The sequence below is a fragment of the Pinus tabuliformis genome, chromosome X (assembly GCF_031772625.1).
Source record: "Pinus tabuliformis cultivar Carrire ecotype Pingquan chromosome X, CPIR1, whole genome shotgun sequence".
Classification (NCBI taxonomy): domain Eukaryota; kingdom Viridiplantae; phylum Streptophyta; class Pinopsida; order Pinales; family Pinaceae; genus Pinus; species Pinus tabuliformis.
Window position 1 is genome coordinate 425,343,074 of NC_142308.1, and position 72,089 is coordinate 425,415,162.

The following is a 72,089-nucleotide window of genomic DNA, read 5'->3' on the forward strand; positions in this document are numbered from 1 at the left end:
ATGAGTGTCCCTCCCACAAACTGCTTTGTGCAATCTTCATGTACTCAATCATTATAACATTCAAACTCTAGAAATCATTTCATCTCTTCAACTAATATTCATTGTTTCGTCTGCATCTGACTTGGTTTCTTATTTACATGTTCTCCATCCCCAGTTATGTTGTTGTCACCCAACCACAAAGGTGAAGCGTGCCAGAATTCTTCATCCCAATTCGTCAATCACAAAAGTTAACAGCGCCAAATGTTGGTGCGGGGAAAGTTCCTTATAAATTGAATAATATAGGTCCAAAGTTCAAGTAAATCATACAGTAAACTGTAACAATGGAATGTGCTGGTATGTGATTTATAGATGCAGCCATATTAGATTAAGTTAGAATATAAAAAATAAAAACATGCAGCCATATTAGATTAAGTTAAAATATAAAAAATAAAAACATGAACAGGTCAAGTTTGACTTAGGATAAACCGTCTGGTTTAAGGTTAATGGAGCCAGAGGATTGCACTCAATTTTGTATGATGTGTTACATATCTAATATTTGTCAGAACAATGACCTACAACTAGTTGTCACATATCTAGACAACCTTGTTCCCAAGCTCGATTGCACTTTGCAAGTGGAGCTAGAATCAAAAGCTATATGCCACCAAATCGAGAAGCAAAGTTCACAAGAAGGTGACTCAGAAAATGGCTGGTCAGCACATAATGTTATTAACCCTACCACATGTTAGTGCATGCATAGTTAATTGCTTACTTTTCAGTTTATTATTTTGACTGGACAAGTCCTGTAGGGATTTTTCTAACTTCAGCACAAATAGAAAATAGATAGGTGAAAGGTCCATCAGTTCAGAGACTTAAAAGAGGCATCTTATTCCTTCTAGTTTAAAAATGTTGAAACCTAACCATGTTCTATCACATGGGCATGGATGCCAACTACTAGTCACATATCTAGACAACATGGTTCCCACACTCAACTGCACTTTACAAATGGAACTAGAATCCAAAGCTGCACCACCAAATCTCACCGTGTTATATTACATGTAACAAGGATGCCAACTAACTCAAGTTGTCTTCAGCATAGGATCACGGCTTTGTGGTTGCAAAGTCTACAGATTACTAAAACGTTGAATAGATTGGCTTGTCTATAGTAAGTTTGGACACTAGTGGAGTTACTAGCCAAACTGATGGAGGACTTTCCTTCTCAAAACCTTGACCGTTGTGTTCCAATCTCCAGGGATAATAAGAAAACTAAGTCCACTACAGGAGGCCAAGTGTTCAAGCAGTCAAAGGTCATCAGTCATTTATGAGGCCTACATATTTGTTTGCCCCTATAGAAGTTTTGATTCATCCTCGTACAATCACTCTTTCGTTGCACACTGGATATGCATTTGTCGTTGATGTTATGTAAATTTTGTGTAATGATCCTCTTAATACAATCACTCTTTCATCCCACATTGATTGTGCCTGTTTTGTTAATCTTGCATAAATTCTATAGCATGACGTTGTTACTCGAACAACCACCAAAAAAAGATTTAACAGGTCTAGAGAAATATATATCTTGCTCCTCAAAATTGTAAACATGTCTATCATTTATATCCATCACTAAGGGATGCCCTTCATGTCAAAACAATGTGAAGTGTCAAAGCCTTACAATATTTGCTAAGAATAGCATCATTCGTGCCTCTCCCCGGACAAGAAAAGTTAAATTCAAAGTGACAAAGCCTTGCAATATTTGCTAATAGCATCATTAACGCCTCTCCCTTGGCAAGGAAAGTTGAAAAATTGTAACCGCTAAGATTTTATCAAATCCAAAAACATCAAAAGAATAGCATCATTAACGCCTCTCCCTTGGCAGGGAATGTCGAAAATTTGTTACCCCTAAGATCTTATCAAATCCAAAAACATCAAATCCTAAAATGTGTTTTTGGATAAAATGTTTCCTTTTAACTATCAAAATAAAATATATGTACGATGCATTCAATACAAAAAGTTGTGCACTACGCAACTACCACAAGCATACAGTCAAAAGTTCAAACAACATAAAAGCTTAGGAATCTGACATACATATTACAAAAATGACTCAAAGGCTACACTAATCCAAAATCAATGTACAATGCATTCTATACTATACAAAAAGGCATTGTGCACTACGCAACTACCACAAGCATACAATCCAAACAACATAAAAAGCTTAGGAATCTATCAATCTGACATACGTATAACAAAAATGACTCAAAGACTACACTAATCTAAAATCAAGGCCAAATGGCCAAAACGTGGCAGCAAAGAATCATGCAGCAGCAGTTGCTGAACTTGAGACAATTGGAAGGTCATCCTTAGGGAGGAGTGGCCCCAACCTTCAAAAGGCTGGCTCTGGATCAGGAAGAACCAGTTCTCATCCATCATGCCCCTACTAAGGCTTAGGCGGTTTCTCCACTCCTGAAATAGCAAGGTCCACGAACAAGCCAGTTGAGTCATCATTCTCAGTGCCCCTGAAGCAGTGAACCAACATGATTCCTCGAGAGAGGCAGGACAGAGCAGACAGAGCAGAAGTAATGAAAAGGGGCTACCAGCTTATTGTACATGACCCAAATAATCAATCAAATGGCGCAGAAGTTGGTCCATTTTGATTTGCACCTTTTAAAACTGTTTTGAAATCTGCATGTGCAAATTCAAACAGATTATTGCACCATCAAATGAGGTGAACCTTCTATCATGCTTAACACCTTTAAATAAGCATTCATTTCTTCACTTCCAAGTAGATAACAAAGGCTCAGAATTAAGACACTGACAAGGTGCTTGAGATTCAATGGCCCAAGGAAGCTTGTCCACCAAGAGCATTGCTTTCCAGGAAATATGAGGAAAGGACTTGACTATGTAGCAGGTAAACACACTGCCAAATTGACTAAGAAATGACAAAACTAAAGCACATGTGTAAGGGTCTCAATTTTTCCACAAATGGGACACTTGGGTGGAGAAATTACCAGGGATTGAAATCTATGGCCTAAAACTAGGCCTTCCATCATAAGGGATGAAACAAGTATATGCCATCTTTGGCTCCATAAAAGGTTTCCTTAATGAAGAGATTTGAAACAGCCAAGTCCTTTCCTTAGACGTAAGGTGCCATATCTTAATAAATCTGATATGAAAGCTCAATTTTTTACATTGCCGGTGAAAACCACCAACAGGCCTTGGACAAGTTCCTATACTAGTCAGCCACCAAGCCAAGGGGACTGCAGTCCAATTTTAATGAATAGGTTGCCTCAAATCAGGACTTTCATCCTTTCCAAAATCAAACTGTCAGAAGTAGTAAGCCTAAAGCTTGAGTGATGAGGTTTCTTCAAGTTTTAATAGCCAGGAGTCTCCCCTAACAATGCAATCTCTAAGAAGAATTCTCCAGGCTTTGTTGACCTCAACGGCCCAAATGAGCAATTTTGCACATAAGGCCCAAGTCTGAGTGTAGGTACCAATGATTCCAAGACCACCACAGTCCTTAGACAAGCTGCAGAAATTCAATTTACCCAATGGAAGCCCAATTTACCTTGAGCATTCATCCAAAGGAAGTTCGTGTCTCCAATCTTTGATACGCACTTTTGTATCAAACCCAGTAATAAAAAGGTGTTGCTGCCGATACTTTGGTAAAATTTGGAACTTACTGTCTAAAGACAATGGCCTTATGATCCACTTATCTAATCTTCTAGACCACCCTGCCCCAAGGAACTTTAAAACTTGGTTTTGTTTAATCTAGGACCATACTTGCTCTGTGAATCAATCAGGCATATTGCTCTCGCTCTAGAGAAAACACTGTGTTTTTCCTTCTTTGTTTTATACCCAAATGCCTCACCAAAAAAAATGAATACAATCTAAGATATTGTCAAAAGAGGTCTTGTCCTCCATCAGAGTTAGAAAGAAACCATCAACAAAGTGGCCATTGGCCAATTGCCTATCCCCAAGCCCAAGCAGAGGGATATCCTTGATCAGAACTTGAACCATTCTATGATGAATAATATAGCCAAGGACTTCAGCTACAATAGTTAATTTTCCACTGCACTATCCTATGTCAATTACTTTAGCCCAATTCAATTATTCAATTAGCAATCTTTTCAATAACAATTAATTCTTCCAATGATCAATAGTAATTGAAGATAGAACGGTAAATGCAATGACAATAAGAGACAATAAAGAGCATTAAAAAGAGACACCAATTTGGTCAAACCCCAAAAGGAGGAAAACCCTTTGAAAATTCTTCTTCTATTACATTGTCTTCAAATGTTCAGCAAAGTACAATGAGCCAAATTCAGTAATAAGAGTCAAAGTCAAAGCCTTGACTTGACCAACAAATTAACCAACCAAAAACCAATATGTCAATGATGAAATAGTCAAATCTGGCCGACTGTCAAAAATCTGCAATTCTGTCCATGTCAACAGCAGTCAAAGTGTGCCCTAACCAGTCAAAGTCAATGGTCAAATCTGTCCTCCCAGAGTTCGGTCAACAGCCACAAATTTAGCCTCCACAGCTGATCAAATTCAGCCCAAAATAGTCCAAGAAAAACCAGTCAAACTCAGTCAAATGAAAGAAATTTTGCAGTCAAACCCTGCAGTCAACCTGAAGTCAATGCCAGTCAAATAGCCCAGATCACCTCGGTTTTGGTGCCAGTCAACTCAGTCTCAATAAAGCAGAATTTTCCCTGTCAAAGCATGTCAAATCATGAAGTCAAACTCAGTCAAACTGAAGTGAAACCTTCCAGCTAAAAAGTCAATGCAGAAAATGCCTCCAAGGACCCTCGCACGTGTCAAAAGAAAGTTGCCTCAGACCTATACGAACCAATCAAACTTGAGAGAGAAGAAGAGAAGTTGTGATGTGATGTCCAAATAAACTTGAGGTCACTTGTATTTATATGCAACTTTGGAGAGGCAATTTGTCCTTAAGCCAACCTTGACAATTTGTGTACCTGTGGGCTTGACTTCAAAAATACAATTTTCCTTATCCAAATTTGGTGCTACAAAGGTCAATTTTGGTCCTCTCAGAAAGAGGAATCTAGTACAGTAATTGGAATTTGTCACTAAACTGCCAAATTAACAACAATCATATGCAAGGCAGAGACAAGGGATCAAATAAAACTCTTCTGAGCTAATTTTAATTGATGGAGACATCAGCAAAGGCCTCTAGGAACTAAGTCCCTTTTACCAAGATCTAGCAACCCTGGTGCAAAGCCTCACTGGGCAAGGAGCCAGACCTTATGGCAACAAAGAGGAAGGGTTGCCACTATCATCCCAACGATCTCCCTCCTGCTCTTTAGTGGGATTTAAACCACAACGTAGGCTTCCCTAAATCACCGATAAAGATACTCTCAAGGTGATGAGCTTTTGAAGATCTATTGTTAAGTAGAGCTCTGGCAAGGCCTAAGATGACCAATGTTTTCTACGATATGACGGAAGTGCTCAAATCCTAGATAACTAAATGGGCTGCCATAAGTTAGGGTTTGGATGATATTTAATAATATGGCATTCGAGGTCATATAGCAACCTTAAAAAAGGCCTAAAATGATACTCAACAAGAAAGGAACAAGACCTTCTAATAGAAGTTAGGTTTAGGCGAGGGTAAATAGTTCTATGGCTGTTAGATATGAATAAACAACAATAAAAAGGGGTTATGTCAGCCCTATTTAAGAGACTTAGGTATTGCCCTATACTAGATTTTGCTTGTAGGCAATTTGTAGAAGCAATTCCCAAATTATGAGCCAACCACATACATTCAAGTTACACTTTTATGCACAAATCAGCGCTAGAAACCCTAGCAGCTGCCCTAGCCGTCTAGGAGAGAGAAAAATACATAAGTTTTATTAAGTTTTATGGTAATCAACATAGACTAGTGCCTTATCCTACTTAGGTTTTAATGGAATCTTAATAGCGCAAATTCAAGGATATTGGTGGAGTAAGGGGGGTGTTAAATTATCCTAAAACAAATTATCTAGGCAAACAAATCAGATCTAGTTAGTTGCTGGAATTATTAACTCTTGTATGCAACGGAAAACAAAAAAAGCGATCACACAAAGTGAACAATTATTTCCACTCTTCCAGATCAGTTCATCATTTAAAAATATCTTCAAAACTTACAAGAGCTCCCTTATAGCGAAAATGGCTCTAAGAAATTAACCAAACAAACAGAAAACCTAGAAAATTCAGTTTGCACATAAATCGAGGTAGTTGGCTCTGCAATCCATACGGTTGTGCAGAATCCATACGGCCTACCCTGCAATCTGTATGACTGTATGGAATCCACACAGACAGTTCTATGGCCTCCTCTATTGGTTTGTACAGTTTCTCTTCTCCTTATTGTTGAATGACTTCCTTCTCCCTGTTGAACTATTGCTGGAAAGTCCTAGCCAATGGTTGAAAATCATATCTCTGATTTTCTCCTTCACTCATGTGACTTGTGAAATGAATGCTCTCTGTGTCTTTGTCCTTTTCCCTCTCTTTCTTTTATAACTTTGATATGAGTCAAAAACCTAATCTTCGACAATTGAGATCTAACCATGAGATCAAAGGTTCTCTTTTAATTAAATCATTAAGTGACCCACTTTAGTCACTTTATTGATTAAAATTCACCTTAAAAAAATGTTCACTTTATTAAATGAACTTCTAGAAAAAGCATAAGATACATTTAATGACGATTTCCATTTGTAGACACTCATGAAAATACCTCTTAGCTACAAAACTGATAGGGGGATGCATGTTAGTTTTTGTAGCTCGAACAAGTGTTCTAGTCTCAGATGGTGTATATGAGCATAAGGAACACAAGAAGATTAATTATCTCCAATACCCAGAAAAAGTTTCCTAGTGAAATTGTCTTAAATAAATTAATTTGCCAATTTTAATTATTTTCCTAAGTCTAACTTAGGGAAATGGATTAATTAATCAGGATTAATTGAGACAAATCGATTTTACTCTAGAGACTTCTAGAAGAGTTAATTTTATAAGTCAATATGATCTTAGCCATCGACTGGAGTTAGATCGTGGTCGTTGATTTGTCAACGAGAGATTATAAGAGATCTTGGGACCATTGGAGATCAATTCAAAGAGTTCAAGTGAACAGATTTGCAGTGATAACAAAGGCGTAGTGATAACGCGGGAGACACCAATAGTAGGAATCAGCAGAGATTGAGATTGATTTTCCGGAGAAGAATTTTTCACAGTGATTTCCAAATTCTCAGTGACAAAGGGAGATCGATTTCTCTGCAGAGGCTGATTTCCTCCAACGAATGCAAATTGTTTCAAGGAGGTCGAGTTGCCAAGGAAAATGCGAATTTGCCAAAAGGTTTGATTTGCACAAGAGAAATTGAGTTTGCCAGTGAAGGACAAAATTCTAGTGGAGGCTGAGTTATTTTCCCAGTAGGTGAGATTTTCCAGAGGAGCTGAGTTATTTGCCAGAACACACCAGTTGGATTGATTCGAGGTCACTGAGAGAGGCTGAATTGATTTAGAGGGGCAAAGTTGCTTCCAGGAGTTTGAATCAGCTTGCAAAAGTGAAGAAATAAATTTGTCGGAGCTTTGCCAGTAAATGGAAAGCAGTTTATGTAATTCTCAATTGTTGAAGAATAATAAAAATCACTCATCTACAAAACTAATTTTCCCTTCAGGGTTTTTCCAATGACAATTTGTCCAAAAATACCAGTGTCAAATTTTTATGTGTGATATTTTCTCAGTTCTTGTGATTATTTATTTGTGAAATTACAGTGGTGTTATTTTCAATGTTTGCCATGAATTAATTTTCCGAATGACAAATAATCTACAAAGATAGAAGATTAATATCTAGTAACTGCAAAAGATATTTCACAATGCCTAGGGCATCAACTTCTAAAACCCTAGCTATTGCTCTTGTGAGGGGAGAAATTAAACATAGGGTTTGCACATTAAGAGTTTCCATATAGGCCTTAGAGTGGGCAATTTTACATACAATATTGAAGCAAAATTTCAGCAATAGTAAAGCATTTAATCATGGCATAATTAACCTACTTTAAACATAAAGCATGCAAAACATCGACAATAAGACAATAAACTTACAAAATCTTCCACAAACGCAGTTCTTTCAATCCCAAAACAATGTCTCCATGCAATAATAACATCCTCAAGCAATTCACACGAAGAAAGATCACATTTTGCCCAATGTAGCAGAAAAGACTAGTTCACACTCTTAGAGAGGAATAGAACTTAATTTGTAATGATGAGAAAGTGAAACGAGAGGAGGCTCTATTTATATGAAACCAATCTCACTCATTTTTACAATAATTCAACTAATGAAGCCCTATTGACAAGCTTGCGTCAAGTGTTTCACAAGAAAGAGGTTATAAACCAACCCCATAGCTCAAAAATATAACAAAAGTGCCATAAATGCCCACACATGTGGGAGAAAATCCTCCTCAAGCATGACATCATCCTCCAAATGAGCTCTAGAAGCCACCAAAAGGTGTGATGTGGGCTAATGAGTGCTCCATACTCCAAGATGTATCTCAAATATCATGTGCAAGCCTCCAAAGTGCCTCTATGCCAACACATCATCTCCATGGTGCCCAACGTCACCCTCAAAGGAGCAAGAGGGGTGACGTGGCACTCTCTAACTCAAGTGTTGGGGCTCCAAAGTGATGTGCAAGCCCTCCCCTATCATCTCAAGGATGACCATCATCATCCGAACTCTGAACAAGTGATGCCCATCAAACTGTATCAAGGCTAGCCTAAGGGCATCCTGGGTCCACTGGGCACATCATCAATATCTCCAACACCAACCTCCATGGGATCAATGTTTCAACATCTAGGGGGTCCCTCAAAGTGTCAAGCATCATGTGGGGTCATCAAGTAGCCAAACGCTCTACTCTAGATAGGCAATGTTGCATCAACAAGGTCACTCTCTCTCTCTACAATGCGTAAAAAGGCCTTTGTTGCTCTGCTAAAAAGGTGGTTTAATCACCTCAAGAAGCATTTACTTCTATCATGAGAAACCCCTGAAAAAATCCTATCAAGATAAAGTAAAAGTCAACAATAATTAGGTACAATAACCATGAATGCATCATAGTAGATACTTAATGTTAGGGGCAAGAAATCCATAGTTGTGTATGTATATGGTGGCAACAAAGTCAGTATGACTTCAGGGCAGGGTACCATAGCCAAGTGATGAGCTAATGGTGGTTCAACATGTTGAGAAATCTAGGGCATCAAGATTAGGTGATTTCTCTTCTATTAATAACTAATTGTGAATGTTTTTTACTCTAGATTAGTATCTTCTTTTACTTTTATTATTAGAGTGTTATTCTTCATCCAACAGCTACCAATGCATAAACCATAAAGAGACAAGATACACAGAATATAGGCTATCAGCCAAGGCCAAAGCCTCTCCCACATGAGAGGAAAACCCGAACAAATTCTTCTTCTTATAGAGACTCCAATTGACAAATACCAAGACCAAGACCCTTGACCTATTTGCCACTCCAAGACCAAGACACAAGTTCCATTGAGATCCTTAGTCAACGATAGTCAACCTTCTGCTCCTTCCTCCTTCTCGGCTTCTTCTTCAACCTCGACTTCCTTCTGCTTCAGACCTTCGGCCTTCTTGAATTAGGTCTGCAATCCTTGACCTTAATTCAAAACCTTCTTCTAGAGAAATATCCTTGATACCCTTGCTTAGGATAGAGTATCCTCTTGGCTTGTCTTGGCTTCTCTTTTGACTAGCCATTCTTCCACTTCAACTCCCTAAGAGGACTGCAATTCTCCTCGGCATCCACTGTTGCAACAAACCTCTTTCTTCCTTGTAGGTATGGAAGTTTACAGCCCTTAAAATAGACCCAAAAATAACCCTAAGGACTTCGCTCTTCCTTCTTCTTACTTCGCTAGTTCGGAGGCTTCTTTTTTGACCCCTTCGCACTTCTCACGGCAGTCTTACACTTTTCCGAAAAAATGTCTTCTGAACTAAGGCCGAGCTGCCTATTTATAGTGGTTTCCCCCTCAAATTAGCCAACTTGAAGAGGGTGAGCCGACATGTCTGTTGGAGGAGTTTATTAATTCCATCTTGAAGCCGACTTGAAGGGAGATGCTTGTGATTGTCTTGGAGGGCTATTTATACTTATCTAATGACTCATACAAAATTTAACGTGTTAGTTTTTGTAGCATCGGATGTGTTCTAGCCTTAAAATTTTGTGGATAGGCTAGGATGCATGTTCTACAAAACCCAGAAATCGTTTCTGGAAATTCCGCCTAGAAATGACTTAATTAGAATATTAGTCAGTTTTTTAATATTTCCTAAGTCTAAACTTAGGGAATATGACTATCAGAATTAATTAAGTCAAGGTGTGTATGTTCTAGAAACTCACACAGATCGACTTCAATTTAATCCTAGCCATCGATTAAGATCTAATATTGGTCGTTGAAGTCTCAACAAAGGATTATAAGAAGAAGTCGATGGGGCTTGGAGAAATCACTTGAACAGTTCAATTTCATGAGCAGATCGATTTTCAGAGTAGCAGCAGTCAGTTGCCAAAGAGAGAGCTAGTGAGATCGAAGCAGTGAGAGAGGGGCAAGGACAATGAAGCCGGAGGAAGGATTCCAGATCCGGTGAGTGCATTCGCAGAGAGGCAAAGGAGCCACTGTGAGGCTGACGCAGAGCAACGCAATAGCCTCTAGAGGCAATTGTGTATCTATTAGGGAAGCCGAGTTTCAGTGCCAAAACCTGGACAAAGGTTTTGGAGGCCAAGAGAGACATTTTCCCAAACAACAACAGACCAGACAGCTTAAGAAGAAGCTGGTTCGAGATGAGTGCAGAAGTGATTACGCTAGGGTGGCGCAGTAGCTGCGCAAAGCCAGTTTAGGTGGCTCAATTTGAGTTGAGGTCATAACCTGGATTTGCCTATGGAGTGAGGAAATTCCTCACTAGATTTTTCTTGCCGGTTTTTCTCTATAGGATTTCCAGTTTCGGCATCCAGTTGTACTCAGATTATTTCACTACTACATAATAATATAATATAAAACCCTAAGTTGTTGCACTGGTTTTCCCAAGTTGGATTTTTCCAGGGACATTGGTCCAAAACTAACTGTGTAAATTTGTGTGTGTGTGCTAGCATTTCTTCTGGCGTTTATTTCTTCTGCAGTTTTATTTGTTTAGGTTGCAGTGTGATTGATTCAGTATTTGTTGTAGCAAACAATAGATAAATTGTTAAAAATTAATGAATTATTTCCAGTTGTTGCAATAGGATTCGGTTTCCGAATTTTCACATGGTCTCAAATGCAGATGATTAGTTGGAGAGCTCAGTAGCGAAGGAAGAGGGAGTTTCGTTGTTCAGTGTGGGCAGTAGATCGAAACCCCAGAGGAGGTCGAATTTCTTGAGGAGAACCGATTTTTCTACGAGGGACACAAAAATTCAATCTCTCTAGATCAAGGGATTCCAGAGGCAAAGGGAGCAGCCAATATTTTTCACAGAGCAGATCTCTAGTTGGACACAATAGTTTTGCAACAGTTTTCTAGACCAGAACAAGCATCGGGTGGAAGAAGAGCACACACTGAGGGAAAATTTTCCTCAGGGAACTTCTAGTCTCAAGAAGTTCGATTTCCCTTGCAGATTAGCAGTCGTTGAGTACATAGTTTCTCACTCCAAAAGGGAGTGCTAGTAGCTGAGTAGCAGTTGTGCAGAAGGGAAGAGGAGATTTTCGACATTGTTTGAGATGGTCACTGCTGGACTTCGAGATCAAGACAGGTTGGATGGTGCTTCCAACTATGTCATTTGGACGGCAAGGATGCCCTTCCTTCTAGATGAATATGGCCTAAAACCATTCATAGATGCAGTGGTAGTTATCCCCATCGACGCAGATCAGCAGAAGGAGTACAGAAAGGAGATGGCATGAGCTAAGAGGTTGATCCTTGATGATGTTCTGGGTCACATTGTTTCTAACATAACTGGCAAAGGTACTGCCAAGGAGATTTGTGATACACTTTCCACACTGTACCAGGGAACTTCCGAGCAACGAAAGATGTAGTTAGAGGAGAAGCTGAGATGCACTAAGATGTAGAAGGGGGAAGGCATAGACCCCTTCCTCACCAGGATTCAAGAGATCTTGGACTAGCTTGCAGCTGTTGGGGCAGTGCCTCAACCCACAGAGCTAGTGTGATTAGCACTCAGTAGTGGCTCAAAGGAGTAGCAGGTGTTTTTCCAAAGTATCTTGGGCAGAGACACCTCTCCAAGGTGGGACAAAATGTGGGCCGATTTGCAGCAAGAGTTGAGATGAGAGCTAGTGAAGAGCTCCATCAGTGGCAGCAGCAGCGAATCAAAGTAGGTAAAGGAGGAGGAGAATGTGGCCCTCGCATCGAAGGGTCCCAGTGAGGGATGGGGGGAGCAACAAAAGAAGAAGGACCTGTTGAAGGTCAACTGTTTCAGATGTGGTGAGCTTGATCACTACAGTACCTTCTGTCCTCTAAGGAAGAAAGACAAGAAGGAGAAGCAGGATCAGCAGGCAGCGTTAGCAGAGATTGAAAGGTTGTCCTCTAGGCTGGAGAAAGACTTCGCCATGTTTGCTGAGATACCCCCAAAAGTGAAATGGGGAGACTTGGTGTTATAGCCCCAGAGTGCTACAAATGGGCAGGATTCTTGAGGATGTCCACCTCTTGGATCAGTACCTTGCTACGGGGCCTACAGTTTTCAGTAGCAGGATGGATCAGTGGCAGTTGATGCAGTCTAATGCCAGAGTGACAAATGCAGAGTCTAGTTGCAGTCAAATGCTGGGGAGCACAGTGCAAAGTTGGCAGCAGTGCAGGGGGCACAGTGCAGAGTCAACAGCAGCACAGATTGCTCAATGACAGCGCATATACCTCAGTGTCAGAGCAGATACTAGCAGCAGTCAGAGACTCGAGAGACAGATGCATCATACTAATCACAGTTGATTCAATATTTAGGATGTTTTCAGTTGCAGATGTTTCAGTTGCAGCAGAAACAAATGAAGAGGGAGTTGCAGTGCAGATGCAGTGTTGGCAGCAGTTCAGCAAGGTCAATAGCAGCACAGATGCAGCAGATATTAGAGTTGTGTAGTAGTTGGTGGGTAGCAGCAGCCAGTCATCAGCAGCGTGACAAGAGATGATACAGAGACAGGGTGTTGCTATAGGAGGCAGCAACGTTAGAACACATTCTTCGCTAAGAGGTAGTGTTAGTTTTTGTAGCATCGTATATGTTCTAGCCTTGAAATTTTGTGGAGAGGCTAGAATGCGTGAGATCTCCAAAACCCAAATCGTTTCTGGAAATTCGGCCTAGAAATGACTTTATTAGATTATTAGTCAATTTTATAATATTTCATAAGTTTAAACTTAGGGAATATGACTAATTAATCAGAATTAATTAATTCAAGGTGTGAATGTTCTAGAAACTCACACGGATCGACTAATCCTAGCCATCAATTAAGATCTAATCTTGGTCATTGAAGTCTCAACGGAGGATTCTAAGAAGAAGTCTATGGAGCTTGGAGAAATCACTTCAGCAATTCGATTTCATGAGCAGATCGATTTCCAGAGTAGCAGCAATCAGTTGCTGGAGAGAGAGCTAGTGATATCGAAGCAGTGAGAGAGGGGCGGGGACAATGAAGTTGGAGGAAGGATTCCAGATCCGATGAGTGCATTTGCAGAGAGGTAGAGGAGCCACAAAGAGGCTGAAGCAGAGCAGCTCAGTAACCACTAGAGGCAATTTCGTGTCTACTGGGGAAAGCCGAGTTTCAGTGCCAGACACTGGACAGAGGTTCCAGAGGCTTGGAGAGACATTTTCCCGGACAGCAACAGACCAGACAGCTTGAGGAGAAGTTGGTTCGAGTTGAGTGCAGAAGTGACTGCGTTAGCACAGTAGCTAGGCAGAGCCAGTTTGGATGGCTCAACTTGAGCTAAGGTCAGAGCCCGGATTTGCCTGTGGAGTGAGGAAATTCCTTACTAGATTTTTCTTGCCAGTTTTTCTCTATAGGATTGCCAGTTTCAGCGTTCAGTTGTACTCAGATTATTTCACTGTTGTATAATATAAAACCCTCAGTTGCTACACCGGTTTTACCAAGTTGGGTTTTTCCAGGGACATCGGTCCAAAAATAGCTGTGTAAATTTATGTGTGTGCTAGCATTTCTTCCCGCATTTATTTCTTCCGCGGTTTTATTTGTGTCGGTTGCTGAGCAATTGATTCAGTATTTGTTGTAGCAAACAGTAAATAAATTGTTAAAAATTAATTTAACAATTAGGAGAATTATTTCCAGTTGCTGCAATAAGATTCAGTTTCCAAATTTTCACAACATGCCCAAGAAGGGTCCTTCATACATGACATAGACTCAAATTGACTTTTATGACTAGATGACAAATCCTAAAGGCTCACAATGGGAGCCATCACTAAAAATAAAATTCCTTGCTCATGAAACCCATGACACAAGCATTATAAATATAATTTTATTTTTCTTCTTTTCATCAATTACATAAAATCACAATTACACATGTCATTATGAAGACCGGACCTAAATACACTTTTCAACACAACAGTCTGAGTGTATAGATGTAAGGAGGGAGCAATCATAGAGGGATGAGTTACCCTTTCCTTGGCATGTTTTTTCCAACCCTCAGGTGTGCCTTTTACTTCTTTACGATTATACTTTGATTTAGTTGCATAGCTCAAGAGCCCAATCTTTCTTTTTGAGATTTAGCAATTAATACAATACAATACAAGGTTCCTTTTATAGATGGAGAATCATTTGCTCGAGGAATCGGGAGATGGCTAATGAAAGGGGTAGAGCTCATTCTAGGCTTTTCCCCACTAGTTAATCAAATTCTCTGGCTATGTTTTGCATTTTACTCTTTTACTTTCATTGTAATTTTCTTATGCTTTTAACTGTCTTTTCACTGCATCAACCTCCAAGGCAAAGTTTTCCAACCCAAACTCAAGGATGAGAATGAGAGGGTGCCAATCCACATAACCAATGACCACCAGCCCAAAGAAAGAAAATGAAATAATGGGAAAGATGGAAAGAGGTAATTATGGGATACCTTGGGCACGTTATTTCAACCAAAGCCTCCCCAATAGTGTACTTCCTAGAACCCTAAGGCCTCAAAGGAGGTCCCACGGGACTGGAGTCAAAGACTAACCTCTTGGGTGAAGTGAGGGAACAAGAACACAGTAAAGATCAATCAATCATCCAAATCACTCTTTAATTCATATTAGTATGCCCAAAACATTTAGTAAAAGCACATGATTACAAAATGGTTAAAGTACATGGTGATGGATGACCCACCTTCCTTCAAGAAGGAATGTTCAATGGGAGAGAGGAATATGACCAAAACCAGAAGTGGAGGGAATATGGCATCATATCGTGTGTTGGTCAATAGGGATCTCGATTGGCTGGTTGTCCAAGGAGGAGAGAAGTTTTCTCCTAGGAGTTACCCACTTTTGGTGGGTAACAATCCCAATAGTGTTCATGAAGCAATCAACAAAGACTAGAGTTTGAAACATGGCCAAAATGAAAGACCCCTCCACCATATTGTAGGATTTTTTATATCCAACTTGAAGAACAAAGCATTGCAGCCTTTCCATATAGCCCATTCCATCCCTTCCCAAACTCCAAAAAAAAATGTCAAGAATAAACTCCTTTGGTATGAAACCAGTTTTTTTGGCCAAAATATCACATGGAGGATGTGCTTAATTTGTTATACTACACCAGAATGATAGATAACTGTGAGTTACATTTTTTTATTAGAATGATACACATATAAATGCAATGTTCTTGGCCCTTGGATTCATCTTCCAAAAGGTCTCTTAGACTCCCGATGATGGTTCATATTCCTTACCATAACCCTAACGAATTAGGTGTCTAACATTCCCCACTTAATACGAGGACCAAAGGTGTACTTGTGAGTCCAAGTAGAGAGATGAAAACATCTACCAATAGCTTAATGTGCTCTCTGAATTAGGTGGTTTGGGGATGACCACAAAGAAAATGACTAGCAGAAGCTGAAGTTTTCTACTAAATGGTGGCTTAGGATGACCACAACTCTGGAATTTGGCTCCAACGCTTAATAATTCCTAGAACATTTCCAAATTTGGCTAAAGGTTGAAGTATTTTGTTGATTAGAAGTGCTCACAAATGGAAATTTGAAAATAATTGCAAACTAATGGTGGTTTGGAGATGATCACAAACTGTGGAACTTGGCTCTAAGGCTCAACAGTTCCTGAAACATTTCCTAATTCGAGTAAAATTTGTTGTCTTTTGTTGCTTTGAAGCACTCGCAAATGGAAATTTGAAGATGACCACAAACTAATGTCTAGCAGAAGCTATAAGTCTTCTACCAAATGGTGGTTTCAGGAATACCACAAACCGAATCATGCTCATGGCTCACTCTGGCTACAGTTACAGCTCTGACTCTAGCTCGAGGTGTTCATTTTCTAACCCCAGTAACCTAGCCAATTACTACCTAGCATATTCCTTGCTATAAAATTATTATTACTACGCAAATCTATTGAATGAAAGGCACACTAGGATTTTAATAAATATAACATAATCAAAAACAATATACCAATCTCAATCACATGCACACAAGGCTTTTTTCCCTTCAAATCAATTCTTCATTCAAATCAAATTAGAACTAACAAGGGCTCCCTTCCTGGGATAATGGCCCACTGAGGAAAAATATATACAACAATAAACCTAGAGTTAGATCTAGTTGACCAAACCCTTGATTTGTCCTTCAATCTACTGGCTAATCTGGATCCTTCCCTTGTTGCCTCTTGCACACTTGAGTGGAAATCTTTCTCCACCCAATCATTGAGATCTCACTCTCATTGTCTTTGTGCTCAAGATGTGTCTTCTCCCTTGGCCTACCCTTCCTTTTATAGGTTTGATTTATTAACTAAATCCACAAACCTAATCTCCAAAGTGATTTACAATTGAAATTAGATGTCAACATCATGTGAAATCAACACTTGAGATTCATCTAATCACTGATGCAAATAACCATTGTATTTTATTAGATTAAATTCACTTTATCTTATAAACATCAATAACTTTAATTATTAAAGTAATTGCTAAGGTTAAGGGTCAATTAGGCAACTTCCACATGCCTAGACACTTAGGCATGTGCAGAGGTTACTTGCTCAAGCTAGTAACATCAACACTCCCTTTTAGCAAGGAAGGTACTTCCTGAAAAGCCACCTTTGTAACACCCCTTACCTGCCCAATTAAAAGTCCTTACCCTAACTTAAGTAGGAGGGCATGAATAGTAATTTTAAATAAAAGGTTGGGTAATAGGAAAGTATATAAAGCGTGGAAATATGTAATATAAATGGGTTGACCCAACTCAACGCCTGAAATGACCATGAATACCAGGAGGGTGGGATGCATATTAAAGCAATGATTGTTCCTAGTTATTATTCCTTCTACCATACAACTAAAGTGAGTGATTCTTCAAGAGCTTGCAGATATTTTACAAGAAACACCTCGTCGATTCTAGAACAAGCCCAAGAAGTGGGCAAATGGCTGGCGAGGAGGAAATGAGAGGCCAACTAGCAGCAAATGGAGGGGGGCAAGAGAAAACCAACTAGCCAAGTCATAAGAGGGGGAACAGTAGAAAAGGAAGGAGAGGAACCAGGAAAGAAGGGGGGGCAAGCAATAGCATATTGTGAGAACCGAGTGAAGCAAGGTCGTTAGGTCGATTCATAAGGCGTTACTGCAAGAAAGAGTGACACCTGAGGATAGTGGGGTCTGCACCACAAGGACAGCAAGTCGAGTTGCAGTCTCAGAGATGAGTCCCATCACGCTAATACTACATTAGAAATTCTAACTTTTGTGCTTCCATTTAGTTGATTGAAATAGCATGATGGTGAAAGTAGATTCAGAAATCCATCCTTATCATTACAGAGGTAGTATGCAAAATGTTTTCCCTGTAACACATATGGCCTATAGGCTATCTTGCTCCAACCTAGGTATTTTTTGTTGGGAATGCCAGGTTTGGTTACACTCATTGCTTTCACCTTAACCCCGATATAAGATGAAGAACTAACCACCATGGTCCTAGATCTAGATCAGGACTAAGGATTGGTGTTGGTTCCAACACCTAGACAACTGCATGAAATTTTCCTATAAACTCTGCAATATCGATTCCTCTTCAGCATATTGTCACTAACTAAGCTCGTGCCTTTGTATGGGAAATTAAAAGAAAAGGAGGACTTCGGAGTTCTGTGCTAATCGGCCTGATTCTGCATTATCCCATTTTGTTAATGAATTGCCCTCAAACCAAGACTCGTCTACTATAGGCAGCTTGTGCTTGAAGTGAATTGGGATACTCCAAGCCCATTATCTTTCAAAGGGACATGAAAACTATAGCATTAACCCAGTCAAAGACCTCACAATCGTGTCCACTTATTGGTTCTATCTTCCAGAAGATAAAAACCTTGCAATCATGTCCATGGCCTAGCCACCTCCCAACAGGGGTGGTGTGGACAGATGGAAAAATTCCATGCAGCATAAAACTGAGTAGTAGACATAGCCCTTGTCTTGCAGTGAGAAATTAGTGACTGTCTGGCCCTATGGGGTTATGAATTGACTAAGGGTAAGAATAGTATCTCAGGAATCCCTCATCAAATAATGGCAGGAGGCCTCAAACTGCCCAGACTTAATTTCAATTAGTATGCTCGGGACTTCCAATTCCGAGTGGAGTTTCTATCTCAGGGTGGAGGAAAATCTTTGGAATCCTTGGACAAGTGAGGGTGGAGAGTCTGTCTCTGGAACTGATCTGAAATCACCCCTATGTGACCTCAGGGAATTAATGAAGGTATTACATACTCATGTGCTGGTGTGTGAGTGTCTATGTTATCTTGTGCAATGGATCGATAAGATTACGAAATACACAGACACTTGAAACAATAAGAGATCACAGTAAGCAAAACATAAACACAACAAAATTTACTAAGGAGTTCACCCAATCCTCCTGGGCTACATCTCTTGGTCCAGCCTTCAGTGGTGGCCTTTTTATTATGTTTTTAAAGCAGAGTCTTACAATAAGGAGCTCAATCTAAGTCTCACTTGACAAAGGATGATTATTAGGATGGCACTTGGAATTCCCAAGTCCTTGCAGTTCACAGACTCCCCTTACCGAATTTCGACCTCAATTGGTCTCTGTCTGCTCGATGTTGCCCTTACTCTGTTGGTCAGCTCGGCTTCTCTATCCTCTGCAATTTTGCCTCTCTTTTTGTGTCTCTCAGCCTCCGGCTTCTTCACTGCTTCTCTGCCTCATTGTCTCCCCTGTCTCTGTCAGCTCGTGGCTTTAAAGCCAGTTCGTTCCTTCGACTGTTCGTTTCGGCTTCCCAGCTCTTTGGATTGCCTGCCTCTGTCTGTTGGGACTCCTCTGCCCTGCATCATCATTGCTGCATAACGCTTCGCAGAGAGGTGGCCACCTGTCTCCTTGCGAACTGAGTGTCAGTTCTTCCTGAACGGTCGTTTTTCCGTTATTTCCCAGATGCATGCGAAACAGATCCTTCTGTCGATTCATCAGTCAAATCGGACTTCAAATCTTATGCGCCGCAGTTTGTTTCTCCCTCGGGTCCGATCATCCTTCGGGTTGAACCTCCGCTGTTGATCTGGAGCCCCCAAATCCTACAGTCTTCGCTCCTATCGCACAGTTGAGTTGCTCAACCGTTAATCCGCGATGTAAGTGATTTCTCTCTCTTCCCGTCGGACACGCGTCACTCGCTATATGGAATCGCTGGGTCCTCGGCCAAACCCGCTTACCGCCCGAAATGCCTCTGATATTCCGCCGGTTTTGAGCGCGGGACCTGTCGATTTTAGCGCTTTCCCACAGTTTTCTGGTTTCCCTTGTGACCGAGCGCTCGGGGCCTTTCCTTCTCGAGGGGTTTTGTCCAGCGATATGCGATTAGCACTAATCGCGTATCAAAAACAGCCTCCATTTCTAGGTCTAAGCTTCCCAATCGCCATTTTTGCGCCATGCGCGGTCTCCATGGGCCAACGGTCAGCGCACTTTGACCGAAGGTCCTCGTTGCTCCGTGCTAGCTGCAAATTGCCATTATTCAGAGGTTATTTCTAATAGCTATAGGATTTCTTAAAGTCTGTCATTTTGTTTAAGGATCCAATTCGGATCACGGCCTTCCCACTGAAAAAGCTTTTGGACCACCAAAAGTTGGTTTTCAAGCATCGACTAAGTGAGGATACAACTTTCTCACCTGTCCAATCTCTATCCATTTTGCACTGCTTGACTTTGAACCCCTGAGCCCAATTCTGAGGTACTCAACATCTCCCCTGCGCATCGTTCTCACCTTCCTGTCCAGAACTGTGTCTTCCTGCAATTCATTAAGATATTCAGGTAACAGGTCATCAATAGAAGGCAATTGACTCTACTCTTCAGGATCTTCAATTAACAAAGGTTCAAATAGTCTCAAGCTGTCTGCATTGACGACTGAGTAGATGTGCATATAAGCTGGCAAATCAAGGCGAAAAGCATTCTCACCAATTTTCTCAAGGATCCCGAAAGGTCCATACCTTATTGGTTTAAGCTTTTTACCTTCACCTTGCATCCTGTCTTTGTTGATATACAGCCAGACTTGATCACCAACTTGTAAACTATGCTCCATCCAATGCTTGTCATGCCTTGCCTTGTATTTGGCCTGGCTCCTTTCCAGCTGTTCCTATACTGCCTAATGGATCTATTGGATTTGTTCAATGAACCTAGTTGCCTTGTCCACATTATTGTGTCCCTCAACTGCTGTGTCCTTACCAAAGACAAAATCCAAGGGAGACCTTGGTGTGAAACCAAAACAGGTCTCAAAAAGAGATCTTTCTGTGGAAAAATGTTTGGCTCGGTTGGAAGCATGCTGCACATAACACAAATGTTCATCCCAAAGCTTGGGATGCTTGCTGCAATATCCCCTGAGCAACTGGATCACTGCCCTGTTGACTACTTCTGTCTGGCCATCGGTTTGTGGATGGAAAGTTGTGCTTTTCTTCAGTTTGGTGTCCATCAGTTCCCACAGACCTGACCAAAACTTCCCCACAGATCTGGTGTCTCGATCAGATATAATGGAAGTGGGTAATCCAAAATGAACACATACATGTTGTAAGAACAGTTTTGCAGTTTGTTCAGCTCTAATTTGTTTATTACAAGGTATCAAAATACACATTTTGTTGAACCTATCCACAACAACATATAGATAGCCATGACCTTTCCTAGATTTAGGCAGTCCTCCAACAAAGTCCATGGAAACACTTTCCCAAGGATGAGAAGGAACTGGTAGTGGAGTGTACAAGCCTAGTTTCCTATTGTTGGGCTTGCTTTTAGCACACGTAGTACACCCTCTTACATATCTAGAAACTATCTCATTCATTTTTGGCCAATAACAAAATATTTGCAGCCGTGCAACTGTTTTGCTTACCCCAAAGTGACATGATATTAGAGAAGTGTGTACTTCTCGAATTATCTTTACTCTTTCAATTTGTGGAATGCATAGCTTCCCACAATGATACAAGAGTTGGTCCTTAATATGATAATCCAATTATTCTACTCGTTTGCCTTGACTTAAAGTTGCATATACATCTTTAAAGTCTATATCTTGAGCATATTGTTCAATGTAGCTTTCATGTAATACAAAATTATGCTTAAGTATAGTAGATGCATTTATAATGGGTCTAGATAACATATCTGCAACTTTATTATGTATGCCCTTTTTATATCTGATGACTAAATGAAACTGTTGTAGGAACCCCATCCACCTGTAGTGTCTTGATTGCTGCAACTTAGTTTGGGAGTGTAGATATTGAAGTGGTTGATGATCAGTACGTATAACTATTTCTTTGCCCATTAAGTAATGTTTCCACTTTTTCACACTCTGTACTAATACATACAATTCCTTATCATATGTGGGATAGTTAACTACTGCAGAGTTAAATGTCTCAGAATGATAAAATATGGGTTTACCATGCTGTATCAACACTGCTCCCATGGCATAGTCACTGGCATCTGTTTGGATCTCAAACGGTCTTTGAAGATCTGGCAATGCTAGTACTGGTGTTGTACTAATCTTTTCTTTCAAGGTATCCAAGGCTTTTGTTGTTTGCCTCCCCACTAAAACACCTTCTTCAATCCTGTTAAAGCATGTAAAGGAGCTGCAATTGAGGAAAATTTAGAAATGAACTTTCTCCAATATTGTGCTGCTCATAAGAAGCTTCTCACTTCTGTAGCAGATTTGGGTTTAGGCCAGTTTACAATGACTGCAACTTTAAAGGGATCTATCTTCAATTCACTACCCCCTACTATATGATCCAAATAATTCAAAGATGTTTTGCCAAATTCACATTTTGAGAGTTTAACATAAAGTTTTTCTCTTTTCAAAACATCTAGTGTCTACTTAACATGCTTCAAGTGTTCTTCCCATGTTTTGCTAAATATAAGAATGTCATCCAGATATACAATAACAAAATCATCAAGAAAAGGTCTGAGCACATCATTCATTATTCTCATGAAAGTAGCAGGAGCATTAGTTAAGCCAAAAGGCATAACCAGCGACTCATACAATCCCTGCTTTGTTTTGAAAGCAGTCTTCCATGCATCTTGTTCTGCAACTCTGACCTGATGATATCCACTATGCAAGTATAGCTTGGAAAAATAAATAGCTTCTTTCAATTGATCTAATAGATCATCTATGCGAGGAAGGGGATAACGATTTTTTATTGTTATCTTATTCAGTGCTCGGTAATCAATGCACATTCTCCACGAGCCATCTTTCTTTCTCACCAAAACGATTGGTGACCCACATGGTGATGTGCTAGGTCTGATGAACCCCTATCGAGCAACTCCTGCACCTGCTTCTTGATTTCTGCATTCTCTAAAGCGGACAACCTGTACATCCCAATGTTAGGCAATGGAGCATCTTGCTGCAAATTAATATCATGCACTATTTCCTTTTTGGGTGGCAGACCTTTAGGTTCTTGAAACAAGATATCATACTCTGAAACAACTTTTTCTAAATCAGCTTGTTGTTTAGCATCACAACCCTCAAATACATTGGTTTTATCAGGTTTCTTTTCCTTTACAACCATCAATAAAAATTGTTTGCATGAATTTACAATTCGTTTCATCTGCGCTGAGTTTATGAGAGTATAATTATTCTTGAGCTTATGAGCTCTTACAAAATATTCGATTCCATCTTTAACGAGTAGATACTTGTTCTCAGCTCTATAGAAAATAGCTTTTCTGTCATACAAGTAAGGACTTCCTAAAACAATTCCACATATATCCAAAGGAATTATATCTAACTCAACCTCATCTACAAATGCTGACCCAAAAGAAAACTTAAGTTTGCATTGTCTAGTCACTTGTAGTTATGCTTTATCACTTAACCAACCTAATGGGTATGGTTTCTTGTGAGGTGTAGTTAGTAATCCCAACTTCTTTACAATTGCTTCATAAATTAAATTTACTTGTGAGCCATTATCAAACAAAGTATCAATCTTTTGATGTTTGGAAATAACTCGAATATGGAAAAGCTCATGTCTTTTTCTCTCATTTTCTTCATCAATAGTAGATTGTGCAAAATTACTAATCGATGCTTCAAAATTCTTACCTTTTATACCTGTGGCTACAATGGTTGTTTCATCTCGAGTCCGACCCCAAATCTTTCTGAATAGCTGCAGCAGTCTTCTTCTTCTTGCCCTCGAACTTCTTATGTCTCAGCTCTAGATGCAGAATCCAACAATGCTCATCATCATGCCCCTCCTTCTTACAGTGAGTACATGAAGACTTGCTCTTTTGTGTAATGTTAACCTTCCTCTCTTTCCATTTTTGTTTTCTTTTCTCCTTATTCTTGCTTGCAATGGGTTTCTTCATGTACAGAAAGAGTCTTACCATGTTTCTTCATGTCAGCTTGGGTCCTGCCTTCCCACCAAACCAAGGCAGTGCCCCCAAGGCGTAGGCTGGCCAGCTAAATCTTGCTCTTGTCTGAATCGATACTCTGCACTCTGCAATAAACATCAATTTGTCTGATCCAATTGTCCAGCTTTTCTGCATTCAACTCTCCATCATATATTGGTAAATCAAATTTAACATCTAGTTTAATCAAAGATGCTTTCTTTTTATGTTCAGGGCTATTAGGAGGTATGAGAAAGCTTTCTTCTTTCCCTTTGCCTTTGGAGTGGTCATGGAGGAAAGATTCTTCTTCCCCCTTATCTTGTTTGGAGCCTGATGATTCCTCATCTTTGTGTTTTTGAAAGTCCTTATACATTTCCTCTACCATGGACCTCATGGCCAGGAAACTATCTATAAATTGTGGGTCTGGGCCCACAGAACCTTCCTCCGACATTGTCTTCTGACGATAGACTTCCAATTTCAGGATTAGCTTCGACCAACTCTCCCTCTCCGAATTTGAGCTTTGATCTAGTTAGCATTCAACAACTAAATCCAGCACAAGCTTGTCTAACCTTAACAACCTATAGCTCTGATACCACTTGATCTGAAATCACCCCTAGGTGACCTCGGGGAATTAATGAAGGTATTACAGATTCATGTGTTGGTGTGTGTGTCTATGTTATCTTGTGCAACGAATCGATAAGATTGCAAAATACACAGACACTTGAAACAGTAAGAGATCACAGTAAGCAAAACATAAACACAACAAAATTTACTAAGGAGTTCATCCAATCCTCCTGCGCTACATCTCCTGATCCAGCCTTCAGTGGTGGCCTTTTTATTATGTTTTTAAAGCAAAGTCTTACAATAAGGAGCTCAATCTGAGTCTCACTTGACAGAGGTTGATCAGTAGGATGGCACTTGGAATTCCCAAGTCCTTACAATTCACAAACTCCCCTTACCGAATTTTGACCTCAATTGGTCTCTGTCTGCTCGATGCTGCCCTTACTCTATTGGTCAGCTCGGCTTCTCTGTCCTCTGCAATTTTGCCTCTCTTTTTGTGTCTCTCGGCCTTCGACTTCTTCACTGCTTCTCTGCCTCACTATCTCCCCTGTCTCTGTCAGCTCATGGCTTTAAAGCCAATTCGTTCCTTCAATTGTTCGTTTCGGCTTCCCGGCTCTCTGGATCGCCTGCCTCTGTCCACTGGGACTCCTCTGCCCTGCATCATCATTGTTGCGTAACGCTTCGCAGAGAGATGGCCACCTGTCTCCTTGCGAATTGAGTGTCAATTCTTCCTGAACGGTCGTTTTTTCCATTACTTCCCAGATGCCCGCGATACAGATCCTTCTGTCGATTCATCGGTCAAATCGGACTTCAAATCTTATGTGTCGTAGTTTATTTCTCCCTCGGGTCTGGTCATCCATCGAGTTGAACCTCCGTTGTTGATCTGGAGCCCCCAGATCCTACGATCTTCGCTCCTATCGCACGGTTGAGTTGCTCGACCGTTAATCCGTGATGTAAACGGTTTCTCTCTCCCCACCGAACACACGTCAATCGGTGTATGGAATCGCTGGGTCCTCGGCCAAACCCACTTACCGCCCGAAATGCCTCCGATATTCCGCCAGTTTTGAGCGCGGGACCTGCCTTGTTGGTTTTAGCGCTTTCCCACAGTGTTCTGGTTTCCCTTGTGACCGAGCGCTAATCGCGTATCAGAAACAGCCTCCATTTCTGGGTCTGAGCTTCCCAATCGCCATTTTTGCGCCATGCGCGGTCTCCATGGGCCAACGGTCAGTGCGCTTTGACTGAAGGTCCTCGTTGCTCCGTGCTGGCTGCAAATTGCCATTATTCAGAGGTTATTTCTGATAGCTATAGGATTTCTTGAAGTCTGTCATTTTGTTTGAGGATCCAATTCAGATCAGGAACCGCTCATGGATGTGGGTGGAGGGACATCTCCACAATCCCTGGACAAATGAAGGTGGAGAGTGGTCTATTGAACCCCTCAAGATTATTGGATGGAGGAAGATTCCCTCTGGAACCCCTGACCAAGCCTGAAACTAATCAATCTTGAATGGTGGAGGTGTGGAACACCTCTGGATTCCCTAGTGCATCTTGAACGGTGGAGGTGTGGAACACCTCTGGATTCCCTAGTGCTCCTGGTGGACCGACCATTGGAACAGGCTTTACAAGCTAGGGGGTGACAGTTGCCAGCAAAGTAGCACAACTGGCAGTCTGTTAGCGGTTGGGAGGTAAGTTGTGAGCCTGGTTCCACTGTTGAGCGTCTGAATGGCCACAGTTGTTCAGCTACATCCAGGTTATCCATTTGTACAGAGTTCCAGGTTTGCATTGTTGACACAACCTTCCTGTTATAGGATCAATGAAAGCCTCAGATTGAGCCCACAGGTAATTTGACATGATGGTGATAAGGGACTGTTATGTGTCGTATGTTTTTGGGTCAACCACCCGAATTATGCACTGTTTCTGCATGGAGGTTAGGATAAGGGATCTTTTTTTGGCCTGAAGGTCACTTAATCCTTTGCCATGTCAACACTGACACATCAACTCTTTGGCTGGCATATTAACGGAAGTTACCATAGCTTTATCCCTGGTGTAAACTCTGCATTGAATTTCATTAATGTCTATTAGTTGTCTCATGCATATAATGAAGAAGAGGAATTGGTAATCATTTAATTGCGGTACCTGTGATTTACTTCCTTTTTACATAGACAGCAGTTTGTATGCATTGTCACCTACTCATACTGCATAAGGCGTTGCAATGTTATGCGATGTGCTGCTACTATAGCATACTCAGTTAGTGTAAAACACGTGATGATGTTAAGTACATTCAAACAATATGATGTTGCTGAGCATGATAAGTTATGAATTAGATCACCTGAAGCTAAACCTTTGGTCAAAGGACATGAATACTTTATATACTCGAGTTTTAAAATGTTTTTGTAATTTCTCTTCTTAAGAATATTTTTCATCAGTGCTCTTCCTACCAGACCTGCAGCTAGGTCGCTCGGGTTTCCAAACAATGGTATCATTTCTGGCATGCAACAAAAGCACAAATTCAAACTAAATTGGTCAACTGTTCTCCACATATAATTAATGTAGGTGATTAGTAAGGCATATGTCTTTGGGTACTTCCCTGTGCTTAAAATAGTTCATTTTCAGTTGTTCTTCTCCACCGGGATTCATGAACTCATTTCTTTAGTTGAGAAAGCTTTTGATTAAGCCATCGCTATCCATGGGTTGGGCATACCATTAAGCATGAAAAAGCTATTCAACTCCACTCTGAATTTGATGTACGGTCACCTAAATCATGCAGCCTTTGTTGCAGCAATGAGAAGAGTACATTGTTACAACAGCAAGTAGCTACATGCATTTATTTGTAGAAATATTGCTGTCATGGTGAATACTGGGCATAGCATAGATTGCAACCTCTGTCCCATTATTAAGCAGAACGTGTTGAGTTAACAGCAAGTTGTTAATCACGGTTATAAGGCATTGTCATAAATGTGTGCTGATTGAATACTGTGTGTGGCTGTTCATTACTGTAACGCAAGGCGTCATGTAATATGCAGCCCTTTCGTTCCACCACTAAGTAGCATACAGTGTGTAACAGCAATTTGATGAGTGGCATGATATAACATAGTGGTCTTGGTCTTGTGTTTTACTCCTAATACACAGTATTTTTCCTTCAAATGCTGGCTGGGCACCAACAACCAAGGAGACTACCTTACCATCTTTTTATGTTACATCAACAAAGTATGTGCATCAGTCCACCATCCCTAGCCATTAACTAGTTGAGGAAATCAGTCTTCGTTCATTTGGTTCAATAGGTTAAAGTCATTCCCCTTCTTTGAACCCTTTGGACAATGATTTTAGAGGCAGAATTCCTTATCAACACCAGGTTGAACTTGCTGGAGGGGCTCTTTAATAAATTCATTGATGAATCTGAGTCCTTATCACAGGGTCTGTTTAGTGAAGTTATACCCTTGTGACAAAAATGAAGGTGCGGAATAAGGACCACATTTCCATCAGGATAAATGGAAATTCTCTCAATTATCCAAGCTGTTTAAACTCCATGGGACAGTTCATAAGACCAATAGATAGCATTAATGAGGATCTATGTGACCTTGTGCATCTTAACTTCTAGTAGCCAGTAGCAATGACACTTCTTGAATAATCAATTGCATTTCAGAGAAGTACGTTGCTGAGTGAAATTACAAATAAAACTAAATACTACCAGGTGCATTACAATGTCAAATTAGAGAAAGCCTGGATAGGCTTTATTGATGCATTTAAATGAATAAGGATTGTCATTCCTTATTGTTGCTTCACAGAAAACCTGGTTGGCTGCCTTGCACTTTCAAGCTGGGTAAAACGGCCCGTACAGCTAGGTCATTCATGTCCCTGGAACTGTTGTCAATGAACCATGGTGGCAATCCATGATAGAACAACAAGTCCACCTTCATTGGAACCGAAGGTAGTTGCCCTTTTATGCCTCGTAAGACAGCATCTGTGTACTTAGTAGACTATGCTCAAGTACCTTTGCACCCAGATTGAAAAGATGGGCGCACCCAACTATAATGGTTGGCAACTAAACAGAGCTTTCAACTTATGAGTGGAACATATGAAACATATTATTAACAACAACAAACATTGAAGGATGATTGTTACAAGTGGTATCAGAGATCTCAGATTCAACATTTGGACCTAATGGGCTCTATTGCGAAACTGCGTATGATTGCATGTCATTGTTGTTATGCTATGGTAGCCTCTACAGGGTTTTGGATTACTAGTTGAGGGAGAACACTGAACACCAGACACTGATGTCAACAACTACATTCCACCAGTCACATGCCTCCTTAAGTCTGACTTAACATTCTAATAGTTAGCTCATGATGGAAGTTCTTTTCTTGTCTGCGGTAACTCATTCTGGGTATTCTCTTGCTTATGTTCCGAGGATATATGCAGCTGACCGTGGCTTGTTATAAATCCTTTCCTAGTGTCTCCTTGCATGAGTACTGTAGAGATCCCTAGTAATTTCATGCCATTGCGTAGAACCTCATTAAGGGTTGTGCAATGGTTAGTTGCTTTGTTGCCACTAGTAATCATTTTCTCTCCTTAGTAGGTGAACCTATTAAGGAGTGTGCATCTACCAGAGGGTAGAGAAGCTCACACCAAGTTAGTGACATTTAACCTCCTTACATGAATAGCAAGAAAAATTCAAAGACTAAATTTTACCATTGCAAACTGCACTGCCAACTTGCACAGTTGTAGCATATCGACATAACCCACGTAGGAATTAACAAATATAATATTTTGGACAATTACTTTATGAAATACTGCTGCAAACTGATGGTATGTAAATTCAACACCCCTTCATCTTGCATTCATATCAGGTTCAATGTGCAAATAGCTTTCAACCTTGGACAGAGTATAATGTTATGAGTAAACATAACACTAGACTTATTAAATTGTCACAAAAATTATTCATGACTGGGCATGTTGTCAAGTAACCTAGGTGGTGCAACCCTCATATTCTTACGAGGCAGAAAGCACTGTCACCATAGCAGGTTACTCTGTGGATTATGAAATTATGCTTTGAATAGGTTCTGTGGCTGATGAAACTGTGTTTTGGATAAGATTTGTGGCTCATAAGTTGACCCATTCACGTCAATAGTGCATGCTATAGATTAGAACTCTGTGGATAATCATATAATCATTGAAAGTCAAAATCCATCACATCCTGACCTGAAAATGTTGCTACAGCTGTGTGCATCAGCCACAGGACAAAGAGCTGAATAGTCGAATTGTCAAACCCCATGCATAAGATCATCACATCCTTCTTTGTTATGTTGTTTGCTTGTGGCAACAAGGGATAGACATAGACTCATGATCCCTAAACTTCCATATTAATGAGGCTTCAAAATTACCCTTGAACTCCCCCTCGAGGTGATCAACCCAACTCCTTGAGACATCTGGGGAATTGTCATTCTAGGACATAGTGTGTATATCACCACACCTGTGGATAGATTAGATTCAAATAGCCCTAGGGTTGGGACTCACCTAACCAACACACTAATTCCTAGGTTTGGGCAAGTAGCTAAGTTTCTAGGATCATACAACTAATTTTTGGTAACTTTGGCCACCCTCACAAGCACATTATTTGCTAATGCATCGACCCTTCAATTATTGAAGACTCCAATGACGAACTTGCAACTCGGTCTCAGTTTTTTTATCATGAAATGTAGTAGGATCATCTTGCATAATTTGCAAAGCAATAATCATATTTCTTAAGGAAACAACCTAGCAAACTGTAATCACTACTGCCTTATACTCCACTTTAGTGTAGGAAAGAGATGCCACATGTTGCTTCTTAGACAGGAAACAACACTTGTAGTGATGTTGAAAACATATGTTATGGTGGAATTCCTATCATCTGTTGAACATATTCAATTTGAATCAGTATTACATGTAAGTAGGAAATCCTCCCCTTTGTCATAGATGAACCCACACTTCAAGGTACCCTTTAGATACCTTAAAATTTTCTTAGCTTCCATTCAACAATTGGTCTTGGATGCTTTCATAAAGTTGGACTTGGAAATGTTGCTTCTTGCATAGCTCAAAGAGTCAAATCCAACCTATTGGCTGTTATAGTTAGATCAAGATGCACACTAGCTATTTGTACACTAATTTCAGCTCAACCTCCATAGGTATTTGCAAACCACCATCCTAGAATTTCTCCAATAAAGTCTTGACATACTGGATAATTAACTCAAATGCATACTGGATTTTTAACTCAAATACACATCCATTAGTTTGTGAAAATTCTACAGTTGTGACCTCAATAATGAAAGTGGCTTAAATCAGTCATGTCAAAAACTAAGAACAAAACAGATTTTACCTTTTGAGCTATATTGACCTCACTGCATATGATGATCATAAACCACTATAATCAACAAATCACCGTCCATGCTTCTAACATAAAGATTTGGATCAAAAGGATTTCTTTGACTCTCCATGCTATAAGAATTTTGCCAATTTTTGTATACTTAGTTCTTGGAGCTTGTTTCAACCTCAAAAGGATTTTTATCAATATATTCAACAGATACTCCTTATATACAGTATAGAACCCTTGGGGCTGTTATGTTTTGTTCCCAGATCACCCAAATTTTCTAATCAAGGAAGGTTGCATATTTGCCACCATTCAAATTGTGAACAACTTTTTTGTTAATTCACCTATGCCCAGTAAGCAAAGCCTTTTGCACTAACTTGCATAGATGCAGATACAATATCTGAAATAAGATATGTTATTTTTTTAGAAAATTAGGATATATACAACGAGGACAGAATCAAGGTTGGTTGTCTTTTGATCTAATGCTTAGATATTGGAGTGCTCTCTCTTTTTACTTTTATTTTTATTTTTACAGAAACTGGGAAATATTATATTTTAGAAAAAAAGGTTGTAGCTGAGGCTTAACAACAGATATTACAAAATTTGCTAAACAGAAATGTCTGCTCTTTATCATCTGCATACATATGGTTAGTCTTCAGGAAGAATATCCCAATTATTCTTACTAGTATATTTTCTTGGAAGGACTCCTAAGATACAAAATATTTTATAAAACATGAAAATTAACGAAAGGCGTGATAAGTCTGTGCCTATTCCAGCCCCAAGTTTGTTGGTTTTGATCCCTAGTTGCCAATGATCTGTGGTAGTTATGCATGAGTCAAAACTTGTCCACACGGATCTAATGCCTAAAAAATACCTTGTTTCTTCAGATTCAGTGAAGATTCCAGACTGTAAAATAGATTGCTGGTATGCTGTTACGATCGAGATTGCAATGATTGGCAAAATATCTCCATTGACAATACTGCTTTGTATTGAAGTAGATACTGCCTCTAGCACAAAGTAATAATCAAATTGCATAATCTGGTTATGCCCTCTAGTGTTCATTTCAACCAATTGCACTTATATCAACTCTGATAACATGATTATTGTTCAAGAGGGTGTGAAGGGATTTCCAGATGACTAGAAAAGGTTGCCAAGTATAGCTGCAAGTGATGTTCTACGTACAGGGCATGCAATTGTCTAATGCTGGTTTATGTACAACCTTGTCAATCTGTGTGGCAACTGATGATTATCCTATTGATTATCCTATTGGCAGAAATAGGGCAACAGGTATATCCGGAGAGAGAAAAAAAAAAAAAATATGATATGACAGCCAAGTAGGCTGATTGAGTCCATAGGAATGATGGACAAACAAATGGTGAAAAGGGAATTTTCTTAACCCTGTAATGACCAAACACAGTAACTAGAATCTGAAATACAGAAAGCCTGAAGAATTTAAATTTGTACTTACCTTAACTGCGGCTGATTCTGCTGGTGCTGCTGCTGATTCTGCTGGTGATGTCGTGGTTATTTTGATCCAGTCTCCGGGAGACCAATACCACCCAGCCAGATTGAGCAAACCTAGCTGCTCAATCCAGAAAACTTCACACCAGAAGCTCTTTGTCCCTCCGTGCCCAGAACCTCAAACAGCTTAAAGCTCTTCCAATGGATAATTAACTTCCTCCTGGTTTTCTCCTGGTGAATTTCTGCTCCTGGTTCTTTCTGCTCCTCTCTTGTTTCCCCCCCTTCTCTCGGTTCAGGCCTCTGCTTTTATCTACGGGCCTGGCGGTGGCCGCCCTCCTACCTGCAGCCACCGCCTTCCACGCATTGATGGCTCTTAGATATTTTCCTACTGTCCTCTGCGCTCTGTTATAAATATTCAGTTGGTCTTTAAGCGCCCCCTTTTGTATAAGGGTCCTTTTGATTTTTTTGGTATTTTAGTATATAGTCTAGTTTATTAAAGTTTTAATTTTTATATGTTATAAAGCCTTAAATTATATATTTTATAAGTTAAATTTATATATGTTACAAAGTCTTAAATTTATATATGTTATAAAGTCTTAAATTTATATTTATAAGATTTAAACATATTTATTATTTAAAACTCATCATATTTGTTTTATTATAAAGTTTAAAACTTTATATAGTGGATCAGTTTATATGGGTCGTTACATACACTCCCCCTTCTGAAAACTTCGTCCCGAAGTTAGAGTTTTAGGTTGAAGGTTTTAATGGACATGACCTTTTCCTATCCAGGTCCCCAAGCTATTCTAAAATCATCCTATCCTTCCTAATCTCTTCTGCTCCCATCCTATCCGTCCTCTACCAGAGTATGCCATGGCGTCAGTTTTACTGACCTGACCATTCATAAACTCTAAGGTGACAGCGTCGGTTATACCGACCTGATTCCCAGTAGGCATCCGGCAGTCATCATCACACGTCTAGGGGAGCGTGACTCGCACAGTCCTCCCATGACTCCAGGGTTCGGAGGATAAACGGTGGGTAACACCTCCACCCCTCCCAGTAGAATTAGGGCTACTAACCTATCATCGGATCACTTTGAGCTTTAATTGTTCTGAGGTTCTGTCGTCACGTGGTCATCCCGGTAACTATGTATTACCTGCAATCAGACGCTTATCCATGCATTCGTAAAATGTGCATCAGCATATTCAAAATAACTCACATATTATTCCCTTATGAATTCACCTATGATACTATAATACAACATATTGTGCCATATTCCATGCATGTCTTTTGACGTTCATCTAGAATGTATTCACTTCCTGATCTCTATCCCATTGATCATATTTGACAAAATAAATAAATCCGATCTATAAATAAATGTCTTTACTTTAACAACTATAATTCAGTAAAATGAACCACATATATCATTTTGGTATCCATGTACCAGCAGAAATTTAAACATATATTATGCCATAAAGTTTCATGTTTATCCATAATCATTCAAAATGTTTCTGAGTCTCTGACTGTAGTGAAGTAAATATATACTAAACATAGTGTAAGGTTATTCAAAATGGACATAAATTAGGGTATCTCTGACATATGTCCTCTGTATCTTCCCAAGTTGCTGATCCAGGACTATACTTGTCCCATTGGACCTTAACTTGGTCCACCAGACGGTTCCTCAGCTGTCGAACTCTACGTTCCAGTATACGTAACGGTTCGACCGTTATGACTCCCTCATCCGATACCTGCAATTCTTTCCACTGGAGGTTATGAGATAGATCAGCTATATAATGTCTTAATACAGAAACATGAAATACATTATGAATTCTATGCAGGTGAGGTGGCAGGGCAAGACGATAGGCAACAGGTCCAACTCTTTCCACGACTTTAAACGGTCCTATAAATCGGGGTGACAACTTTGTCCCTTTTCCGAATCGAATAGTACTTTTATTTGGTTTGATGCGGATGAAGACCTGATCCCCTACTTCATACCTCCTATCAATTCGGTGAGTATCAGCATAACTCTTTTGTCTATCCTGTGCTTCCTTTAATCGCTGCCTAATTTGTCTGACCTGAGCTTCCATTTCATGGATTAATTCTGGTCCTATTATCACTCGATCTTCTAACCTGTCCCAACTTAACGGTGTTCTGCAAGGTCTGCCATATAAAGCTTCAAACGGAGGCATCCCAATCGAACTGTGGTAATTGTTGTTGTATGCGAATTCGACTAAGGGTAAATACTTTTCCCAGTGTGATTGCTGATCCATCACATACATTCGCAACATGTCTTCAAGTACTTGATTTACTCTTTCAGTTTGCCCATCAGTCTCAGGATGGTAAGCAGTGCTTAAATTTAGCTGAGTACCTAAGGCTGTTTGCATGCAAGTCCAGAATCTGGAAGTGAATCGCGAATCTCTGTCGGATATAATCTTCTTAGGTACTCCATGAAATCTGATAATTTCATTTATGAATACTCGAGCTACGTCAGCAACATCGTAAGTATCTCTTACCAGAATGAAATGGGCACTTTTTGTTAATTTATCCACCACTACCAGAATGGCATTGTGTCTTTGAGAAGTAAGAGGTAGTCCAGTGATAAAATCCATAGAAATGGTCTCCCATTTAGACATAGGAATGTCGTGGGGTTGTAAGAGGCCCGTTGGGTGACAATGATCTGCCTTTACTTGCTGACATTCCAAACATTTTGCAACAAATTGAGTGATATCTCGCTTCATGCCTGCCCAAAAGAAGAGTTTCTTGGTATCCGCATACATTTTCCCTACTCCAGGATGAGCACAATATACTGCTTTGTGGGCTTCCCCAAGGATGGTATTACGAAGATCTTTATCATCAGGAATATACATCCTTCCATGGAATCGTAGGATCCCATCGCTTTCTAATTCATAACCAGTGTTCCACGGGGACTCGCCCCCCCCCTAGGGGTCTAGTTTCCTCGCTCCCCCGCGCTCCGGGGACTTGGGGACGAGTAGGGGACGTTTCCCCACGCTCCCAAAATGGAGGAAACTCGGGGGGACGTGCCAGGGAAACGTTTCCCTTCCCTGAGGGGACGTTTCCCCACGCTCCAAAAAAATGGCCTTGCTTATAGTTTATGATTTAATAGACCTAAAGTGGTACAAAGCTACTCATGTTCTGTATGGGGATAACGCCTTGTGCTATCTTTTGGTTTGAACAAGCATTATTTTAGAGGGTTAGTATCATGGAAATTTGTTGGACCATATAGCACGTACATGAATTTTCCCTTTTAAAACTTCTCCTTTTTTTCTCAAGTGATGGCTGGATTACAGTGGGGGGATAACTGGAGTGACAGGCAAAGAATATGAGACATTCAGTTTGTGTTTTTAATTTGCATGACATTTGACATACAAACTATGGACGCAGCACCTATGTCATGTGGGAAATAATTGGGTGGAGTATAGACTAACATGCGTTTACTGCAAGCATGACAAAATACTATGGGCAACAAGAAATCTCAGGAACTGTCGTTATATATGAATTTATACAGTTACAAAATTTACACAGAGCACAGTGGGTCAGCTTGAATTCTCAGGTCTGAAAATTATTTTCACCCCTGAAATACACTGCTAGTTTGAAGTTTGAACTGCATGGCATTGCTCTAATAAGGTAGACAAATTATCCATGCCATCGTTGGTCACCCAAGTTGGTTTTCAGATGGTCATCCTGCAGTCAATGTCATTTGATAGTAAACTGTCAGAAACTCTTTCATGTGATCTTCTCATCTCTCCTGGAACTAAAACTCTTCTTTCAGCATATGGTGTACTGTCTATATTATATATAATATAACAAACTTTCTAGCTGTTGGATCCAATACAGCTGGACAACCCATTGTAGTTGCCCCTTCTACTGCCAATGCAGTGTTCCTGATCTGTTCATTTACCTTTTCACAGAATTCAGTGGCTACCTTATCAAGCTGAAGCTCTTCCTTTGTCTGACCAAAATCTAAATTAGAATTTGACCAAGCTGAATTAGAATTTTAAATTTATTATTTTATATGATATTATAAATTTGGATAATGTCAAATGATATTCATATCAATGATCATGCTTTGCAGCTTTTCAATTCAAACCAAATTGTCATAGTGGACTCAATTAATAAATTATATTTTATATTTATAAATTTTTAAGACCGTGACGCTCCCCCACGTTTCCTAAAAAATGGTAGGGAGCTTTTGCATAGGCCGCTCCCGCGCCCCCTCGCTCCCTCGCCCCCTCGTCCCGGAACCTTGGTGGAACATTGTTCATAACCCTCAAATTTAGATTCTTTTGCCTTAATTCCCTCAAGACTTGCCCTCACCTTTAAATACCAGTTGTCTTTTATAAGACGATCCAGTACTTGTTGTCTTAAATCCACTTTAATGAGTATGAGAGAAAATATCCGGGGTCTTCTGCTTAAAGCATCGGCTACTACATTTTCTTTTCCCTTAATATATGATATTCCGAAGTCATATTCACTTAGGAATTCAGTCCATCGCCTTTGCCTGGCATTTAAGTCTCTTTGGGTGAACAAATATTGTAGACTTTGATGGTCGCTTTTAAGTGTAAAATTTCGTCCCACCAGATAGTGTCTCCAGATCTTTAAAGCTAGCATTACAGCGGCCAATTCTAAATCGTGAGTAGCATAGAGTTCTTCATGAGGTTTTAGCTTTCTGGAAGCATAAGCTATCACTCCCTTGTCCTGCATCAACACTGCACCCAGCCCTTGCTTGGATGCATCAGTACACACCGTGAAGTCTTTGCCCATATCAGGGACTCTTAGGATTGGTGCACTGGTGAGTAGTCTTTTGAGTTCAGAGAATGCTTTATTACATTCCTCGGTCCACTCATACTTAACACCTTTACGCTGAAGGGTTGTTATTGGCTTTGCGATTTTGGAGAATCCCTCCACAAATCTCCGGTAATAACCTGCTAAACCCATAAAGCTTCGTATCTCATGTGCATTTTTCGGTATTGGCCATTCCATGATCGCTTTTACCTTCTCAGGATCTACAGAAATCCCTTCACCTGATATGATGTGACCCAAATAATGAATCTTTTCCTGGAAAAAAGAACACTTGGATAGTTTTCCATATAACTGACGTTCCCTAAGGCAGGACAATACTATCCGCAAATGCTCTTCATGCTCTTCTTCATTCTTGGAATAGATGAGAATATCATCTAAAAAGACTTGTACAAATTTATCAAGATACTGACGGAAGACACTGTTCATAAGATTCATGAATACGGTTGGCGCATTTGTTAACCCAAATGGTACCACAGTAAATTCATAATGCCCAAAACGTGTCCGGAATGCAGTCTTAGAGATATCATTTTCAGAAATCCTTAGCTGATGATACCCTGATCGAAGGTCAATTTTTGAAAAGACAGCAGCTCCTTTCATTTGATCGAAAAGATCATCGATTCGTGGCATAGGGTATTGATTCTTTACTGTAGTTCGATTCAAGTCTCGATAGTCTATGCATAATCTTAAGGATCCATCTTTCTTCTTCACAAAAATTACAGGAGCGCCCCAAGGTGAGGTACTGGGCCGAATAAGCCCTATATCGAGTAGTTCCTTCAACTGGATTTGCAATTCCTGAAGTTCTGGAGCTGTCATTCTATAAGGCGTTTTAGAGATCGGTTGGGTACCTGGCTTTAATTCAATAGTGAGATCCAATTCTCTTACCGGGGGTAATCCAGGTAGTTCCTTTGGAAATACATCCGGGAACTCGGCTAACACCGGATATTGTTCTAAGGATGGCCCTTTTTCCTGGCTTACTTCGTGAATTGCATAAGCCTGACAACCCTTTCTTAAACAACGCTTCACTTGCATTGCCGAAATGTAGCGTAAAGAAACTTCCCTCTTGATTCCTTGAATTTGGATTACTTCTCCCTTGTCGTTTATGCCCAGAATCCTTTTTCCATAACAGTCCACCCAAGCTTGGTGAGCTTCTAGCCAATCCATACCTATGATAAGATCATACGTTCCTAAGGCTGTGACATAGACTTTTAGTTTAGTCGAACAGACCCCTAGGTCAATTTTGCATTGATCCACACTCAAGCCCACAGTTTGGAGTTCTCCTGAGGCCATTTCCACTTGGTGGAAATCATTTTGTCTACGAGCTGCCAACCCACATTTGTTTAATGCATATGACGAAATGAAACTATCTGTGGCACCAGTATCAAATAAGATTTTGAGTTTTATGCCATTGATAATACCTGAAGATTCCACTACAGTGGATTGATGGGCTACTTGGTCGTGGTTGACTACTGCATGAATTCTATGATTACTTCGATTGGCTGATATCGGCTCCTTCCCAGTCCTATGCAATATATTCGATGAAGCTTCTGGGCAGTTACGCTGGAAATGCGGCCCCCCACATCCCCAACAATTGAGCTGCACTGATCCTCTTGAATCAAGGTGAGAATTTCTAGAGAATGAGCCGTGTCCTCCCATGCTGATTCCTCTCGCACTCCTTCCTCTACCGGTAGTCCCTCGCGATGCCCAAGGTCTGGTGTTGGACGATTCCGCGGCTATAGTGTTTACTGCCATGGGAACTCTTGTCCCCACACTCGGGGTAAACCTGTTACCGTAAGGTGGCCTCGAGCTACCTCCTCTGAAAAGGTTCCTGGGAGCCTTCCCTGGAAATCCTGATTGTAAAGGCCCTGCTGGCTCCATATCCTTTTTGATTCCAAGGTGCTCTTCTGCATAACGGCCACATTCGACTGCCTCGGCTACAGATGATGGTTTCCACATACTCACCAAGGCTCTGATGCGAGGATTTAACCCAAATATGAAGCGTTCAGCTTGACGTTCATCAGAGTCTAAGTAGTGAATGTATTTTACCAGCTCCATAAACCTTATTTCGTACTCTTCCACCGTTTTACTTCCCTGAATTAGTGTATGAAAGGCTCTGGCTTGCTGTTGTTGAAAGTATGGAGGTAAATACTTTGCGCGGAACCTTTCCTCAAATAGTTCCCAAGGAACATTATCCGATGTAAGGTGCAGCTGCTTTTCCAGATTTCCCCACCAAATCAAGGCACTTTCCTTTAGTTGAAACACGGCAATTTTTGTTTTTGCTGAAGGCGAATATTCTCTTAACCTGAAGCACCGGCTCATCCCCTCCAACCATGCCTCAGCGCGTTCACCAGCTCGACCTCCCGAAAATTCCGGGAGTCTAATTTTCTGAAGCTCTCTAGAGATGTCTTCTCTCGATCTTCTGGGCTCCAAATTATTTGGTTCCGCTGAACTGGTGGCTACATGCTGAAATTCTTCTTTGTTTTTAGCCTTAGTTGATTCCTTTAATGTCTCCAATAAGGCTTCCAAAGAGTTCATTATCATAGTCAACTCTGGCGTTGGAGCGTTTGATGTTGACGGTGGTCTTGGTGGTGACGAAGGTGATGGGGATGATGATGGCGACGGTGGCGGCATTAATGGTGATGATGTTGCCTGGTCACGTCGTCGTCGCTCATACGTCCTTACCATGGTAATGGTCCCTGAACACATAATAAAATTTATATATATAAAAAAAAAAAAATTGAGGTGGATAACCGAATTTTAACACACAATTTTCTTTGCAACATCACATTTATAAACGGGTATAGTTTTGCTATTTTTACCCGCTAGGCGGATCTTACTGGTACCGAGGTCAAGGAGGGTGGTCTCGCGACCTCCTTGTCCTAATGCAGGGTATTCTATCCTAATATGACTAATGCAGAAGTGTATGTTTATTAGCCCCTAAGGTAAGACATCTAAAGTTTATTTACCTACTAACATTCACAAAATGAAAATGTTAGATGTCTCGTTTATAATGTTCATTGGTAACATACTTGTCATACCTCAATCTGACTATTACTTTTAAGGGCGGTCATATATATATATCTCCCGAATATATTACTTGGATATGGATTTAATCCAAAGAGCTACTGAGTCTTATTTTAAAAGGGTCTGGTGCAAAGAATGAGGAGTAGGTACTTATCAGTTTTAGCAAAAGTAATTCACCTCAAGCAAAAAAAAAAAGGATAATAAATGATGTCCCCAGAATCATTAACTTGGTTCCCAGGTTTTTAATGAGATACCATGCCAGCAACTGCAGAGCAAAGGTTTGAAGAAAGAGGCTTGAAGATCACATTCTGTTGTCAATTGGATCTCTCTCACTGGTTTTTATTGAATTTTGGGCATATGATCTCCTACCTTAATTAATAGACTGTTATCTATACTGATACAAACAGCATTATAGGTCTAAGTTGTACTGATGAATATGTGAATGAATTGTACACTAAAATAAACAGAGTCAAATTAATAGCTATAATGTAATACTAAACCCCAATTAAACTAAACTATGTAACGTTTTATAGTCCCTTAGGTTTGAATAGGCAGATAATAACAAACAATAGTGAAGTATTAATCAAGGTAACTTTTGGAAGTTCCGGCCCAAACATTTTCACATATATTCACAACGTTGTAACCTACGGATGAATCAGCGGAAATTAAGAACATCTTTGTTTGCATTCAAATGAATTTTAGTATTGGAGTGACACTTAGAACAACTATTTTGGTTTGGAAGATTGCATTTAGAGTTATATTTTATTAAATTGTTTTTACCTTGATGGTGTTACCTCATCAAAGATATGGTTGAGGAGGAATATGATATTGTATGGCCGGGACAGCTAGTGGGTTGTGGGTATGATTATTCGTTGGGTGTCCCCATGATAAGAGTTTACGTTCTAATATGTCCCCTTCTACAGGAAATTTTCCGGCTTACATTTCATGGTGTAACTCTTCAACGTCAAAAGCAAAAGTTCAACATGGTGAATGCTATCAGAGGCCTTCTAATTTCCTGCGATATCTTGCATTTATATGTGGTCCGCTCTGTTCTCCGTAGCTTGTATTTTGTTATGACCTACATTATATTCACTGTGGCTTGTTAATGGATCTAGATGTATTTTTTTTTTTTTTTTAAAGCGACTCTTATCTAGATGTGTTGTCATCGCTCTGATGATCAGTAGAAATTACCACGACACACTGGCAGCGTAATAAACGTAACAACACATCATGTACTCTGTGACATCGAAATCGGTTCTCTGTGGCACGTCACACTTTGTAGGGTCACTTTTGGATTTATAATGACATCGCTTTGTGGCGTTAATATCGCATCACAGTAACACATTACAGCGACACTTCTTTGTTGTAGCTCGCGTTTATTGAGGCTCGATCTCGCCGATTGCCGTAAACGTCAGACGAATAAATCGACACATCGAACACTTCGCTTCTTGAACACGTGGCTCGTTACCAGGTCTTACTGTACACGTCAGACAAAAATGAAGCTCGACACACCGTGTTCGATTATACCAGGTATGTTTATCGGTCGCGTCAGCTAAAATAAATAGACAGAAAGGAAAATAGTTTCATGAATAGAGGAATGTGGTTTTTGAAAGACAAAAGTTCCAAGTTCAATCCCCACCACCACAACTCCAATAGAGGGAAAGCGGTAACAACTTTCTAAATTTGTGCGTAGACAAGGGCAGTGCGGCCATGTCTGAGGAAGCGACCCCGATTTTTGAACGAGTAAACGACTCCAGGTGAAGGAAACTAAGAAGTCCCCCGGCCTAAATTCTTTGGCACTTAAATAAAATGTGCAGAAAATGGAAGGATAAGTCTAACCCACCGAATTGGCTTGGTTGCTTAACACGGCATCGAACAGAGGGCACGGCATCGAACAGAGGCTCGATTTGCAGCCATTTCAAATCCATACCGCAAACATAAAAGAAGGAACTATTAAAAGAAAGTAACAAAGGGACGTCTGCAGATCGAGAGCAATAGAGTACAGAACTTTGGCGGTTATAACAAACGCGCCATGGTAAATTCGGTGATTAGTGTAAATCAAAACAGGGCTGACGGTTACGATAACTGCGGGCGTATACCGTGGGAAGGTTACACGGATTTGCAGGGTTCAAGTTCACTCCATATTCCAGTTCGATACTTGCGCTGACGGTTCACAATGGACACAAAAGATTTTTTTTTTGCAGAAAAGGGCAGTGAATGAAATACAGAGACGACAGCCTGTAGAGGGTTTTTTTTTTTTTTTTTTAAATCAATTTCATTCTTTATATACCAGAACAGCAAATTGTGGCCTGTAAGGTCGAAAAGGGTTTGAACAACACCCTCTGATACCATCTGTAATGACCAAACACAGTAACTAGAATCTGAAATACAGAAAGCCTGAAGAATTTAAATTTGTACTTACCTTAACTGCGGCTGATTCTGTTGGTGCTGCTGCTGATTCTGCTGGTGATGTCGTGGTTATTTTGATCCAGTCTCCGGGAGACCAATACCACCCAGCCAGATTGAGCAAACCTAGTTGCTCAATCCAGAAAACTTCACACCAGAAGCTCTCTGTCCCTCCGTGCCCATAACCTCAAACAGCTTAAAGCTCTTCCAATGGATAATTAACTTCCTCCTGGTTTTCTCCTGGTGAATTTCTGCTCCTGGTTCTTTCTGCTCCTCTCTTGTTTCCCCCCCTTCTCTCGGTTCAGGCCTCTGCTATTTATTTACGGGCCTGGCGATGGCCGCCCTCCTACCTGCAGCCACCGCCTTCCACGCATTGATGGCTCTTAGATATTTTCCAACTGTCCTCTGCGCTCTGTTATAAATATTCAGTTGGTCTTTAAGCGCCCCCTTTTGTATAAGGGTCCTTTTGATTTTTGGTATTTTAGTATATAGTCTAGTTTATTAAAGTTTTAATTTTTTTATATGTTATAAAGCCTTAAATTATATATTTTATAAGTTAAATTTATATATGTTACAAAGTCTTAAATTTATACATGTTATAAAGTCTTAAATTTATACATGTTATAAAGTCTTAAATTTATACATGTTATAAAGTCTTAAATTTATATTTATAAGATTTAAACATATTTATTATTTAAAACTCATCATATTTGTTTTATTATAAAGTTTAAAACTTTATATAGTGGATCAGTTTATATGGGTCGTTACAAACCCTAATCTTATTTGTACATGTGCTTATATATTATAAACATTATTATGAAGATGCCATTTTGACTAAGATGTTGTCAGAGAGTCATTCTTGTGGAAGAATGATGGAGACATATGGTACAACGAGGAAAAGACATCCAGGTGGAGCAAGTGCTCTTGACTCCTGTCGTGCAATAGTTGAAGCTCGAAAAAAGATTCAAAGTCCTGTATTGATTAGGGGGTGGAGGTATTAGCCTCCGGATGCCCTTATTCTTTGTATGTACATACATGTGTCATACATGTGTAAATGTGTATATGTTGTACCATGTCATAAGGTGTGTTTAAACTTTGTGCTCTGTGTATGTGGTTTGGCGCCACACGTATATGTATACGTGTTTGTTACTTGACTGGGCCCGTAAACTATATATATTGTTTTTGGGAGAGGTGGGATAACCTTTGGATCCCCAATCTTTCCATCGACAAAACACTACCTAGGTTGGTAGCGATCACCCGGTTGGGTATTGTCCATAGTCGCGAATGGGCTTTGGGGGTGGAGACATAAGTCTTTGAATTCCCTTGAGGGTGGAGGTGTCAATCTATGGATTCCCTTATTGTTGATTTCAAAGTGGAGACATAAGTCTCTAGATTTCGTTGAGGGTGGAGGTGTTGACCTCTGAATTCCCTCATTGTTGATTTGAGGTTGGAGGTGTCAACCTCTAGATTCCCTTATTGCTAAGTTGGATGACTGATCTGGGGTGGAGGTGAAAGCCTCTGGATTCCCTTGTTTTGGAAGAGAGTTGATGGGGGCAGGTCAAGTTGCCCCGATTACCCATAACCCAAGACACTCCACAGAAACACCCACGGCTCTGTTTCTGTTAAGTTTAGGTATGTTCTATGCTTAGAGCAATTTATTTCAATTTTCACAGTTAGCTCAATATCTTTAGCAATCACATCAGCATTAAAGTAAACTGCAGATAGAACATAAACATAAATCGCAGAAGACAAGCCAAGACAAGAGGACACAAGATGTGGCGCTAGCCAGGGACAAACCCCAATGTGGGGAAACCCTTGATCAATTCTTCTTATATGTTCTTCAATAGTTCAGCAGAGAGAGAGAGAGAGAGATAGTACATTTACAACAGAAGTCAATACTTCGACTAATATATTATCTCTACATGAGATCAGTTGAAGACATGTTGCTTCAACTGATTCTCCAAGGTGACTCATTCACCTATCATGTGTTGCATCTTGTCCATATGTTGCACCTCATCGTGCTACACCATGCTGCACCCATCATCACAATACTGGACCTTATGTTTCTGATGTCCCAGTGTTTACCTAGTGCCACGGTTGCACCATGCTCTGCCCGTGTGCTTGATACACCATTGTTGCTTTGTGTCCTAGCTGCATCAAGTACCATATTGTTGTCCCATACAGCACTCTACTTGCAGTTGTCCATGCTTTACCATGCGGCTGCTCTCCATGATTCTTCATGCTCGCAGTTGTCCCATGTTGCATCATGTTTTACCATGCATGCTATAATACCTCATCATTGCCATGTTGTCCCATTGCAACACCTATGTCTAGCAATATTGATCATATGTATTGCTGCCCATTGTTGTTATGACTGTGTTCAGGTTAGGGCTACCACACAGTCAGGAGATAAGTCCTTTTAGGACTGTGATTTATCTTGAAGAGCTTTCCCTCATGCCACGCTGCCCTTTGAAGGTGTTGTGCACCCTTGACAGTCCTTGACACAACCTCAGTTGTGTGCTGTGGCTTGCAGCGTAGCACAACATCTAGTTGTAGCACTCCGCCTTCCCAAATGATACCCAAACAGCAATGTTTCTTTCCTCATGAACTCGGGCAAGCTGACAACACTTACCTGCACTCAAACACATACATATATAGCCCTGAATCTCTCCTCCTTGTGACTGCGGCTTCCCTGTCTTGCTGCTATCCATGCCCACGTTGCTTCATGCTATGATAAGGTCCCTTCTGCTGCGGATGAAATCCTTCTTATGCTGCGGCCAAGGCCTTGACTCAGGGCTCCTCTTCACAGCAGTTTAGGGCTTCCTCTTGACAGTGGTTTAGGGCTCCCATTAGCTACAGATAATAGCCTTCCCTTTGCTGAGGTTAGAGCTCCCTTTGCTGAAGATTAGAGCCTTCCCTTTGTTGCGGATTAGGGCTCCCTTTGTTGTGGATTAGAGCAATGTGGAAAAAGTCGTTGTCGGGATTAATTCGGCAAGGGTCCAAAAGTTGAAAAACTCGGCAAAGTCGGGAGTTTTTCGAAAAAGTCGGCAAAATTAAAAAAACACAAAATTATTAATTTTTTTTAACATCTAGAGTATCCACAACATCAAATAAATGCATTTCCACATAAACATGTAAAGAAAGCTAACATATAATATGTATATGAAGTCTAGCGCTGCATCACATATCAAAATAGTGAATCCACTCCTGAATTTTGAGTCCTGTCTGAGTTTCAACTCTCAAGAGTCAAAATATCAACAAAAAATATAATAAATGTACATCATGAGTCATCTAAAAGTCATCAAGTAATCACTAATCAGTCACTGAGATCCTCTTCCCCTTTTACGGGAATAGGGAATGGCTTTGCCTTTTCCTCTAGAGGAAGAAGACCCTGCCCCTGAGGATACAAAAGGAAATGGACTCAATCGTCCTCTAGAAGCTGATGGAAGAGGTGGCCTCTGTGCTACGCTGCCGCTGCTGCTGCCCACCCTAGATGGTGTCACCTCCTCCTCAGCATCCTCATCCAGCTCTGCTACTGCCTCCTGACCCTGATGTTGCTCCGCCTCCTCCTCCTCTATCTCTAGCTCTCCCCCCTCTGCAACTGCTACATCCTCTAGATCCACACCTAACCAATCCGAGATCGTGTCCAAGATTGGCCTCTCAGTCTCGACTCTCCATGCAGCGGTGGTATCAATATTGTCCAATGAGATGGCTTCCACATCAGTAGGTTTCTGAAGCTGTCTCACCCACAATCGAAGATTGTAGTAGACGTATACCATGTCATTGAGGCGTTTGGATTCCAATCTGTATTAGGGTCATAGATTGTAAATTAGTACTTAGAAAATTTAAATATTAAAATTAATCAAATGAATTCAAAAAATTTAATTTGAAATCTTTTTAGTTTTTACCTGTTGCGTTTTTTGGAGTGTATTTTGTCAAATACACTCCAGTTGCGCTCACACCCAGAGGAACTGCATGTTTGGCTGAGCACTCGAATGGCAAGCTTTTGGAGATGTGGTACTCTGGCACCATAGCTTGTCCACCAAGCATCTACAAGTTAAAAGAAAAATGAGAAACATAAAAAAAAACATTGAAATTCTAAACTTGAAAATTTGAAACAAACTGAAACTTACCTGGCATTTTGGTCGTCCTATTCTGAATAGCCATGTCAAAACAAAATGTGCCACCTCCCATCCTATAGACCTCCATTTCTTTAGAAATCTCCTCACGTTCTCGCCTAGATGACACCATCCTCTCGACACAAGTGAAGAATCCATCCATCACCTCGGCATCAAATCTGAAACCACAAGCATAAGAAAATGCAGGGTTGAGGTAGACACCTGCAGCATGAATGGGGCGATGGAGGGTATTGTTCCATCGCTGATCAATCACTCCCCATATGACCTGTTGTTTCTCCAACCCCTCGTCTCCCTTATCTGCACAATAAGCACGGATGGCTTCTTTGGCCCTATCCATGGCCTCATACAAGTAGCCCATTGCGGGCTTCTCTCCATCAACCAACCGAAGAACCTTTACCAAAGGTTCTGAAATGGCACACACCTCCTCTACTCCTGCCCAAAAGCTCTGATCATATGAAACTAGTCTGCATATGCCCTCTCCCTCCGATTTGCGGCTAATAGATAAAGAACGCCATTCCGCTGAGAGAAACATGCTCTTCACCTCCCACATAGAATTCAACAGAGACTGAAGAGATATGAAAGAAGTGGCAAATCGTGTAATGGCAGGCCGCACCAACTCTTTTTTGTTGGTGAATTTTCTCATCAAGCTAAGCACAGATGAATGATTATAAATAAGTTTTGTTATGCTCTTGGATGATTCAACAATATCCCTCACAGTAGGAATTTTACCTATATCCTCCAACATCAAGTCAATGCAATGAGCAGCGCAAGGTGTCCAAAACAAGTTAGGATACCTCTCCATAAGCATCTTGCCAGCTGCAACATAATTTGCAGTGTTGTCCGTTATGACTTGGACAACATTGCTTGGGCCTACTTCCTGAATGAAGAGGTCCAACAACTCACATAATAAACGTGCATCTTTAATGTGGTCAGATGCATCAACAGATTTCATAAACATTGTCCCCTTGGGACAACTAACCAAGAAGTTAAGAAGGGTCCTACCCTTCTGGTCAGTCCAACCATCTGACATGACTGTGCATCCAGTGTGCTCCCATGATGCCCTAAACTCTGCCAATCTAGCAGTGCACTCAGTCTTTTCATCTTGAAGAAGAGGCCCTCTCAACTCTGCAAAGGTGGGGGCTTTGTACCCCGGGTCAACGACAGCAACAGCATCAAACATAGGCTGGTAGAATGGGTTTGTCTTGGCAATGTTGAAGGGAACATCACTCCATAGAAGACACCTACTGACCAACTTGTCAGCTTCTGCCTTTTCCTTTTTTTTCAATGATGATCTAATCCCAGGTTGTGAACCAGCTGCTGTTCTAGGAACAAAAAAAGATGAGATAGAAGGATGAGTACCACTACCCAATGTACCCATGGGTGAGGAAGGTGATGCTGCTGTAGAAACATTGCCACTCTCAATTCCCCCCACTCTTGAGCCCCCTGCAATTTGGTTTCTTAGTGTTGCCCTGGTGTCTTTTCCTTCCTCTTTATCCATCAATGATTGAATGGCCCATCGGATGATTTCTGGAGTTGTCTCTTTGCAAAGTTCAATATTTTGGCCTGGAATTTGCCCCAAATGGAATTTTAATCTGTTGATGCCTCCTGACATATGCTTTCCACACAATTTGCAAGTCAAATACATTCTATTGACCGCCCCAGTTTCAGGTATAACATCAGGCTCACCAAACTCCCACATAGAATCCAAAACCCTCGGCATTTTGTTTTAAACTTTGAGCTGGAATTTAAAGTTTAAACCTGGGCACAAAAAGAATGGAAACAAATTCAAATCAGCAAATTATAATTAGTAATTTACTAATTTGTATTGCACTCAGAATTTAGAAACAAATTAGTAAATATTAAATAATAAATCATAAATGTATGTACAGTGAAATAATTTATTACAATCATAATTTATTACAGTCATAATTTATTAAATAATTTATTATAGTCATAAATATTAAATAATAACAATAAAATAAATATAAATAAATGTAAATAAAAAATTAACAATTTAACATACATATTACAAATTTAAATTTTACATATTATAATTATATAACAGCCGCTGTTTTGATTCTTGAATTTGACTGTTGAACAGTTATATAAAATTTAAATTATAAAATTTAAATAATAACAATGTAACTGTTAATTAATCTTTGTCACTGTTATAATTTATTAGCATATACTTCTTTGTACTAATCTGTGTCATTGTTAGTAGCTTCAGTGATGATAACAGGAACTTGCCTGGGCATTATCTTATTTTCTCATTTGTCTCTACCCATCTGTATGAATTCAGGTATTTCAAAGGAAAATGTCAATTGCGGTAGCTGGTAACAGTGAACACAGCCACTAATTAAGTTGAAGTTTGGCATATTTATTATTGATCCTAGTAAATGAAAGAGAGTATATGCGGCAGGAAAAAAAACTTCAGCACATCTAAGAGTTATTTTAAGTTTTTTAACTTGAATCAAAAGGAAATTTGTCTGGCACTGAAGACAGTGAGAGCTATTTTAATTTTTAACATGAAACAGCGGCAGTTTGTCTCGCACTCAAGACAATGCCTTGCATGTAAGGGGATTTTGTTTATTGGTATCCTTTGAATGTTTGGAGTCTGGACTTTGGTTTATTCCTATACAAATAATCAGTTATGAAACCCTTGCATTTCATTTAGCAAGTGTAAGAAAGCATAAATTTAAAGAACCGACGATGAACTAGTTATAAAAGAAATAATGTCTCCAGATTTGTATCTATGCGTGTATTTGGTGTGAATACACCCCGCTTTCGTTGTAACTGTCCATAATTGTCAGGCCGGAAAGCAATGTAATAAGTCTGTAACATTACATACAATTACATGTAACGTGTTACGTAACAGTTATAAACATTAAACTTACCTTGTCACCTTGACGGCGGACGCTTGCGGCTAGCAAATGCACACCCACAACTTCTTCGAACTGGAAACCCTCGTTTCTCCTCCACAGCGAACAAGCCAAGGCCCAAAACACAATTAAAAAATAAAACGACGAATTCTGGTTTTTATGCCCGCGGACGAAATTTTTTTAACTTAGCCGATTTTTTGCCATCGACTCCCGATTTAATCGGGAGTAATTCGATTTAATCCCGATTTTTTCGTTTTTTAAAAAGTCGGCAAAAAGTCGGCCGATTTAATCCTTTTTTTGAAAAAATCGCGTTTTGGGGAATAAATCCCGATTTTATCGGGACTTTTTCCACACTGGATTAGAGCCTTCCCTTTGCTGCGGATTAGCGCTCCATTTGTTGTGGATTAGAGCCTTCCCTTTGCTACGGATTAGGGCTCCCTTACTGCGCATTAGAACTCCTATTGACTGCAACTAGGGTTTCTTAGATCTGCGGCCAGATCTCCTCCAAGACTGCGGCTAGGGCTCTCCTAGATGACTGCATCTAGGGCTCTTTTAGATGACCCTCTCCACTACATCTTCCTTGAGAGAAGACAAACCCAAAACAAGTGGAGAGAGGGAGATCATGAGAGTTGTGTTCTCAAATGATGCAAGGCACCTTTATTTATACAAAAACGTGGAGCACATGAGGGGTTTATCTGGTTGCTGGCCGACCTTGATGAATTGTCCCATAACACAAATAAATTCATATCTCCATGAACACTTGTCAGAATCGGATGATCTTTAGATCAATCCTACACCTCTCGATGAGAGGGATCCAAGAAAAATATCAGCTGCCATTAATAAGATGACCCACATGGAGTTTGGCCCTAGTTGCCAAATTTAACACTCCCTCTCAACTAGGGAGAACTCCATCCGCTGATCTATATCTCTGCCATCAGTGCCCTGCACTGTTCTGCTCAGTTCTGCTCTGCTCAGTTCTACTCTGCTGAACCATGAAGAAGAAGAATTGATCGAGAATGTCTCACACCATTCTCTACTGACCCGAAGTGAGTTTTATTGATCCCAAATCAATATCACAAGAGAGTGTCTCAAACCACTTATACTGATCCTAGATCAGTTTCATTGATCCCAAATCAATGGAGGTCATCCTAGCATAGGGAGTACGGTAGATACAACGATGCGTCCATCGATAGTACTACTATGGTCCCTAACCCCATTTCCCTGCTCATTGATCAGATAAGAGGTACTTCCCATGAGTCACAGAGCGCATGGGTAGGATGCCTCAACAGGAGAACTAATCATCCTATCCACAGGAGAACCAATCATCCTGGCTCACAGTCGCCATAGGAGAACTAATCATCCCGGCCCATAGGAGAACTAATCATCATGTTCCATAGTTGCCACGAGAGAACTAATCATCCCGGCCCACAGGAGAACTAATCATCCTGTTCCATAGTCGCCACGAGGTATCACAGGGAAAGGTTGAACCTGTCACCCTGTACATAGTGCACCACCAGGGGAGGGTGAGTCGCCCTGTGGTCGTATGTCACTCCAATAAGTACCCCAAGCCCCCCAGAGCTCCCAGAGCTCAGTGCATGCAACATGTAGGACCCTTATACGAAGGTCTCTCAACGACTCCAAGTCGTTCAGGAAAATCACATATTTGACCTTTCCACGGGGCTTTGACAAAGTGTCTGCAACCTGTACATCAGTCTCAATGCGATGGAACCTCCTCGCTCATCGATTTAACATATCCCAAATAAGGTAGTATCTGATGTCTATCTGCTGGAGCAATCATCGAATACGGGATTCCTCAATAATCGAATCGTCCCCTGGTTGTCACAAAGAATCACAGTGGTATTCATCATGCGTACAAACAGCTCACTGATGAGCTTCCACAAACAAGCAGCTTCACACGAGATCATACTCATAGCTATGTATTCAGTCTCGGCGGTGCTTATAGCAACCGACTTCTGCTTCCTGCTTGTTGACACCTAATCCGAAACGGATGAGGTGAAGCTGGACAGTCATCTAGAAGATGAACTGATCCGTTTTGTATATGTATAAATAATGTGTTAGCTAATGAATAAAATCAATCAGTGTTTTCTCTCGTTCAATGTGGAGTTACCCTGGCCTGACATGGTATCAGAGCACAGGTCCCAAATTGGTTGTAACTCCTGGTCTGTTCTGTCCTAAACGCCTCTGGCCTGACACTGCCCTCTCATGAGACTGCGCCCTCTGTCCTGACATGGAGACTGCGCCCTCTGTCCGTGGAACTGTACGTTGATGTGTTTCTGCTAAAACCTACCTCATTCCATTCAAACAAAATGGTATACGTTGATGCGTTTTCGCTGTTAGGTAAAACCTATCTCACTGTTAGGTAAATGGTATCGCTGGTGTCTGCGTTTGTTATGACTGTGTTGAAATTACGCTGCGTCATTGCTCTTTTGAAGTCTGCGCTGCGTTTTTCATGGAACTGTGGTATCGTTTTTTAATGGTGCGGAAGGTTATCGTTTTTTAATGGTGCGGAAGGTGTATTGAATGTTGCATACAGTTCTGAACGGTGGTATTGAAGATTGAGACTGCGTTTTTTATATAGACTGCATTGTATTATATGCGCATTTTTAAATGACTGTGGACTGCGTTTTTTGAAGACAAGACATCTCATGACCTCTCATGGTATTCGATACCTTTGTGCTAGCTATTATATGCGCATTTTTATAGACTGCATTGTATTTTTAAATGACTGTGGACTGCGTTTTTTGAAGACTTGAGATGGTGACTGTGTTTTTATTGAAGACTGTAAACTGTGGTATCGAAGACTGTAAACTGTGGCAAGAACAGTGGTATCGTTTTTTGTTATAAAGAACTGCGTTCATTCCAGCAATCCAGCGTTCATTCCAGCAATCTGGCGTTCATTCCAGCAATCCAGCGTTCATTGCCAGACACTTGTGGCAACGAAGAGGTGGTGTGGTACCTGAAATATATCATTTCTTAATTTTTGTACTCTGTGCATCATTTTTGAGATTGCGGGATTTGAAAACTGATATAGTCAAGTCATATGAGCGCCCTCTTTTTTCAAAACAGTGATATATGTTGAGCAGTGATATATATTTGAGTGCCCTCTTTTTCAAAACAGTGATATATGTTGAGCACTGGTACATGTTGAACAGTGATATATGTTGAGCAGTGATATATATTTGAGCACCCTCTTTTTTTCTTAAAACATAATATTATGGAAGTAATGGTGATATAATAAATGTTGATGCTGATGAAATGTTAGAAGAAAAATAAAATGCATAAGGCTATCATATAAGGATTTTTTTTCTCTCTCAACAGAAGTGTTTTTGGCAGAGATATTTTTTTCACAGAATGCATTCAATCATTTCAATGGTTGGAATAGTTCTCACTGGCAAGGAGAACTATTCTGAATGGTCTCGGATGGTAAAACACACCCTCATCTACAATGAGCTGTGGAAATGTGTGTGTGTCGGAGAAGAAGACAGAGACCCTGTGCAGCGCACATCAGACAAAGAACTCGCCATTTGGGAAAACAAGAACAGCAAAGCCTTTGCATTGATCGCAGCATCCGTAAGTGAGGAAGTAAGTCGTCATATTTCATCCTATTCCACTGCCTTTGAAGCTTTACAAAAGCTGAAAAAACTCTATGATACACATTCTGCACTTGAAGTTGTTCAGCTCATGATTAAACTCTTCACTCTTGAACTGAAAAATAATGATCCTCTTACTCTTGCATCTGAAATAAAGTCTATAGTGCATGATATTAAATCCACTAAGGTTGAGCTGGATATCTCTCTTATTGCCTTTCTCAAAGCACTCTATCCTACCTACTCTAACTATCTTGAGTCTTTACAAGCAAATGGAAATCTTAAAGATATAACCTTTGACACCCTTGTGAAAAAGTTTGCTGAAAGAGAGAAAGCCTTTGGAAAGAAAACAGTCCCTGAATCTTCTGAAGAGACTGTTTGCCTTGCTCATAAAGAAAAGCATCTTGCTGAAGATTCTACAAGAGGAAGAGGTGGACGAAGAGGAAGAGGAAGATACTTCAGAGGCAGGGGGGCAGACATCCTCAAGCAGAAAAGGCAGATCTGCATTGCATTCGCTGCAAACGAAATGGATCACATGATGCTTCTACATGCAAGCTACCATGGGACAAGGTTGAGCAGAGAAGAAATCAGCAGAAAGGTAAAACTGATGACACAGACAAAGGTAAAGCACCTGAATCCGCTCACTATATTGAGGCACAATGTAACATTGGAGTAAATGAAGATTTGTTTAATGCTTCACTTGCTTCTTCGAAAAATGACTGGTTGCTTGATTCAGGAGCAACCTGTCATATGACTTATAGGAGAGATTTCTTTGAAGATTTCACTGACAATGTTGATGGAGCAGTATACTTTGCAGATCAGTCAAAAATCAAGCCATCAGGGCTTGGCACAATCAGGCTTAAACTGCCTGGTCTTCCAGACTTTCTTCTGGATCATGTTCTATATCTCCCACAGCTGAAGAGAAACTTGTTGTCCCTGGTCCACATCCGCCAGCAAGGTCACTCCATTCACATGTTTGATGGCAAGCTTGAGGTAAGAAAGGCATCTGACCACTCACTTGTCATGAGGGGTATAGAAGAAGAAAGACTCATTAAACTGCAAGGAACCTCTGCTCATGCACAGCATTTCTCATATATTTCTCATCATGAAGAAGGTGCACTTCCATCAAGTTTATTATGGCATGCTAGATTTGGACATTTAAACTATGACAGTCTCCGCTTATTGAAGAAAAATGGTGTTGCTGGTTTGCCTACAATTCCTAGAAAACATAAACAATGTGATGCTTGCATTCTAGGAAAGCATAGCAAACAGTCTTTTCATGATTCACATTCAAGAGCACATAGGAAGCTTGAACTTATTCATTCAGATTTATGTGGTCCAATGCCTGTTCCTTTTGCAAATGGAAATAAATATATAATGACATTTATTGATGATTACACCAGAATGTGTTGGGTTTATTTTTTGAAGAACAAATCTGATGCTTTTCAAACATTCAAGAATTTTCATAAATGGATTGAAAATGATGCACAATCTCATATTGGGTCTATTCGCACTGATAATGGAAAAGAATATACATCAAATGAATTTGAACACTATCTTCGCCAACATGGGATTAAACATCAAACAACTGTGCCTTATAATCCGCAACAGAATGGTGTAGCTGAAAGAATGAACAGAACAATTTTGAATATGGTACGATCCATGCTTTTCTTCAAAAATGTAAAGACAATGTTTTGGGCTGATGCTGTTCTATGTGCTGCATATATAAAGAATAGATGTCCATCTAGTGTTATAAGAAACAAGACTCCTTATGAATTGTGGTATGGACATGTTCCTTCGGTAAAACATCTCAGGATTTTTGGTTCCACATGTTATGCTTTAATACCAAAGGTACATAGAAACAAACTTGGTGCTAGAAGTCGTAAGTGTATCTTCCTGGGGTATTCAAACACATCTAAAGCATACCGCCTTTATGATGAAGTAAATAAAAAGTTTGTTTTATCTAGAGATGTCATTTTTCTTGAAGCATCCAAATCAGACAGTGTTGTTGAGCGGCAACTTGATCGCTCGGATAGATTCACAAAACCGAAATCATTCCAAGAGTTTGATAATCAGATTCCACATCTTGAAGGGCTATACTAGATCAACATGTGGAATCTCCTTCTGAAGAACAATCTCCCCTACATGACACTCCAACAACGGATGATGCTTTAAGTGATGTAATTGATAGAATTGGGAGACTTAATCTTGATTCAGTCCCAACTCAATCAACAAAACAGCCTGGACCATCTCAGAAAGGTCCCCCAAAGAGGCTGACAAAGACACTTGAAAGTGTTCATCCTGATGAAATTGGAAAAACAGGAACCAGAAATTCAAACCGACAAGATGGAGGTGATGTAGATAACTCTAATTCACCTGTTGATATGGATGTTACTTATGATTGTGAATTGAACTTGTCTACAGATTTTGAACCAACTTCCTTCAAAGAAGCTGCTTCTCATGATGAATGGAAAGAAGCGATGCAGAAGGAGTATGATGCCCTCATAAAGAATGGCACTTGGAAGCTGGTTGATCCTCCATTTGGAACCAAACCAATTGGTTGCAAGTGGGTCTACAAGAACAAGTACAAAGCTGATGGCTCACTTGACAAGCACAAAGCTAGGCTTGTGGCAAAAGGTTTTGCACAAAAGGAAGGGGTCGATTATGAGGAAACTTTTGCTCCCACAGCAAAATGGGCCACCATCCGGACACTCTTTGCACTAGCTGCTCAGAACGGTTGGAAAGTCCATCAAATGGATGTAAAAACTGCATTCTTGAATGGAGATCTAAAAGAGAATGTTTTTATGTCCCAGCCTGAAGGATTTGCTGTGAAAGGACATGAACACAAAGTATGCAAACTTGTGAAGTCCTTGTATGGCCTCAAACAAGCACCACGAGCCTGGTATGAAAAACTAACTGAGCATCTTCTGAAACTCAACTTCAAACATTTTGATCTTGATGATGCAACTTTATTTGTCAAGAAAGTTGGCAAAACAGTTGTATATCTTGTGGTATATGTAGATGATCTTTTAATGACAGGGAACAATGAAAGTTATATTGCATCCATAAAGAAAGAATTAGGAAAAATTTTTGAAATCACTGATTTGGGCTATGTTCATTACTATCTTGGCATTGAAGTAACCCAACATCCAAAGTCCATATTTCTTTCTCAAAAGAAATACATTGGAGATTTGTTAAACAGATTTGGCATGACAGAGTGCAATCCCCTTTCTACTCCAATGGAACAAAACTTGAAGCTCACATCTATTGAAGGAAAAGAATTTGAGGATGCAACAAAGTATAGACAGCTTGTAGGAAGTCTCATCTACCTCACTACTACCAGACCAGACATTTCATTTGCTGTTGGAATCCTCTCAAGGTTTATGCAAAAGCCTTGTGAAGGACATTGGTCTGCTGCAAAAAGAGTTCTAAGGTACTTGAAGGGAACTCAAGACCTTGGAATCAAGTATACACAGGTGGACGACTTCAACTTGATTGGATACTCTGATTCAGACTTCGATGGAGACAAAGAAACTGGGGTATCTACTTTAGGATATGCTATGAGTCTTGGATCAGGAGCTGTCTCCTGGAGATCACGCAAACAATCAGTACCAGCAGATTCCACAACAGAAGCAAAATATGTGGCAGCAGCTGAAGCAACGAAAGAAATTGTGTGGCTCAAGAAAATTCTTGAAGATTTGCAGGTAAAACAAATACAATCAACTCCACTCATGATTGATAACACATCTGCAATAAAGTTGGCCAAGAACCCAAAGTTCCATGATCGTACTAAGCACATCAATACTAAATATCATCTGATCCGACATCATGTTGAGGCCAAAACAATCCATCTCCGTCATTGTTCCACAAACGAGCAAATTGCAGACATCTTCACCAAAGCGCTTGGAAGAGAAAAGCTTGAAAGATTCAGAATGATGCTTGGACTCACCAACATCCCTTCAGATTAAGGGGGGGAATGTTGACACCTAATCCGAAACGGATGAGGTGAAGCTGGACAGTCATCTAGAAGATGAACTGATCCGTTTTGTATATGTATAAATAATGTGTTAGCTAATGAATAAAATCAATCAGTGTTTTCTCTCGTTCAATGTGGAGTTACCCTGGCCTGACACTGCTCATCCATGATATCGAAGCAAAATCCAAAGAGAACCAACATTGGGAAGTGCTCTAGCGATCCTCCATACTGCCTGCCCAGTCAGCGTTCGAATAATCATGCGGCTTCATATTTCCGACAGTGTATCTCAATCCATGAGATATTGTGCCTTGAAGATATCTCAGAAGATTCTTGGCACCAATCTAGTGAGGCTCAACCAAATATGAGCTCACCATGCTAACTGCAAAGCATATATACGGATGGAAGTTCACCAAGAACATCCATGTAGATGAGTTTATGAAACTCAGAGGCAAATCCCAAATATGGTCCGACATCACCACCATATAACTTCTAAAAGTTAAGATCATCAAGGTAGTCATGGGCTTGCAATTTACCATTCCATATCTGGAATCCAACTCCCTCTTACTTCTGCAAGTGAGAGGGTCTGCACCTGCCAGAAATAGGTCATCCTCAGAAGGTGCTGGTATGAGAGGTCTATCATCCACAACCTTCGAGCAATGGTTTGGATTGGTTTCACTCCTAGTGAATCTTAGCTTCATCAGACAGCTATCAATCCTCTCATACTATGCCCGGGGTGTTATACTTCAAGCCATGGAGGGCTTTCTTCCACCTGTATGAGATACCCGATCATGAATCTCAAACTCCTCGGGTTGTTCCGAACCTGTGGACCTGCTACATGAGGGGAATGGTCCCCTTGTAAGATTTTCCTTCGGTACATCTCAGACATGTACCTTCATGCTCTTCTTGAATTCAGGCATCTGAGTCACCATCTGACTCATATCAGGTAGGGCCCCATAAGTAGACCTCTGGTGCTATAGATCAGATGTGTCAATTGATATGGTCCCCAATGGACCATCCTGCAACTTGATACAAATTGCCAACCTACTCAAAATCATCTTAGAAAGTTTTATTTCTTAAACACGTACCTTTCCATTGATGAATGCCACCTTGAAACCTTTGACTTCCATTGCCGAAATGGACACTAGGTTCTTCTTGTGATCGGGTACATAAAAGAGATTTTGTAAGTGAATCGAGTTACCCTCATTCAGTTGAGAGGTAACATTCCCTTCACCCTTTCCGGGATAGGTGGCATCGGCTCCAAGTATAATCCCACGATTGTTTCCATCTCTACCAAATTAGAGAGAGCACCCTTCTATCCGATGGAGTGCCTTGAAGCACTACAATCAATAAGCCAGATTCCCAAAGAATCTGAAGGAGAGGGTCAATACAAGATAACAATTCTTTATCTTATCAGAAACAACATTTGATTCTTCATACCTGGGGTTCCTTGCTTTCTTGAAGAGACAGTCGTTACCTTGATGACCTGCACTGTCATTCCTCTGATCATTGAAGATGTCCCTGGAATGATTGTTATCATCATCAAGTGATGTGTCCTTGCCATTCAGACACTCCTTCGCATAATGGCCGAACTAGTTATTTGTCTTTCCTTCCACCCAAAGATCCAGTCTTCCCAATGAAGTGATCTTTAGGTAGGCCATATTCCGTTGCGCCATTCTGATAATATTCTCTGCTTCGATTTCACCCTCGGTGAATTTGAAGAGGGATGAGGAACCCATTGATCTTTTTGTCCTTTCCTAACTGTCTTCGGAGATTGCTCTTTCACTCTTGCTTGGGCATTGTCTTCACCTCAGCTCTGATACCATGTTAAGTTTAGGACCTAGGTATGTTCTATGCTTCTAGCAATTTATTTCAATTTTCACAATTCGCTCAATATCTTTAGCAATCACATCAGCATTAAAGTAAACCGCAGATAGAACATAAACATAAATCGCAGAAGACAAGCCAAGACAAGAGGACACAAGATATGGCGCTAGCCAAGGACAAACCCTAATGTGGGGAAACCCTTGATCAATTCTTCTTACATGTTCTTCAATAGTTCAGCAGAGAGAGAGAGATAGTACATTTACAACAGAAATCAATACTTCGACTAATATATTATCTCTACATGAGATCAGTTGAAGACATGTTGCTTCAACTGATTCTCCAGCGTGACTCATTCACCTATCATGTGCTACACCTCGTCCATATGCTGCACCTCACCGTGCTACACCATGTTGCACCCATCATCACAATATTGGACCTCATGTTGCTGCTGTCCCAGTGTTTACCTAGTGCCACGGCTGCACCATGCTATGCCTGTGTGCTTGCTGCACCATTTTTGCTTTGTGTCCTAGCTGCATCAAGTACTATACTGCTATCCCATACAGCGCTCTACTTGCAGCTGTCCATGCTTTTCCATGCTACTGTTGTCCATGATTCTTCACACTTGTAGTTGTCCCATGTTGCATCATGTTTTACCATGCATGCTATAATACCTCATCCTTGCCATGCTTGCCCATTGCAACACCTATGTCTAGCAATATTGATCACATGTATTGCTGCCCATTGTTGTTATGACTGTGTTCAGGTTAGGGCTACCACACAATCAGGAGATAAGTCCTTTTAGGACTGCAGTTTATCTTGAAGAGCTTTCCCTCATGCCACGCTGCCCTTTGAAGGTGTTGTCCACCCTTGACAGTCCTTGACACAACCTCAACTGTGTGCTCTGGCTTGCAGCCTAGCACAACAGCTAGCTGTAGCACTCCGCCTTCCCAAATGATACCCAAACAGCAGCGTTTCTTTCCTCATGAACTCGGGCAAGCTGACAACACTTACCTGCACTCAAACACATACATATACAACCCTAAATCTCTCCTCATTGTGACTGCGGCTTCCCTATCTTGCTGCTGTCCATGCCCACGTTGCTTCATGCTATTGATCTGAATTGGATCCATAAAATAGTGTCAAAGAACCATGACTGTATCAAGTCGAACAAATCTCTAAAGAATTCCAAAACAACGATCAAAAACACCCTGAACCAGTGGCAATGGAAGCCAACGTGGAACGACGAGGACCTCGGTCAAAGCGCGCTGACCGAGGCCCATGGAGACCGCGCAGGAGGCCAAAGTAGCCCCTGGGAGCCCCGGATCGGGAAACGGAGGTGGATTTTGATGCGCGATTAGCGCCTGCTGGGCGAATAGGGCCGAAATGGAGGAAGCCCGAGCACTCAATCGCGTTGGGAACCGGAGGACCGTGGGCGGAAAAGGGAAAAGTGCTAAACGTACAAGGCAAGACCCGCGCTCTGGAAAACCGGCGGTTTTGATCGGGGCGCCCTTAAACGGTAAGAGGTTTTGGATGAGAGCGGAGAGATTCCATACATCAATCGACGCGTGGCAAGCGGAGGTGAGAGAAAATTGTCGTTGATTGCGCGCTATCGGTCAAGCAAGTCAACCGCGCGAAACATGCATATGGCGTCGAATCTGGAGGGCCCAGATCAGACTGCTGAGATTGCGCCCGACAGAGGAAGCAGAATCAACAAGGGAATACACCGCGTTTTAGAAGGGATTTGGAATCCGTTTGACCGCCACGATGGAGGAAGAACACATCCACGACGTAACTGAAGAAATGAATCAACGAAGTATGCCGGCGCCATTCAGAAGAGGACAAGTGGCCACTCCCTGATCGTTCATGATGACACCGAACAGGGAACTCCAAGCGCAACTGCAGAAGGTGAAGAGGCAGAGGTGAAAGAGGAACCGAACAGGCATAGAGTTCGAATGGCTAAAGCCATGAACAGAGACAGTCGAATCAGAGGATGTAAGACAGCAAGAGTCAAGAGACGAAGAAGTGGAACAGTGAACCCAGAGAGGAGGACTGAACACAGAGAACAGTAAAGCAAAGCAAAAGAGGATAAAGGGCCGAGCTTACCAGAGGTATCATCAAGCACCAAAGGCTTGAGAGATCCAAGCCATCCCAGAGAGGATCTGCCCGGGCTAAGCACCACATTGGGCTCTCCCCTATAGACCAGAAGGTCACAGAGCTGGTAGGAAGAAGAAGTCTGTGTACTCAAGTGGCTTGGGGAATCCAAAAACCACCCTGCCAAGCATAACCTACTTCAGGAGAACTCACATTGAGTCCCTGTATTGTAATTTCTCTGCTTAAAGGCACAATAAAACAAGGTCACCATTGAAAGCTGGACCAAAGATGTAGCCCTGGAGAATAGGGTGAACTCCTTATTAAAATTGCTTGTGTCTTTATGTTTGCTTACTATATTTCTCTGCTGTCTTTCCATTTTAATGTCTGTGTATTGGCAATCTAATCGATCCGTTGCTTCGATAACACAAAACACACACACTAGCACATGAGTCTGTAATACCTTGGTTTAATAAATCTTTAACTGATGTCACTCATAAGGTGAATATCAGATCAAGTGGTATCAGAGCTTTAGGCTGTAAGGTTAGACAAGCTTGTGTTGGTTTAGCTGTGAATGCTCACAAGATCAAAGCTCAAATTAGGAGAAGGAGAGTTGGTGGAAACTAATCCTGAAATTGGGCGAGTCTATTCTCGAAAGACAATGTCAGAGGAAGGTTTTGTTGGGCCAAACCCTCAATTCATAGAGAGTTTCCTAGCTATAAAGTCTATTGTAGAAGAAATGTACAGAGACTTTAGAAAGCAAAAGGTTGAAGATTCATCAGGTTCTAAACAAGATAAAGAAGAAGATGAATCTCACTGCCATGACCACTCCAAAGGAAAGGAGAAAGAGGAAAGCTTTCTCACACCTCCTAATAGCCTTGTGCATAATAAGAAAGCATCTTTGATTAAGCTAGATGTTAAATTTGATTTGCCTATATATGATGGAGAGCTAAATGCTGAAAAGTTGGACAATTGGATTAGACAAATTGATGTGTATTGCAGGGTACAAAACATAAACTCAGACAAGAGTAAGATTCAGCTGGCAAGCCTACACCTAGGAGGCACTACCTTGGTTTGGTGGAAAGGCAGAACCCAAGCTGATATGAAGAGACATGGTAAGACCATCTCTGTCTGGAGTGACTTTGTTTCTGCAATCAAAAAGTAGTTCTATCCATTGGCCTACATGCAACAAGCCATGATGAGTTGGCAAACTCTTCGACAGTTGAAGGGGCAAAGTGTGCAAGGGTATACTCAAAAGTTCAGAAAGAGAGCATTGATGTTGGGTATCTCATTAGACTCACCAGAGACTCTTTTGAAGTACATTGGTGGTTTACACAGCTACATGAGGCATACCATCTTCATGTTTAATCCCACTAGTATAGATGAGGTATCTGTACAAGCTATTCATCTAGAAGCTAGAGGAAAGAAAGGAAATCCAGAAGTTGGGAGACCATCCCAACCCACTGTAAGCAAGAGCAAGGAGAAAAGAAAACCGAAGTGGAAAGCAAGGAAGGCTAGCACTGCACAGAAAGCCAAAGCTTCATGCACTCATTGTAAAAAGGAGGGGCATGATGATGAGCATTGTTGGATTCTGCATCCAGAGCTGAGACCTAAGAAGTCCGAGGGCAAGAAGAAGAAGACAGCTGCAACTATTCAGAAAGATTTGGGGTCAGACTCGGGAGATGAAACAACTATAGCAGCCACATGTATAAAAGGTTGTCTGCTTTAGAGAATGCTGAAATCAAGAAGCAGGTGTAGGAGTTGCTCGAGAAGGGCTTCATCAGGCCTAGCACATCACCATGTGGGTCACCAATCATTTTGGTGAGAAAGAAGGATGGCCCGTGGAGAATGTGCATTGATTACCGAGCACTGAATAAGATAACAATCAAAAATCGCTATCCCCTTCCTCGCATAGATGATCTTCTAGATCAATTAAAGGAAACTGTTTATTTCACCAAGTTGGATTTGCACAGTGGATACCATCAGGTCAGAGTTGCAGAGCAAGATGCATGGAAGACTGCTTTCAAAACAAAGCAGGGATTGTATGAATGGTTGGTTATGCCTTTTGGCTTAGCTAATGCTCCTGCTATTTTCATGAGATTAATGAATGATGTACTCAGACCTTTTCTTCATGATTTTGTTATTGTGTATCTGGATGACATTCTAATTTTTAGTAAAACATGGGAAGAACATTTAAAGCATGTTAAGCAGACATTAGATGTTTTGAAAAGAGAAAAACTTTATGTTAAACTCTCAAAATGTGAACTTGGCAAAACATCTCTAAACTACTTGGGTCATATAGTAGGGGGAGGTCAATTAAAAATAGATCCCTCTAAAGTGGAAATCATTGTGAACTGGCCTAAACCCAGGTCTGCTACAGAAGTGAGAAGCTTCTTAGGAGCAGCACAATATTGGAGGAAGTTCATTTCTAACTTCTCCTCGATTGCAGCTCCCTTACATGCTTTAAAAGGATTGAATAAGGTGTTTCAGTGGGAAGGCAAACATCAGAAAGCCTTCGACACCTTGAAAGAGAGAATCAGTACAGCACCTGTACTAGCACTGCCAGATTTACAAAGACCATTTGAGATCCAAACTAATGCCAGTGACTATGCCATGGGAGTAGTGTTGACACAGCACGGTAAACCCATATGTTATCACTCTGAGACTTTTAATCCTGCAGTAGTTAACTATCCTACATATGATAAAGAATTGTATGCATTAGTTGAGAGTGTGAAAAAGTGGAAACATTATTTAATGGGCAAAGAGACAATAATACATACTAATCATCAACCACTTCAATATCTACACTCCCAAACTAAGTTGCATCAATCAAGACATTACAGATGGATGGGTTTTCTACAACAATTTCATTTGGTCATCAGATATGAAAAGGGCATACACAACAAGGTTGCAGACATGTTATCTAGACCCATTATAAATGCATCTACCATACTTAAGCATAATTTTGTGCTACTGAGAGCTACATAGAACAATATGCTCAGGATATGGACTTTAAAGATGTATATGCAACTTTGAGTCAAGGCAAAAGAGTAGAAGAATTGGACTATCATATGAAGGACCGACTCTTATACCATTGTGGGAAACTCTGCATTCCACAAACTGAGAGAGTAAAGATAATTAGGGAAGTACATACTTCTTTGATATCAGGTCACTTTGGGGTAAGTAAAACAGTTGCACAGCTGCAAAGGTTCTGCTATTGGCCGAAAATGAACGAGACAGATTCTAGATATGTAAGAGGGTGTGCCATGTGTGCTAAAAGCAAGCCCAACAACAAAAAACTAGGCTTGTACACTCCATTGCCAGTTCCTTCTCACCCTTGGGAAAGTGTTTCCATGGATTTTGTTGGAGGACTGCCTAAATCTAGGAAAGGTCATGATTATCTATATGTTGTTGTGGATAGGTTCAATAAAATGTGTATTTTGATACCTTGTAGTAAACAGATCACAGCTGAACAAACTACAAAATTGTTCTTTGAACATGTATGGGTTCATTTTGGATTACCCACTTCCATTGTATCTGATCGAGACACCCGATTTGTGGGGAAGTTTTGGTCGAGTCTGTGGGAACTGATGGACACCAAACTAAAGAAAAGCACAGCTTTTCATCCACAAACAGATGGCCAGACAGAAGTAGTAAACAGGACAATGATCCAGTTACTAAGAGGTTATTGCAGCAAACATCCTAAGCTTTGGGATGAACACTTGTGTTATGTGCAGCATGCTTACAACAGAGCCAAGCACTCTTCTACATAGAGATCTCCTTTTGAGACCTGTTTTGGTTTCACACCAAGGTCTCCTTTGGATTTTGTCTTTGGTAAAGATACCATGGTTGATGGACACAGTGATGTGGACAAGGCAAATAGGTTCATTGAACAAATCCAGGAGATCCACTAGGCAGTACAGGCATAGCTAGAAAAGAGCCAAGCCAAGTATAAGGCTAGGCATGATAAGCATCGGATGGAGCATAGTTTTCTAGTTGGAGACCAAGTCTGGCTGTATATCAGCAAGGACAGGATGCAAGGTGAAGGTAAAAGCTAAAGCCTATCAGGTATGGACCTTTTAGGGTACTTGAGAAGATTGGTGAAAATGCTTTTCGCCTTGATTTACCAGCTTACATGCACATCTACTCAGTCGTAAATGTAGATTGCTTGAGATTGTTTGAACCTTCAATGATTGAGGATCCTGAAGCGCAGAGTCAATTGCCTTCTATCGATGACCTGCTATCTGAATATCTCAATGAGTTACAGGAAGACACAGTGCTGGACAGGAAGGTAAGGACAACGCGCAAGGGAAATGTTGAGTACCTCAGGATTGGGCTCAAAGCCGAGCAGTGCAAAGTGGATTGGGATTGGACAAGTGAAGAAACAGTATCCTCACTTAGTTGATACTTGAAAACCAACTTTTGGTGGTCCAAAAGCTTTTTCAGTGGGAAGGGCGTCATCCGAATTGGATCCATAAAACACTATCAAAGAACCATGACTGTATCAAGTCGAACAAATCTCTAAAGAATTCCAAAACAGCGATCAAAAACACCCTAAACAAGTGGCAATGGCAGCCAACGTGGAACGACGAGGACCTCGGTCAAAGCGTGCTAACCGAGGCCCATGGAGACCGCGCAGGAGGCCAAAGTAGCCCCTGGGAGCCCCGGATCAGGAAACAAAGGTGGATTTGCGCTAATCGCGCATCGCTGGGCAAACAAGGCCGAAATGAAGGAAGCTCGAGCACTCGGTCGTGTTGGGAACCGAAGGACCGCGAGCGGAAAAGGGAAAAGCGCTAAACGTACAATGCGGGACCCGCGCTCTAGAAAACCGACGGTTTTGATCAAGGCGCCCTTAAACAGTAAGAGGTTTTGGACGAGAGCGGAGCAATTCCATACATCGATCGACGCGTGGCAAGCGGAGGTGAGAGAAAACTGCCATTGATCGCGCGCTATCGGTCGAGCAAGTCAACTGTGCAAAACATGTGTATGGCGTCAGATCTAGAGGGCCCAGATCGGACGGCTGCGATCGCACCCGACGGAGGATGCGAAATCGACAAGGGAATACGTCGCGTTTTAGAAGGGATTTGGAATCCATTTGACCGCCACGGTGGAGGAAGAACGCATCCACGATGTAACTGAAGAAATGAATCGACGAAGTATGCTGGCGTCGTTCAAAAGAGGACAAGTGACCACTCCCTGAGTGTTCATGATGACGCCGAACAGGGAACTCCAAGCACAACTGCAGAAGGTGAAAAGGCAAAGGCGGAAGAGGAACTGAACAGGCATAGAGTTTGAATGGCTAAAGCCATGAACAAAGAGTCGAATCAGAGGAAGTAAGACAGCAATAGTCGAGAGACAAAGAAGTGGAACAGTGAACCGAAAGAGGAGGACTGAACACGGAGAACAGTAAAGCAAAGCAGAAGAGGACAGAGGGCCGAGCTGACCAGAGGCAACATCGAGCACCAAAGGCTTGAGAGATCCAAGCCATCCCAGAGAGGATCTGTCCGGGCTGAGCACCACATTGGGCTCTCCCCTGTAGACCAGAAGGTCACAGAGCTAGTAGGAAGAAGAACTCTGTGTACTCAAGTGGCTTGGGGAATCCAAGAACCACCCTGCCAAGCATAACTTGCTTCAGGAGAACTCACATTGAATCCCTGTATTGTAATTTCTCTGCTTAAAAGCACAATAAAACAAGGCCACCACTGAAAGTTGGACCGGAGATGTAGCCCTGGAGAATAGGGTGACCTCCTTAAATTGCTTGTGTCTTTATGTTTGCTTACTGTATTTCTCTGCTGTCTTTCCATTTTATTGTCTGTGTATTGGCAATCTAATCGATCCGTTGCTTCAATAACACAGAACACACACACCAGCACATGAGTCTGTAATACCTTGGTTTAATAAATCTTTAACTAATGTCACTCATAGGGTGAATATCAGATCAGCTATGATAAGGTCCCTTCTGTTGCGGATGAACTCCTTCTTATGCAATGGCTAAGGCCTTGACTCAGGCTCCTCTTCACAGCAGTTTAGGGCTTCCTCTTGACAGTGGTTTAGGGCTCCCATTAGCTACAGATAAGGGCCTTCCCTTTGCTGCAATTAGAGCTCCCTTTGCTACGGATTAGAGCCTTCCCTTTGCTACAAATTAGGGCTCCCTTTGTTGTGGATTAGAGCCTTCCCTTTGCTGCAGATTAGGGCTCCCTTTGCTGTGGATTAGAGCCTTCCCTTTGCTGCGGATTAGGGCTCCCTTACTGCGCATTAGAACTCCTATTGACTGCAGCTAGGGCTTCTTAGATCTACGGCCAGATCTCCTCCAAGACTGCGGCTAGGGCTCTCCTAGATGACTGCGTCTAGGGCTCTTTTAGATGACCCTCTCCACTGCGTCTTCCTTGAGAGAAGACAAACCCAAAACAAGTGGAGAGAGGGAGATCATGAGAGTTGTGTTCTCAAATGATTCAAGGCACCTTTATTTATACAAAAACGTGGAGCACATGAGGGGTTTATTTGGTTGTTGGCCGACCTTGACGAATTGTCCCATAACACAAATAAATTCATATCTCCATGAATACTTATCAGAATCGGATGATCTTTAGATCAATCCTACACCTCTCGATGAGAGGGATCCAAGAAAAATATCAGCTGCCATTAATAAGATGACCCACATGGAGTTTGGCCCTAGTTGCCAATTTTAACAGTTTCTAAACACATTTTGGAGATTCATAAATTAATTTTGAAATATGCAGTCAAACAGAGAATGGTGATTTCCTTGGCCCTTTGCTATGAGAGATCTCTCTCAAGCCTTCTGACCTTTCCTCTCACCTCAACTAACTCACATAGGCTTCAACTTATCAGAGGTACAACCAACTGGACAAAACAGGCTTTCAAAAGCTCACACACAGCCCTGAAAACTCCTTGTTGTAGACACTATGAAATATTTTCATAGCGCAGTCAAAAACCTGTAGGCACTGCGAAATATTTTCGTAGCGCCCCAAAACTTGTCTTTTCGAATTCCGAGGAAGCTGAAACGCCTCTCCCTTGTTCCATATGAATTCCCAATCACTTATTCATGATCTAGACTTGCCTGTTGACACAAATAACGAATTTTTATGCCCTTCTTCAGCAAGATTGCAAAGCTAACACATTTTCCCATCAAAATCAGTCACAAAGAAAGGGTTTGACAACGTTCACACAACAGGGAGCTCAGGCGTCCTATGACAACGCTCCATTCACTGTGATTTCTACACGATCCCTACTCCAACACACAAGGAACAATCCTCACGGGTTTGGAATAAGACACAAAAGGGTGTGACTATACTCTAAGAGGAGTATTCTGCTTTTCTACGCACATGAAGACTCTTATATTTAACAGCAGGCATCTTTCATCCATAGAATGGTCAACACATCAAGGGATATCAACCAACAAACATACATAAACCATGCAGCCATACGTACATTACAAAACCTCCATACGCAACATAGTCCACAATCTTCAAATAGAGTGGACAGTCTTCAACACCAAGTTCACCCACCGTTCACCAGAAATTCATCAACTCATCGATTATGTATCTACCCTCCTTTAGAAGCACACGCACTATTAGAAAGGGTCATCTCGTGCGTAGTCATTCAACGCATTCAAGACTCCACAATTTACAGAACTCAATACACACATAAATAACTACAGCACATGGTCTAATCACAACACATATATAGCATTCAATATCTAACCCCTACGCATTGTGAAAATTCCTACACTGGAATCCTATTGCAACAACTGGTGTTATTTCTCCTAATTGTTAATTAATTTAACAATTTATCTATTATGGCAAATATCGAAATAAACACACTTCAACCTTCACAAATAAAATATTGCGAAAAAATAATGCGCTGGAAACTAAGAAATGCTAGCACACACACATAAAATATGAGACAATTATTTTTGGACAAAAGTCCCTGAAAAACCCGACTTGGTAAAACCGGCACAGTAGCTGAGGGGTTTTATTATTATGTAGAAGTGAGAAATTTCGAGTACAACTGGATGCCAAAATCTGGCAATCCTACAAAGAAAAATACTAGCAAAAAATCTAGAGAGGAATTTCCTCACTCCAAAGGGAATCCCCGGCACAACTTGCCTTCAAAAACTTGGCCCTCTGACCCTCGGCATTCCTCTGTGTAGTCTACTTGATGTCAAGCCTCTGACTGAGCTCTGGTGAAGTCATTTTGCCCTCTGATGGCTAGAAAAATGCTTCTCCGACACTCTAGGACTCCTTCCCGGGCTCTGAAACTGAAGACGTCTTTCCTTATTAGCAAATCGAACTTGCCTCTAGAAGCTACTGCGCAGCCCCTGCATCAGCTTCTTTGTGGCGCTTCTGCCTTTCTACAAATGCACTCACTAGATATGGAATACTTTTTGTAGCTTCACTGTCTCTGCCCCTCACGCATTGCTTCGATCTCTAGCTCTCTCTGGCAACTGATTGCTACTACACTGGAAATTGATCTGCCAAGGAATCGCATTGCTCAAGCATCTTCTCCATCACCACATCGACCTCCTCTTATAATCCTTTGTTGGAGCACCAACGGCCAAGATTAAAACATAATCGATGGCTAGGATCATCTCTGGATCGATTCGTGTGAGTTTCTAGATGATTCTCGCCTTGACTTAATTAATATTGATTAATTAACCATATTCCCCAAGTTTAGACTTCGGAAATATTAAAAAACAAGGTAATAATCTAATCAAGTTATTTCTAGGCGGAATTTACAGAAATGATTTCTAGGTTTTGGAGATCTCATGTATTCTAGCCTCTCCACCAAATTTCGTGGCCAGAACACATCCGTGCTACAAAAACTAACACTCCCTCTTAGCGAGGAATGTGTTCTAATGTTGCACTCCCTACCACAACACCATGTTTTTGCATCATCTCCTATCACGTCGCTGATGTCTGGCCATCTTCCCACCAACTACTGCGTAACTCTGATATACGTTGCATCTGTGCTACTGCTGACCCTATTGTATTGTTGCCAACACTGCAACTCCCTTTCATCTGTTGTTGTTGCAACTGCAACATCTGCAACTGAAAATCATCCAAAATACTATATCAATTGTGTTCAGTATGATGCATTTGTCTCCTAAGTCTCTGACAACTACTAGCATCTGCACTGTTGCTGACTCTGCGCTGCTGCCAACTCTGCACTGCGCTCACCAACATCTAACTGTTACTAGTCTGCAATTGTCAATCTGGTACTGACTACATCAACTAGCATTGATCCATCCCGCTACTGAATACTATGGGCCCCCATAGCCAAGTATTGATCCATGAGGTGGAATCCTCCAAGGATCCTGCCCATCTGTAGCGCTCTGGGGCTACAACACCAAGTCACCCCAAGAAGGGTCTCTTTAAAAAGTATAAAGACTCTATTGACTCTAAATAAATCCTAGAAGTCCTCAATGGGGACTTTGACCTAAAACATGGTGACCCAAGCATGAAACCCATGCTTTAATAAGTCACAATAATAATAATAATAATAATAATAATAATTCTTTTCTTTATTCTTTTGACAAGTACATTACAAGATGACTCAAATAAATTAAATGAACACTGAACCTAGTTACATTTTCCAACACTCCCTCTTAACTACGAAGGTATTCATCATATATAAGTACAAGGAAGATCTCAACTATATAAACCATGAAAAGTTTAGGCATTGCAATGCCATGGACTAGATTCCTGACTAGGGCAATCTATCCATTGGTCTCTCAACAATTTAAGCACAGCAATGCCATGGACTAGATTCCTAACCAAGGCAATCTATCCATTAATCTCTCAACAATTTAGGGACCACAATGCCACTGGCTAGATTCCTGACCAGAGCAATCTATCAAGGTGGGACTAAGATGGACTCAAGCTTTCAGCCCCTCTAAGTACCATCAGGCTTACTTGCTAACCATCAACCCAAAAATCCAGCTGTGTGTCAAAACTCAATGACCAACGCCACCCTTCCAACTTTGGGACCTAGACATCAACACAAAGTGTCGGCCAGATGTCCTCACAGGCAATGCTTCTCTCCCGATCAAACTGATCGGTAACCAGCATGTTATCAAAACCTTCGAGAGATTTACCTGTACAAACACAACCCCAATCAATAATATACATTCACATGTACATAATCAAATACAAACCTCTAGGGTCTTCCAGACGACTTGATGTTGCTTGCCAACTTTTCATAGTAGGACTTGTTGTCGCGCAAATTGACACGACAACGCTCGGATCGGGGGCTGTCACTCTGATCCTCGATCCCTCCGTTTAAGCCTGTCTCCCGCGGCTAAGGGGGGTAGACCCTGTGAGATGATGAGGCCAACTATCGACCAGTTGGTTGGGAGACACGAGACACGATTAGGATAAGCACTAAAATGATTTGATTAAATTAGCAGACCAGTGCCTTAAGAGATTGTAGTTAAGATGATTACTTGTTAGATGATATAGGAAACGCAAATCGTGAACAGCAATCATTTGTCATCAAAAGGTATTAGCTAAATCACATGACCAAAACGATATCCGGCAACTGAAAATTTTGAAGAGATAAATGCCTTAAAACACCCCGAGAATCGCAAACCATTAACCAGATATCAATTTCGTATCTCGGCTTGAAAGTTTAGATCCCAGCATGAAAGATATAACATGGAAACCACTGAAACTGGCAAAAATAATTTTTCACAAATTTTTATATTTTTTCGAATTTTTTTTTTTTTTTTATATAAAAATGAAAATTAAAAAATCTAAAAAAAAATTCAAAATTAAAATCTATTCTAAAACTAAATTATATTAAAACTATTAAACTAAATCAAAATTAAAATAAATCTTTTTTTTTTTTTTTTTTACTTTATAGAAATCCTAAAAAGGGAAAATTTAAAATCTACTTAATATCTAAAACATTAAAAAACTAACACAAATAAAAACTATACAAAACTAAAAATTAAATTGAAATCCAGATTTGATCTACGCTAACCCTTTCCATTTGTACACATGAGAAACCCCAAATTTAATAAAAGAAAACGATAACACCTAAATGAAAATTCGATTTTA

The 72,089-nt window shown here is 40.7% G+C and overlaps 1 protein-coding gene across 1 annotated transcript; it reads right to left on the reverse strand.

Annotated features, from left to right (window-relative positions):
- Positions 1 to 19,247: 19,247 nt before the first annotated feature.
- Positions 19,248 to 47,279, reverse strand: LOC149140388 (uncharacterized). Its single transcript, XM_089450967.1, has 3 exons — positions 46,631 to 47,279; positions 46,406 to 46,547; positions 19,248 to 19,383 (listed from the first exon to the last, which is right to left on the reverse strand). Exons 1-3 carry the CDS (start codon positions 47,277 to 47,279, stop codon positions 19,248 to 19,250), a joined length of 927 nt encoding a protein of 308 aa, XP_089307093.1.
- Between the last annotated feature and the right edge of the window lie 24,810 nt (positions 47,280 to 72,089).

Bases quoted from the DNA above. Each gene is read 5' to 3' on its own strand.
- LOC149140388 (XM_089450967.1), bottom strand. From the start codon at position 47,279: ATGAGAAAATTCACCAACAAAAAAGAGTTGGTGCGGCCTGCCATTACA. The intron at 46,548-46,630 runs GTAAGTTTCAGT...TTTAACTTGTAG, and splicing joins TAGGACGACCAAAATGCCAG to ATGCTTGGTGGACAAGCTAT. The intron at 19,384-46,405 runs GTAAAAACTAAA...ATGATGATGCAG, and splicing joins CACTCCAAAAAACGCAACAG to GGCAGAGGAGTCCCAACAGA.